At 28.8% G+C, this 57,536-nt stretch overlaps 3 protein-coding genes across 3 annotated transcripts in view; all 3 read left to right on the top strand.

Annotated features, from left to right (window-relative positions):
• Positions 1-466, top strand: part of LOC114119180 (uncharacterized) — a 4,870-nt gene extending 4,404 nt beyond the window's left edge. The window contains exon 2 of the mRNA XM_027980672.2: positions 1-466. This exon is cut by the window's left edge and continues 527 nt beyond it. The gene's annotated coding sequence lies outside the window, so the exon portion shown is untranslated.
• A 402-nt stretch (positions 467-868) lies between these two features.
• Positions 869-13,823, top strand: LOC126551589 (uncharacterized). The gene is made up of 5 exons (XM_050205443.1): positions 869-1,885; positions 2,399-2,477; positions 7,850-8,397; positions 10,312-10,722; positions 12,786-13,823. The coding sequence occupies exons 2-5, from the start codon at positions 2,417-2,419 to the stop codon at positions 12,969-12,971; spliced, it is 1,206 nt and encodes a 401-aa protein (XP_050061400.1). The 5' UTR covers positions 869-1,885; positions 2,399-2,416; the 3' UTR covers positions 12,972-13,823.
• A 16,417-nt stretch (positions 13,824-30,240) lies between these two features.
• On the top strand, positions 30,241-56,687 carry LOC114126037 (uncharacterized). The gene is made up of 7 exons (XM_027989905.2): positions 30,241-30,887; positions 32,015-32,164; positions 50,889-51,114; positions 52,808-52,959; positions 53,040-53,235; positions 54,062-54,173; positions 56,048-56,687. The coding sequence occupies exons 2-7, from the start codon at positions 32,122-32,124 to the stop codon at positions 56,195-56,197; spliced, it is 879 nt and encodes a 292-aa protein (XP_027845706.2). The 5' UTR covers positions 30,241-30,887; positions 32,015-32,121; the 3' UTR covers positions 56,198-56,687.
• The last annotated feature ends 849 nt before the right edge of the window (positions 56,688-57,536 follow it).

Below are 57,536 nucleotides of genomic sequence, written 5' to 3'. Positions count from 1 at the left end.
CTGTTTTCAATATTTTCCATAATTATAGGTAGGTTAGTAGTACATTTTTTCTTAACCCGAATAAAATTGTTTTAAGTTTAATGTTTCATTATTAGTGATGAACTCTTGTCCTCTTTGATTTCTATTAAATTTCATTAATCACTTTAGTCTATCGCGGTTTAACTAATAATATAATTTTTGTCTTTTGATAGTGTCCTATAATAATTCCTACAACTTCTAAAGCACCTACACCTCAAAATTTAACATATTATCGATATAGGTCTTGCACTAACTCCTTTGATTTCAACTGTCACTTATAAATAATTATTATTAGAATTAGAATTTCACATAACATGATATTTTACTTCTTTGCACTCTGTGAATACGCATTTATGTATCTATTAACGCACTTATTTCTGCAATAAAGTTCTTATTTTTCTGAATTTAGAACTTTCTCTATTTTATTTTTCTTCCTTTTAATTTTCTTTTGATTATCACTATAAAAATTATTATTTCTTGTATCGAATGTCCTATTTATTTGTTTGATCTTTTCCAAAATTGTTTTGTATTAATCTGTGATCGCTCTTCGTATAAAGCTTTTATTTATTTCTATTTAGAACTTTCTTCTTATACTCTTATGTTTGGTTTTTCTTCAATTATAATGTCCTATCAATTAATTTTTTCTTCCCGATGATCGCTATACACATAAAACTTATAGGTTTTTGTTTTTATTTAACTCTTTATCTATATACTTTTTCTTTGTAGTTTTCCTTTGATTAAAATGATCACTATAAAAATTATTATTTCTTGTATCGAATGTCCTATTAATTTATTTTTTGATCTCTCCCAGAATCGTCGCTCTTCGTATAAAACGTTTAAATTATTTCATTTGAAACTTTCTCTATATACTTTTTTCCTTTTGTTTTCCTTCTATTATAATTTTCATTCATTATTGAAATAAAAATGTCTTTTATTGATTATCCTTATTATTGATTTCTTTTTTCTATACTCTGTTTGCCGAGAGACCGGCTTTTGTGACGAATTAAAACTCATCGTTTATCCTTACTATAACTCTTGACGACTAGGGAGGGCTCCCCTACTTGTCGGCTGTTTTAGAAAGGAGATTTTCGACGGAGCGCCCGTCAGTCGGAGCTCAAAGTGGGCCGATTCTCGGTGAACAAAATATAACCAACGTTTTTTCATTTATCTATGACCGCTGTTTTTATATCTCTGTTTAATCTTCATTTAGTACTTTCCCTATTATGCTCTTCTCCTTTTTGGTTTTCATTCGATTATAATTGTCAATGATATAATTTATTTTTCCTTTTCAAGTATCTATTTTTTCTGAAAAACGTGACTATCCTCCATATTAAGTTTAATGATAATTCAGCACAAAAAAAATATAAATATAATATACTAAGTACATTATTATATCATTATTTTAAACACACAAAAATAAAAAAAAAATAAAAACCAAAAATAATAACTACAATTTATTTTACACATTTGGTGAGATCTATACTTAAACAGTTTAACACGGGGAACGGAAAATCAGCTAAATTGTATATACTTATCGGCTGCTGTTTACAGTTAATACGCCACTGCAATTATTGCACTACACAATATTTAAATAAAATTTACATGAAATCTTGGTGATGGTAATGGTGCGTGTAAAATAATCTTCATGTTAATAATATTGTGTGCGTTAAATGTGTGTTGGTGATCGGGTGTGTAGAATCGTTTGATGACGATGTACGTGTCACGCGATTTAGTCGTGCGTGAGTGCGTGCGACCAAACTATATTATACATACGGCGACGATAATTATAAAACATTTTCTTAATTATTAATTTCGTCCGTCGTACAAGGTATGCGGTGTCGGGACATCTATCATAAAGACATAACACGTATGTATATATATTGTTATTTAACCTAAGATTTGCATGGTTTTTTTTTTTTTATGTAGCAAAAATGTCAAATAAAATACTATTTGATCAATAGTGTAAAAAAAAATCTAAAAACTCTAAACACCTTTTCGATATTTTATGGATTTTGTTTATTAGACTATTGATTAGGTACACTTATACTTTATTTAGCTTTCTGTCAAATTATTGAAAAATAATTTTCATGATTATTTATGTGTTTTCCATACTAATATCGTAAAAAAAAACTTGATCTTTTTTTCTCTTCGTCACCAACGACAGTCTTCATAACAGTTACATTAGTATTTTAATTTTACTTGACACTACTTTTAGCATTTTTATTCGGTGCATATAATATATCCTAATTCACACGAGTGTGTTGTTTTCTTACAACTATATGTCCCTTAGTCTAAACTAGTATAATATTTAATTTAAAACAGCGACTACATGATTTATTTTATGTATTTATTATTGTTATTTCGTATGTCACACGGACAGTTGGCCATCGATCACGGAATGGACGTGCTGTTAGTTGGACGAAACCCGGACAAGCTGCAAGCCGTTGCCCGACTGATAAGTAAGTTTGGTCACTATATAGTTAATAATAATATTTTGTAGACCGGCGATCGCGATTATTATTATTGTTTTTGTTGTTGTTGTCGTTGTTGTTTTTGCCACTGTTATGGTTGTACCCTTATACGAAACGGGTTGTTTGTCTTTTTATTTCGTGTCAACTTGATTTATATTTTCGTAGACGAACTACAAATCTGCGCCACCGTGAGAATAGTATCGTATGTTATTCGCTTCTCGATAAATTTTCTTAAAAGACCGTCCATTTGTCTTCTGTTATTATTATTGTAGTGGTATAGATAAAATATGAAAACCCGACCTAATGTTAAAATAATTTACCAATCATCGTTATTATGCCTTTGTTTGCCGAATTCGATATTCCCAAGCTCGTGTTTATACAGAATCAAAGACAACACAAATGCGTATTGTGTATATACACTCAAATAGTAATAATAATAATAATAATAGTAATAATTATTAGAGCTTAAGTCTAGCGTTACAATATTAAACATCCCATCGATACATTACATAAATATGTATGTTATACATAAGTATATTTTTGCAATAAATAAATAAATATATAATTGATATTTTAATATCAAGTACACACAAGTATTGTAAAATCATTTTGTCATCAGTGGAACAACTTTATACAGTCATACAGTCTTTTCATCAAATTTAACAATATTTTTAGAAATAAAATCATATGATTGCAAATAATAGTTTTACGATTTCGAAATATGAAATGAAAATCAGTTTATTATTTTTGGTAAGTACATCTTTTACAAATTATGATATTTATAGACTGCAAGATCCAAGGACGTAAAATGTCCGCTACTGTAGCGGGCGTCTTGGGTTAAAATCATATTAAATCATATAAAAAATGTATATATTTTATTATACTATATAATCTAAATGAAATCGGAAAAAAATACTTCATTTAAGTTTTTACTTTTTACAATAGTTTATCGAGATCTATGAATACTTTTATTTTAATGTAATAAAAAATACTAAATCAATTATAGGTACTCAGATAAGAAAAATAAATAAAATATACATATACTTTGGAGATAAAATAAAACATCCTTTTGATACTTGTTTTAAAATATATAATAGTATGGTCTATAAAATAGGTACAGAAACAAAAATAAAAATATGTATAAGCTAATACGATAGAAATAAATTATGAACGTTTTCTAATAACACATGTCAGTACCTATTTACAATATACACTTTGGAAAGAGTAAAGTTTTGTGTAACTTCTTCGCGTAAAGTTGATGCAGTATAAACAGTTTTGACGAATTATATAAATATTAATTACAACTGAAAATCAAATAATTTAAGGAACAAGTTTCTATACATTAAAGACGCATCCGTTATCATTTTAGTACTATTTTTGTTTTGTGTAAACACGTATTACATTATTTATATTCAAAATCATGCTTTCAAACTTTTGCTACTTTCGGTTTGAAATGGTCGTAGCCCCAAGCCCGTAGAGTTGTATTAAAATAATATTATTTTTCTCTCGAATAATATTGATAAATTATACTAAATGTTAGCGTTGGGTATTTTGAGTTTATTATTTATTTACATAACATTATTTTATATACTTTCAAAAATATATATTCATTACTTTGTATTGCAGTGAATTCTATAAATAATATGTCAATATATTAAACTGTTTGAAAAAATGTATTAACGATTGCATTCGATGATTCTAGGAAGTGATATTTAATATTTCAATATTATGATTTTTTTAATAAAGCATTTCGTATTTAGGTATTTTTAATGATTTAAGTAATTCTAAAAAATAAAATTAATAAAGTTTGAAAACGCATAACACAATATAAATAATCGTAGTGTTTTAAAAATTTTTAATAACATAACAGCAAACAGATTTAATTCAAATATTTTTCCCTATCATTCTGTTCAAAGTACCTATAACTGTTATAAGAGATTACTCATAATAAGTATATTTATAAGTACCTAAATATATTATGTAACTTTATTATAGAAAAAATGTATTATTAAAAAATTTGTTGTATTCATCGTATAAACTAATTTGAAAGTCGTAATCAAACTCCATGAATACTTAATGTAACATAATGCTGTATTTGAGTTAAAATATAATTTTCGACTCTCGATGTTAAACTTTTTAATTAATAAATTAAAAACATTTGTTTAACTTTACTTTAAACATTTTTATTTTGTTCATTACTTTTCATTATCGATATAATTATGCTTTAAGTAGTTCAAAATATTTTTATTTCAAATACTTATGTATTATTTTAATAAATTAATTTAAATACATTTCAAAATCTTCAATAACCGAGTATAATATATTTTAATATTTTTCGTAAGTTTAATCGTTTTTCAAAAATATGGTAAAAAACGTTAAATGACATTTCTTAATATATTTTTTTTCTCTGAATTTCTTTTACTGAAAACGTTTTACAATGGTGTTAACTATTTGAGAATATTATTATTTTTTTTTATTCCCTTGAGAAATAATGAAAGTTATTATAAATGCGCTTCTATAGCATAATGATATCGTGTCAAAGGACAACATTATTTAAATACATTGACTATATTTAATTATAACATAAATAATAAACATGTTGATATATAAATATATACATAAAAAATATAATTTAGGAGCTATGTGAAAATGTAAAAAAAAACACTTTGATCTTAACATTGAAGAAAACTTTTACCAAAAAATACACGGATATTTGAAAAACGAGTTCTTTGATGTGAAATCATAGTTAAATTGCCAATCATGAATGCTTCTGCAAAACTCCTTTTGAGCTTTTTTGTTGCATCAAAAATGAATTAACTGAATAAAATTTGGAAAAATAAATATAGATGTAGGTAGGTAGCTTGTTTAAAAATCACCAATATTTTTCTCTCTATAAAATGCAAAAGAAATAATCAAAACCATAAAAATAAAACATTGCAGGAGAATCAATATTTGCAAAGATAAAAGGCAAAACTCGAAAAGTATTTAGCCTATAGTATTTGTATTTTACTCCTCCAAAATAACATAAACTTTAATTTGAGTTCCATTGTATACTTGTATATGTTAATTATTTCATGTAAAATATTCTACAAATAAAATAATAAGCATTTCTGTATTTTAAATATTCTTATAACTATATTTCAATATCAAGGAGTGTGTAAATTAAAAACATTTTTGCAATTTTTAAATCACATAATTATATGAATGACTTACAACCCACAAGTAATCTTAAACACAAGTAAAATTTAATAATAAAGAAATATTTATAAATTAATCACTATATATGGGAAAAGCCCAGGTGTCACATTAATATACATACTTTTTAAAACCAAATTATCATTTTAAAATGTTTAGGAGATGAATATAAACACAGATTGCGAATGCTTTAGTGAAAATAAATAATTTTAGCACAAAAATATATAACATAATTATGTTTGCTGAAATAAACATTATATACAACAATACATTTACTATATAAATGTATTATACTTGTTATACTTGTATAACAAGTAACTTTATTTTATAAACAAGTATAATATAGCTACTACTTATACCTACCAAATGCAATGAAATATTCTTCACGAGTATTACACAATAATTGATTTGTCACATTTAATGTTCCAAGTCTGTTTTTCAGTCATCTCGAGTGCAAATATAAATAACTTAAAACTTTCAAACATTGAAAATATAAAACTTATATTTTGAAGTTTCAACTACTAACTTTCCTGCGATATAAGAAATTCAATTGTTACATTATAAGTATTTTTTAAATCTTATAGCAGTTATAACATTGTTGGTTTGGAACTATAACTTTGGCTCTATAAAATCTAAAGATAAATATATATAGTAAAAATACTTTATACAACAATCAAATTCTTTCACTTACACTCTGGGACAAAGGTTATACTTTCCCGATCAACTTTCATCGCAAGCTATGTTTCATCAGAAACAGACATCACATAGCAGGATACCTATCACAAAAGAAACCGTTAACATTTTTTTTTATCTGTGGCATAACTTAAAGGTCACCTTTGTGTTCCTTATGTGCAGTGGTTCCCAATAGGTGGTCCGTGGTTGTACTACGCCAAACAACTAAAAAGTTGACACTCCTGCGTGACACATGACAAATACAACACACTCGAGAAAGAATTTTTATTTTATTTTAAAGTTTATAAACAAAATTGAAATATAATATTCTCTTGCAAAAAGCTGGTAACTTCCATAAGCGTAAACGAAAACTTGTATCTCTGATCCATTTGACTTTTAGCTAGTGGCTCATGGTTTAACACTGACAGAAAACAACTGATTAAGTGTATACATTTTCAAAGTTTTACACATTTTCATCTAACAAAATTTAATGTAAATCGTTCATAATAATAAAATTGTGTAACTAATAAGCATATAATATGACGTGTAACAATATAATATAACATTAATAGTGTATAATAAATTTAAGAACTGTAATTATTTGCAGTAATGGTTTATAACTGATTCTAAATACTATGTAGAATGTAGATGTACTTGATAAAAAAATGAAAAAATATGCAATATGTAGTAGGCGCAAATACTTAAAAATATATACAGTAGAAGCATTAACACTTGATGGACACAAAACTGTCAAAAAATGTCATTTTTTATTATAAATCATCTAGTTTTATTATTATTATTATTATTATTATTATTACCCTTGGCAGTCTCTCTACGTGATTTACTGGGTCAAAACAATCTGCTCTTCTACCATAGAAAATATCACTGTTATAGCAGTACTGTCATTATTTAGCCGTTTTTACATTAGTGCAAAAGCAACTATATTTGAAAGAGTTTCCCGGCATCAATTGTCAACACTATTGTAATAGCAGTCGTAATATATAGGCCTACCGTTCATCAACATGCTAAAAAATGTACCCCGCCTTAATAAACATTGATAACATGACAAGTAAATAATCTTCATGTCAACAATAAACCATGGTAGGTAGTATGTATTTAGTTATTATTATTATTTATTTATTATTTTTTTTTTTTTTGCTAACATCGTATAAACTATCATTAGGACAAAAAGAAATCGCAAATATCGAACATTAATTTTCCGTGATATAATATCAAATTAACTATTTTTCGACACATTTATTATTATCTCGTCCTTTACAGTAAAAAGGAGATATTTTTTTTTCTATTTATTTACTAACACTGCTATATATACAGTGTGAAAATTATAATGATACGCCTTAACCGTTCAAATGTGCAAAATTTGGTCTACGCAGAAATCATGACGCATATAATATGCATAATATGTAATGCGCTTACGCGCGGTTTCGGTCTGCAGTAAAACTTACGATAAATTTTTCGGCGTTCGTGCACAGGAAAAGAATCGGCCGGACGGCGGCGGGTGATGACGGCCGTGGCGGACTTTACGGAAGATCCGGTGGCGCGAGACGGGACGGACGACTTAACCCTCCCGGAACCGCAGGTAAGGATGGACCAGGACGACGACGTGGGCGACCGATGTTTCTGCAAGCCCGACGGACAGCGGCCAGCCCGTCTCCGGTGCCCCCTGTGGTATCGGCGGCTGAGGTCCGTCGTCGAGGACCGGTTGCAACCGGCCGGCGGCGTGGGCGTTCTCGTGAACTGCGCGGGCGCTTGTTACCCTCATCCCGAGTTCTTTGCCGGCATGACGGCCGACGGTGCCGTCGAGGCCGGAGACGGCGGCGGGCCGGTGCGGTTCACGGCCGACTATTGCGGTAACGCGGACGCGGCCGTCCGGTGCAACGTGGCCGGGGCGGTGCACGCGTGCCGCCTGGTCCTGCCCGGCATGTTGGCCCGCGGCCGGGGCCTGGTGATCAACGTGGGCAGCGCGTCCGCGTCCGTACCGCCGGCCGCTCCTCTGATGGCCTTGTACGCCGCCACAAAGGTAGGTACGACATATAAGGCGTTATTATTATTATTATTACGTACCTATCTATCGTTTCTCGACCTTTTCGGTGATCTTTGTTATCGCGGTTTTATCGATTTTTTTTTTTTTTTTACAAAAATAATTACAAATATTAGCGGTACATCACATATGGCGGGGGCAGGATAGTAAAAGGTACGTTAACGCTTGCGGAATCGTTTCAAAAATATGTATCGGAATTGGGCACGTTGACCAGTTGCCTCCAACGGCTGGTACTCGCGGGCCATTTGAGTTCCCACATCTCAATAATAATTTACAGGATAATATGAAATTTTTAAAACCAGTGTTTTCCGTTTGATCGATTTTTTTTTTTATGGCAATTAGAGATTTTTAAATAACTCAAAAAAACCTGTGTGCCCCCTTCGGTTCCGTTTAAGACGGTTTCGGTTACATAGCGGTATATTATATACTGCAAACATTGTCGGTAATTAATTAGACAATACGTTCATAGTGTCATGGCCGTTGTAGACATTAAACTTTGAATTACTAAACGAATTAAGTTCATAGTCATAGTCACTATTAAGAATTATATAATAAAAATTAATAGGTTCATAAAATACTGTACATAAAGTATGAAAATATTTTATTTATCTTCACTTTGAATATAAATTGTCCATGTCCTTAAATTGCACATTTCGTATTTGCTACTATTTAAGCACAACTGTTGTTTAGACATTTTGTTTTGTAATTTACTATAGTATATAGTTAAGTTTATAATTTATACTGTCCCATAGGCTACAAATCTTTCAAAGTTTTCAAAATTACTGACTGTAAAGTATTGTATTATTACAATATGCTCTTTAAAGCCATGAAATTAAATTGAAATTATGTTCCTATCCGCGTAATCGACTATTACAGTTAGAAGATATTGGATTAGGAAAACCGTTATAATTTGTCCACCTTTTAAGAAATACCATCGATATTATGTATTTAAGAGAAATAAAATGATATAACGTTATCAATAATAACATAACTTTTTTAAATAATATTAAGTAACTGATTTATGGTATTATCATATGGTACCTATCGGCTTTAATTTTACGGTCAATATCATTCCGAAATTATAATAATTCTCCAATAAATAAGTATACAGAATAATATTATATATGTTACAGTTAAAGTGTTGTATTCTATTATTTTATGAATTAGCTAGGTAGTTCATGAATTACTTACGAATGTTAGGTATAGTATGAAATAATAAATGAAAGTCGTAGGTACTTCAACTAAGTAATTATTTGAACTTTATTATTAATCGAATATCTAATTATTCTATACAAGTTTAGTTTTAATTCTGCTAAAGTATAGAATACATTTAAATTTTAAATTTATTATTATATTATATTTATTTTAAACTAAATTGATTATCTTTATTCGAACACACAATGCTATTATTGTGGCATTTAGAGTTGCACAATACTTCTTTTTTTCTATACAAAACACGTAACACATTCTATACATAATTTTAAATGTATTACTAAACGAAAATCTTATAGCAGCAAGATAAACGTACATACATAAACACTGTCTATTGGGAGCTGAGCGATAATTTATATTTTGATATGATATTATTAAACCAAACCGAGATGAATGATAAGCATCGCTCGGACGACCCAGCGAACGGTGATCATATTTTGTATACGATTTGCGACATTAAACGGATTGATGACAGAAAATGTACAAAATAAATATAGTTAAATTATAAATTATATACGCATTATCTACACGTTTTAGCTATTTTATAAACTTTCTGATTAAACACTCTAACTGTAACATATATAATATTATTAATTATGTATATACGACACAACATGCCTATGCATATAATACTACGGTCGATTTTGGCACGACTCGTAATATATATCATGATGTGTTTAGAAATTTTTGGAGAAGCTATCGTCCGATCTGGACGCCGAGTGCGCGTATTTGACCAGAGGACGTGACGACGGAAACGACGGGCACGGCGTCCGGGTGCAGTGCGTCAGGCCCGCGTACGTGGCCACGGCCATGTTGCGATCCGCCAACCCGGACGTCCGCGTGGTATCCGCGGATTGCGATAACGACCAGGACGAGGACAACGAGGAAGAGTTCGACGACGACGACAACTACGGCGACGGATGCTGGTGGACTTCCAGAAGGAAGCGGCTGGAAGCCCGAGTGCAGCGGTGGCTGGTCCCATCGGCCCGCCGTTGGGTGCGGTCGGCGCTCCGGCAAGGAGGACGATTATACGCCCGTGGACCGAATTCGGGACCCGCTAACTTTACCGGGTACTGGCCTCACACTCTACTGGTACGTACCTATACGATTACGATTTCAGCAATGTATAGTTAGGTATATCAATGTTTGACCTATATTAGTATATATACCTATGTATACGTTCAGCAAATAGGCGATAAGATTAAAAAAATATAAGCGACTGTAGGAATGACGTTTTTAAACTTTATTTTTCATTTTGGTTTTTTGAACTACGGATAATATCGTTATAAAATCGTGTGATTTGTTGGACCGCAAATAAAATATAAACTAATACTATAAAAACGAGTCAATTTACGACCACGATTTATGATATAAAAATAAAAATATTTTTATGAAGGATTATTGACAGTAATTTATTAATATTAAAGATAGTCTTATAGCGATTTGCGCACACGTACGCCCTTTATAGAATTGTATATATAAATAAAAATATTTCGGCGATTGACGCGCAACACGGCATACATAATACATGAGCTTTTAGTAATAACTAGACTATTTGATCAAATAGTCGATGTGGCGGTGATGAAAAATAAATCGAGAAAACACTTTCTACTATTTGAGCAATAAAAATAATATTTATTGCAGCACACGCCAAACTCTCGACGATGTACCAAACACGGCGACAAAACTCATCACACGAGTGTGGTACATTTATTTTTCCATATCATAAATTTATCCTAAACAATTAATTTAATTCCAGCTGATTATAATAATAACTAATAAAACGAGCACGCGTATGTGCGTGTGTATAATATGTGATCAGCTATTGACCGGACGTATGATAGTATTAATTTAATATTATCTTATTTTATTACGGCGGCAGCCTTTTTTTTTTTTGTGTAGTAATTGAATACTATAGTCTGATTACCTTCATTAACCATTATGCACGTATTTATAAAATGTGATCAATGTAATAGAAAAAAAAATGAGCGATCGTATAATCCACATCCGGCCCGCGAGCTTTTTTAATCTGGCCCGTCCTATATTTCTAATTTACATCATACAAATAATTTTTAAGTTTATCGTCTATACTGTATATTCTTTAATCTATATAGGTTATAGTCTATCTTATTGAATTATTGTTATCTGGTATTGAACATCACATCCTCAAATGTATAAATGTTAGCTGTTTGTACATTCGTATCGTGCTGTCGTTGAATTTATTATTTTCGTGTTTTTGTAGTGCTTAATAATGTCCGCAAAAAAACGTAAAATTGATGATGAAAATAGAAATTTTTACTCCTCGTGGGATAATGACTCTATTTATTCCTTTTTTTCTTTGTTTTCTATGCTCTGGCTCGCTAGATTTTAATTTTCTTAAAATTACCCCTCTAGTAACTTAAAGTTGCCCATCCCTGGTATAAGCGATCGACCACCTTTCCTGCCAGGCAAACGTAGTAGTTCTATGTTTTTGAAATTTATAAATTTTGAACATTGTTGATCTATTTTATTGTTTTTACAAATGTATTATTTCCTCGATCTTACGTCATTTTAACGTTTGTAATTATTTACCTAGTAATAATATTTATTGTAGTGAGCATTTCTATAAATTTATATCATAAACATATTCAAGTTTGTTTATTGATTTTTATGTCTTAACGATAATTGACTCAATCACATAACCATTATTATAATATATTATTATTGGTACATTATCGAATTTAATGCTTCATCGGATATTTTATCATCGCTAAACAATAACATTTATATACTATTTAATGGCATGTCCGGAGTATAGGCAATGAAAACGATTATGGCTGATGAACATCGATTGATTTACGTGTTGTACATAATAATTAATCTACCGATTTAACGATGACTGTACTTACGCTATTATAGTACGGTTGCAATTACGACGTCCGTCATTTAATAATAAAATTATTCATTAATAAATCAATATAATTATTAGGTAGTTATCTTTTACGGTTTTCGAATCATATATAAGTGTCTCGTTTGGTATTACGTCATGCTTTACCCCGCTATCCCCTAGTGTCGTTTAAAGTATTTTTTTACATAGCGCTAACACTTAATATACCGCGTACTTATATATAGATCTAAAGTATAGACGACGGCATTTTTGCTGTGCATATTTATAGGTGTGGTGTGCGGGGTTGGCCAGCGCCTTGACGCCTCGTCGGTGGTTCGTCGACCGAGTGCTGATCCCGGGAATGCTCGTGTACCGTACTAAGGGGCGAGCAGCCATCGCGGCGGAGGAGAGAAGGAAAACGTACAAGCTCGCCGCGGTAGGGGGGCGGCAGGACAAGTCGAGGACGACGAATTGACATAAATACATCATCGTCGTCGTCGTCGTCGTCGTCGTCGTACAACAGCGTCTGTGGGTCATGACATACCGACGTGGTGGTCAAACGCAACAGCTATAGACGCAGACGGTGGAGGATATAGATCTCTAAATTATTACGCACTACAGCAATCAAAATTCCTTATCGCACTTAACGGCGTAGTACAGTTGATGATTACCTTATTTTTTTCCTACTGTTCGGTTAGTTCAATTTCGGGGGGGGGGAGGAGGATGATGGTTTTTTTAAAAAAAATTTCAGTTTTCAGATGCAACTCTAGCCCCTTTAAAATAGTCATAACTACAATATCTACCATATTTAAAAAAAAAACATTATATAAATGTATAAATCGTACAATTTCACGCTAAAAAAAAACTTGAATTCACCTCCCTCCCATACCATCACCAAGAAATAAAATTGTCTAGTTATAATATACTTACATAAATTGTTATTGTTAAATTGTTACATTGTACACTAATATATTATAATTGTAATCACAAATTAAATATTATGCACTTATTATATCATTTTTTTTTATAATATTGTTATTCTATCACAAAGATTTATGAAGTAGGTTTTATATAAATTTAATCAATAATGTTATTCTATTGTACACATTCTTAGTACTTACACCGCACGTATAATATATTATGTACATACACATCTATTAAATGTTAAAATAAATTTATTGACTCTGATTATGTACAGTTTTTTAATTGTTTTAAATTGTATTCTTATCTTTTTACTCTTGTTATAATTATACATGAATATCACATTTATCAACACAATTATGTAATGTATTTATCTTCTTCAATTACAATTATTATCCGAAACCTATATCGTTGAGTTGTCATTTGTTCAAAATGTCCTTTTTCTATTTACAGGTATTAGCAATATTGTTTATGGTAGCAAAATAATATGAACTATAAGCTAGTATGTTGAACGACGTAAAAAAAGGTAAAAAAAAAAAGGTAAAAAAAAGAAACTCGCTACTAAAGCGCGATGACGACGATGGTATAATGACGAATGACGATAATATTTACCAGCAACGGATGTGTCTACGTGCGCGTATGGCGTATCCGTAAAATATAATAAATATTACAGTAGGTATATGTATAATAATTAATAATATTATCATTTTTACTCGAATCAAATTATTTTCGTTTTATAATAAAACATTGTCGATAAAGCAGCGTACGAGCAAAAGTGCACGTAGGTATACTTATCAATAAATATTTAATACTTATAGTAATATAATAATATTATTTACTATTATACTACAATAGTACTATAATTATACCATAACTATTAATTAGTGTTATGTAATAGTAATTTAGGTATAATAATTACAAATTTGATTATAATATATTATGTTTCCGGAAAATAATACAATCAATTATTTTGTAGTATGGTAAGATGAGACAATTAGACACTAACAATAATATTAACAAGATAATTTTAATTTTAAAATAAATATTAATGGATATGTGTTATGTGTACTTACAAACTTAGCAACATTAAAAACAAAAACTAATTGTTCGTAAAATGTATTACGGCAGTAATATTAATAGTACGGTTTAATAATATATTTGGTAGTATACTTATAATATATAAGGCGTAAAAGGAGAAATCTGTTTCAGCTGTATTTCTGCCAAGTCCAAAATAGATATAATATGTTGTACTAATATTTACATTTGTACCAACTAATCTGGTAATTGAATATAACTTCTGAAAAAATATTTTTATTCGTAAAGTCACTGTTAGGTATTTAAAAATATTTTTTCTATTTTTTTTTTTTTTTTTGATATTTAATTTCAAAACCAATAAAAATTTAATTTTAATATTTTGAATATTAAGAATATTATAAGATTTTCATAATATCATTATATTAAACGTATTAAAAAAAGAAAAGATTAAAATGTAAAAAAGACAATTTCAATTATGAAATCAGCGTAGATCAAAATCATACAAATTTCAACTATGTTTTCAGAAAGCTTTTTGGATGACTATAGGTTAATTACCTAATACAATTAGCCAAAGACACTTTTATAGACGAAAAAACCAAAATACATCATATTCGTTATTGACATAAACGTGCACGTGTGGAAACATAACACTATTATTTTACACTAAATTTATGCACACTTATCATGATAATTTATTAGTTATTAGTTATTATGCATACATTTACATAACACATACGTACTTAGACAATTGCCTATATTAAAATCCTTAAACAGTGTTGGTATCGAATTACTTTAAAAAATGATTTAATTGTATTTACATCAGTTGTTTCCTTGCAGGACGAATTATATCTAATTTACCAATAAGAAATGAATTCTTTAAATTATTATTTTTTAGTGTAATTTCGCCTTTAAAAATACACTTTGCGAAAAATATAAAAATCGATACCGGGTCCCTTTTTCTCGCATGATTAATTAAATAAAGTTTTAGTTAGTTTTCGTTTAGTTTTATAATTAAATATGTACATGAAAATCTTGATGGACCCCAAGAACTTTCTGAAAACTCTTTATACTAACATTGCCTTCTAAAATTATTAATTAGTGACCCCTGTTATACACAATTCATGGAATTAATTAGTGTCGTATAATAAAAAATAATAATTGTTGGTATATTAAAAACAACAGTTCTCTGTATAAGTAATTTTAATATTAGGAAATTATGAATAAATAACAATATTTCCTTTACATTTTTAAAGAAAAAAAACTGCTTATGGATTATGATTTAAATTGTACAACCTTCAACTTTTTTTCTATAGGTGTACACGAAAAAAAAAAACTTAAAACTCGTAAATTCAAATCCACGTTTATATTCGTTATTCATAAGTTAATTTTATTTTTAATTTTATAGTGTAGGCCATAGGGACTTATTGTTTATCATAATTTCTAAACAGAAACAGATAAACAATAATATTAGTAAATTACTTATTTGATATTTGTTTTCGGTTGTATTGATAAAAAATATAATTGTAAATGAGGAAAACAAACTTCGAACAAATATATTATTCAGGTAAACATAAAAATGGAATTTTTCGCATTATTATTAGGTACATGATACCTCATACATAATAAATGGAATTTTTGTAATTATATCCGTATTAGAAAGTAAATAAAATAAAAAAATAAAAGTAATTTTATGATTATGGATTATGATTGTTATGGACTGTAAATAACCATATATATATATTTGGATGACTTATACATTACATTTTATCAATGTAGTGTACAATTTATGTTTTATATTTATATAGTCGAAGAAAAAATAAATACATTTAAGACCTCTAGTAATGATGGATTGACCTCTAATATTATCTTATTATTTATAGCTTTACAATATCCGTTTGATATGATATAATATTTAATAATCATAATCATAATAATTGTGCTAACAAAAAGTGCTTAAATACAAATATAACAGTTTTTACTGTTTTGCGTATTATTTATTGCATGTATAATGTTTTAATTTTTGTCAGTCGGAAATATATAAATATATATATATGATAATAATGAATAACATAACAGAATAATAAAATATTAAGTATATCTGAGCACCAAATGATTTGTTGAAATTTAGATTTATTTAAGTTGTGCTTGAAATTTTGTAAATAAATTTGATTAATGACTACTAATATTTTTTCATAGTTAATTGTTAAATTCAAATTAAGTTTTCTGGTAGGTATGGATGATATGTTTTTATAGAAAATATAAATAGTTATGATACTTAAAGGTGAAGCATTGTTATATACAGAGAATAGATATATATAAAAAATTCTAGAAAAAAATTACGTTTACCAAATAGTTTTTTGAACAATAGGTATGTTTAATAAATTAATAATTTAATGCTTTTTACAATTTTATATTATGAAAAAAGGTAATTTTGTTCAATTTGTTATAGGTAATAATTCTTTACGTGGTAAAAAAAAATGATATTGTGTCTTGTGAGACGTAAGTATAAATATAATTAGAATTTTGAATAAAACATCTAAATTCTAAAGGATTGGAAAGTTTAGCAAACAAGGGCAAAACACCTTAATTATACTTATACATATATTTTTTTAATAATTCATTAACACTTTAATGATATTTTTAAATTAATCATTAAAATTTTCAAATTGTTTACACATTATCTGCACTCATGAACTTACGCCATTATTAAACAATATAAAAAATATCAAATAACTTATAATTTACATATTAAAAATTACAACAACATAAAATATAAAAACAAATTACATGAAAATAAAAATAAATGTAGGTATTCTATAACAATAATAAGTAAAAAGTAATAACTAATAACTAACAGGTATCCAAATAATTATACTCAAATATACAATACTAATTTTATAGTTTTCGATGTCCTATAAATTGTCATTTTTATAGAGGTTTAAGATGTTTTATAATAATAAGTACCTATTTATTTTACAATTGTATTGGGATATGCAATTAGCCTCATATTTTTAGCTCTATACATTTTTTTTAATATGACAATTTATAATTGAAAGCACGTTATATGCATTTTAATTGTAGTGTTTTCATAAATTCTACATTCAAAAACATTCACAAATCACTGTCACTAAAATGAATGTCGGAGAAACTATACATAGGTTTTTTAATTATAAAGTCAAAATGTATAACACAATTAAATAACAATAGGAAATTTATCTTAAAGAATAGGCAATAGATCCATCTCTTAAAAACAATAAGAAATCACAGACGATAACATAAACAATAAGACACGAGGGTGTGTACTTTTTAAATTTTGCATATTGATACGGCAATAATTTATTTGTTTGGGATACTGTTAGATTACTCATATTGCAATGGACGTACAATAAACAGCAGTTCTTAGTACTTACGTTACTATATTATGTTTCTGCAAACATTGTTGATATCACAGTTTTTAGATACTCAATTAGGTTGAGATGTCTGAGTTGAACAATAACTAATAAGCTAATATGGCAAGGCATTTTTGTTTTGTGGTTAATTTAAATTTTAAGTTCAGTAAATAAAAAAAAATTAATATCTAGTTAAGTTAAATATTAATTATATTTTAAATTTTATGTTATTTTTTTTTAAATTAAAGTAAGTTAATTATTAGTTATCAGTAAATAATAATTTGTAATTTGTTTTCATTTTACTAATTGTATTAAAACTCTATTAAGTAAGTAAAAATATAATACTGAAACAACTTAGGCATAATTTAATTATTTATGCGTTTCGACTTAAGAGACAAATTCAAATATTATATAGATATAATTGAATAGCTTTATTTAAAAAATAATCCAAAAAATTACATATTTTTTTCAATTTAAGTATAAGAAGTAAAACTAGTAGTGAAATAAATTAAATTAAAGTTAAAAATAACTCTAAAAGTGTACAAACAATGTTTCACTTTATAGTAAAAAGTGACTTGCTACATAAGTTTCGTCTTGGAAGTTATAATTTGGTAAAAGGGTGCGAAACTTTTAACAATAAAATTTAAGAACTAAGAAGCAATATAATGATATTATTATTCGCTCCTTCATCACGGGTCACAAATCACATCTTATATATAAACAAGCTGTTTGATATAATAATATATATAAATTATTAAATAGCTATATATTCGTTGTTTTTTGAAGTAGTCGGTTTCTGAATAATTTAAATTGCTTTTAAATATTTTATTATATCTCATACATATTTACATTGTTTTAACTTTCAATCATTAAAAATAGAATTTGTTGTAAACATTTAGATTTTATGGCATTTTGAATCATTCTTCTTTATTAGATTCCAAGTAAAACGATGAAAGTATATATTATTGATTTTACAATGATGTTTTTTATTTTTATGTTTACTGTCACTTTTTTAACGGTTTCAATGGTGGTTTTTATCAGTTAGGTAATTAATATCAAATGAAAACATATTGCCCGTACTTTTTTAGTAATCAGGAAAAACTAGAAAAACTAAATAAATAAATTATTTATTTATCTTACACCAAATTTTAATAAAATTGATTTTGTTCTTTGGTATATGATTAAAAAACAAATAATAACCGTTGATACTTGACACTTTCTAAGCGTATTGTGTAGTTTTCAAAATAGTTTAGATCATTTTGAGGTATTTAAATTTTTATATTTTATTTTTTTCTATAAAATATTATTAATATATTTATTCAAGATTGAAAAGCTTTGAATTTAATACAACTTTTCTCAAAAATTGTTTGTACTGGAATTAAAAAAAAAAAAAACTATGAAAATTTACATTAAATTATATTTGAAGTCAGAATATTATGAAAATTACTCGTACATTTTAAGCTATGAATTGTAACTACGAACTTATTTCACCATTCAACTGTAGTTATTATAGTGTTTTGTATCTTTTTCACTTGTAATTTGATTGTACGTACAAATATTATTTTTCAACTATTGTCTATTGCTGATATTTAGTAAAAAAAGAACTTCATAATGATAACTTTTGTACAAGACCAATGTCCTAACTTGAGGATATATTGTATGTAATATTTTGGCAGATATTTCTGTGGAATTCGCTGCAATGTATGGTGTTACTAATTAAATTGAAAATATTCTTTGAATTTTGAAATAAAAGCTGAAAAACCACCTCCGGCCTCCTCTCAATTTCTTTTTTCGTATTGAACATCTGTTCTTAACAATTTAACATATTATACTCATTACAATTATTACATTTTGATGAAAAAGTTCACTCAGAAAAAACTGTACAGCAGAATGAGTTTACCGGCTTAAAAAAAAATAGCAGTTGACGATTTTAATATTTCGATTTCAATTTCTGTATTTTTTGCTATCAGAAAATAATATAAAACTATATATAGTGCATATTCTATATTCTATTGGTATATAATATATATATTATATTATTATGTATATTAAAATCGTGGACAAAACTATTTGTGAGAGAGGATACTCGAGATGCACGATATAAATTCTCAAACAAGTATGGGTCATAATATTAGATATTTTGGTTTATATTATAATAAACACACAGAAATTCGCGGGGGAATATGAATGATTACCTTATACGTCAAAGAAAATCGTCTTCAATCGTCCCAACGGCTACGACCCTCGTTTTATATGTTATGTGTATATGTATAATAATATATATAAAACGAATAAAAAAGTATATTATACGTACCCTTATTTAGTAGGTCCTATATATATGTGTGTGTGTACACTGTACATAATATACATCAACACAACGTCGTTCTATATGTGTTTTGCTGATCAAGCGATGGCTGGCGAAGTTCCGGTCGTATTTTCTCTTTTTCTTTTTTTTTTTCGGCAAACAGACCCAGCTCTATACTCGCAGACAGGTGACGAGATTTATTTTTGGTTTCCAATACCCAAGGCTCGTATATTTTGACAGTGATACAGTACATCACAGTGTTTTAAACTTTGTGCAATATATACCTTTATGTGTAATAGTATATACATGTATATATATTTACACACGATGTCACCGAATCAAGGTTCACATTAACATATGGGTACCCCGTATATATATATTGGCTTTAGACTATATATATTTGGCTTTTAGACGTTCTAGTTTTGTGTGCGCAAGAATTTAAATATTAGTGCGTCGAAGATAATCGAAAACCGAAAAGCTATACATTATAATATATAGGTAGGTTATATTATATATTATGCTATGCATACATAACGCGTGTCCGGATAACTATCATATTAACGTGTAGGTAACTATAATACGTATATTATACAAATACATCACACGAACATAATACAGCGTATCTATATATAACACTCGTCGAGTGCAACGAGAAACTTTAAGTCCGCCGGAACCTGAACTTTCTTTTACATTATATTATACACCCCAAACTCGAATAATATATATTGCACAGGTATATAATAATACGTCTTCGTACAGCTACTTACCACATCATCACTATATACACGATATTTTTCACTCGTATTTTCAGTATTCTCATCTGCCTGTCACGATGCATAATATATATTATATTATGTGCGTTTTGTATAAAATGTATTATGCGGCTACGGGTTAGTCAGTCGGACAGCTGCAACAGCAGCTCGTAATACACGCACATCCGGGTGTTGTAGGAGGGGCCAACAAATCCTCCGGTGAATAAATCACATCATCATCACCATTATTTGCGACCAATCAAACATATATAATATATTATTGTCAGCGACGTACGCAGAAAAAAAAAATTTGGGAGTGTGTTTGAAAATCAGTAATTGAAAAGTAAAAATTATTTTTCTTCTAAATCTTTTGTTCCAACCGCGGCAATGCACAACAGGTATAATTTTATTTTATTTATAAATCCTCTTTAAGTATTGTTATTCTCATTCAAATTATATTAATTATTTTAATTTGTTATAGCATTACACTTTTATTGCGAAAACCGAATAATTCGGGGGGTGTTTGAACACTCATAACGCCCCCCTTGTGTACGTCCCTGACTATTGTTCATACATCGTCTACGAATTAATGTTATTCTAAATCATTATAATGAACTTCTGTGCAACCGTAACCCGTTTCAGAATTGTAAATATTTATTATACTTTGGGCACTGAATAATTTAATAAATTTCGTGTACAATATATAGTTAGGGTTTTTATTGGACTACGTTTCTATGATTATAGTTTATAGTAAATAAAGTTTCACTTACTTGGTTCTGTTTCTATTACAGTTCAAGACCGTTTAACTACACTGAAAAGTGCAAACGCGGCCAACTTGAGTTAATTAAATTAAATCGACGTACTGAACGTTATAAGGGGATTCGGTCCGGCCGAAAATTCTGCACAGATAATATATTTAGGTAACACTATAACAATTTAAAGTTAACGTGGAAAACTTATCTCGAGTTAGAAAAAAGTTTATTTATTTCTTTAAAATGATCGTCCGAGTTTAATTGACAAATTTTATTTTCTATTGACCAGTTAAGTTAATTAGTAAGGAATTAGTTAAATTAAATTAAGAGGACGCTATACCCGCATATTGTGTTATTTCTGTCTTATACACGCGTAACACAATTAAAAACTGTTTTGAGGGGGACAACTTTACTTTATTCCCTCGATATTTTTATCAAAATTACTAAAAATTAAAAGTATAAATCGCATTGAGAAGAATTTTACCTGTGTCGTAACTTTTTAATTTTTTTGATGGCATGAATACAATTAAAGTTATCGGTTTGAGAACTTTATAGGTTTTTTCATTTAATTATTAAAAATTATTGGTTACTACTATCAGAAAAATTAAAACGCTTCGATACAGGTAGAGTTCTTACCAATGCGATTTATAATAATTTTAGTAATTTTGTTATAAATATCGAGGTAGTAAAGTCGTCCCGAGCAATACAGTTTTTAACTATGTTACGAGTGCGCATAAGACATAAACAACACATGCGGGTATAGCGTTCTCTTAAATCTTTTAAAAAATTAACAATTTAACTGTAGTTATTGTCAATCTTTGAATTAAATTATTGTACACATATCAAATTAATATATTGATTTGGGCGTTTGGCATCATCTCGGTTGTCGTGTATAGTCTTAAAAGTTGTCGATAAAATCAGTTCAGCATTTTGGTGAGTAGATTTTCGCGTGTAGATGTCGCACGTGATATCAAAAACGGGAAATATACGTAATAACGTAGTATTACCCATTTATATTGCATTTATAACAAGAATATAAACATTTTATTTTCATCCACTTACATATACATTGTAATATTAATTAGTACATTGTTCTTCTCAATCGTATTTAGCAATTTATAGCTAATACGCAGTACATAAATACTCGGTATTAGATAATACCGTGTTTAGCTCTTATATAATATTATTGTAATATGTATTGCATCTTTTATAAACTAATATAGCTTCATAGAACTCGTCATTATATTATATACACGACAGGCCACGTTTCTAATCATAAAATAGTAAAAAAATAACCAACACAATTTATGAGTTTTAGAAATAATTTATATAGAAAAATATGTCAAGTTAAAAATGTTAACGAAATTGCGATACCGTACAATAATTAACGTCTACAGCGTTTTAATATAAAAACGTTCACTATATTTGTAAAAGAACGATTGCTTGGCACAAACATTGTCAACAAACAACAAAATATCGGGTTTAAAATGGACTTAATAGAGATAAATATTTTATTAGGTATACGGTATTAATTAAAAACACAAACGTCTTTACCGAAAAATATAAATTAATTAAAACAGGTAGGTAACGCAAAAAGGATATTTATTGCGAGGGTTATCGACAATTATTTGTTTAAAAAAATGCGTATACTGTTAGAGAAGTCTAAAATTTAATGATATATATATATATATAAAAAAAAACAATTGTATTGTATTAATATAAAAATCACAGATCGATTGCGTTCCTAAAAAAAAAAAAAACGCGCGGAATCATATTCCTAACATAGCAATGTCGCATTCAAATACAATACGAAATTGAGTAGAAAAAAGGTCAAAAATAATGTAATATCAAACATGGAATAACGAACATTTCTTCTCAAATGTATAATATTTGAATTTGCAAATTATTTATTTATCTATATAAATACGAATTTCAAGTTTATCCCGTATCTGCATATATATATGTTACATTAGCTATCATAAAATTAAAATATAACACTTTGAATTTTCGATAATACTGTTATTATTATTTATTATTATTATTATTATTATTATTATTATTATTATGCATGGTTATTTATAAACCATAATCAAAGTATAATCGCGGCAGACGAATAACTCGCTATTAATTATAATATTATGATGTATGGATTTTTTGTCCGGTCGCGGTGTGGCGGGCAAAGAGTATAGACGCCAAACCTAATAAAATTAATATAATTATATTTTTAAACATGATGTATTCGCCGAGTCGGATGTCGAGTACCTACGCTATAATGCTGGCGCCACTTATGGTTCGGTTAGAGCGTTTTTATTTATTTTTTAAACGATCATAATTACAGTCGATTTCCTATGATTCAGAGTTTATTTAAGTTTAATGTTTATAAAACGCAGACACTAAATTTAACTGCATTAAATTGGAGGTAATCATATAGTCATCGATGTATATGTATATTTTTATGATATTTCCTTGGATATATTTTGTATTAATTAACAATTATAGACAAACCATTTAGCGGTTCAAAACGCCTCGCGTTTTTAATTTAGATTCTAAACGAAGTGAAAAACGTATTTGTTTCACAATGGTGTTTTCTTATTATATTATTTCTATAACTATGGACATTTTTTTTTTTTTTTTTGGGAGCAGAAGGATCCGTCAAATATTTCAAATATAACTTATTTGTCAAACGGAAGTCGAGTCACGTAGGTACTATACTATTATAATAATGTTAGAAACAAACTACAGAGAAGTGTTAAAGAATTTAAATAAAATTTGAATAATAGCGAATTTGACTTTTGGGTTCTTTTTTTTGTTTTAACAGAGTGTTAGCAGAATTGTTTTTTTTAATGCAATGTTCATCAAAATTGAAACGACTTGCTAATAAATAATTATTATTCTTATAGATCAAACTATACGTGTTTGTATAAATCACTATATATGAAAAACGATTTTAAACGAAGAAGTCGGATGGAATAGCATCTTTTTCCAAATCTAAGCCATTTGGTCAAAAATATATCATCAAAAGATTTTTTTTTAATAATTCGTCAATAATATTTTTTTACCAAAGTAGATACTTTTCATCAACGATAAAAATATTTGTGCTTAATTTCAAACAAGGTTTTTATTTATTGAACTAACATTTTTAGTAATTAAAAATGTTTGTAAAAATCATAAATTTAAATAATTTTCACATACATGATGTATTCATTTTAAATTAATTAGGTATAATCGTTTTCTATAATCATATAATTCCATACTATGCCACTTATATAAAAAAAATTTAAGTTAAATTTTTATCATATTATAATACTATACTAAACAGCAGTTGGATTATAATTATAACACGATCACGACGACCATAACGTGCCACTATGCATACTAAGGAATACATTATTTATGGTGTACTTACTATTTTAGAAGATAACATAATACAAAATATTTAATATGAACTCTAAACGTAGAATTTTTAAACAACTTAAAAATAAGTATTTTAATTTGCTATATTTTTAATAAATAATTATATAATAATAATATAATTTATTGTCATCCTATCATATTATTACAAATTATATAGTTTATTTACAATAATACAATAATATAAATTTCTATTAAAATTAATTTCAAGACTAAAAGATGTAATTAAATAAAGAGATGGTTTGTTTCCAGAAGCCTATGACTTGTAAAGAAAACAAGAGTTCGTATTTTGAAGTATTAAATATCTTAGTTTTCATCATGGTGTAACTTAAATATACAACTATACATATTTTTTAACCGTGAATTTGATCAATAAACCATTTTAAGAATAGACGTTATTTTGACTTAATATATTAGTTTAACACTTAATGTGATAGTTTATGTTATACCAATTAATAATAAATTATAACTATAAATTTAATATAATTATAATATTGCAAATCTTCGTAGTTTTGACGAATTTTGTTAGAATTTCATCGTCATAATATCTATTAATTTAGACACATAATTTATGTGTATATGTTACATATATGAAGTAATGTAATACATTATACAAGTGTATTATGAGTTATGACACTGAAGTTGAACTATATTAATATTATATAAGTATTAGCTCGAATTAGAACGGAATCTTCTTAAAAACTATAGGTACTAAAGGTTTACATTAAACATATAAATTCTTAAGTAGTAAATGGGAAGGCAGCCATAACTTTAATTACGATAAAACCATGTTCTTAAAAGTATATATTTGAGATATTTATTTCGCGTTTTTTTTGGTAAATTTTCCAGTATAGACAGCTTGCTTGGGGTTAAACTAAAAATATTTCAAAATAAATCAAAATTTTGTTTTATGAATCAATATTTATGTAAAAAAAAAACACTAGAAGGTTAACAAAAAAATAATTATACGTTTTGGGGCATTCAGACTATTAAAATATACACAAAGAAAAATCGTGTACATTAAAATTGAAATTCGGGTGTTTAAAGTTTAAAGTTTTTTTAATCATTAGTTACCTAACAATATTTTGCAGGGTTAGGTATTTCAGTAGCAGTCCATTCAGGTTAAAAAGCTTTAAATACTTTAACTACAATCGATTTTTATGTATCAAAATATGAAATCAAAAATGTATAGGTATTATTATTCCTGAAAGTCAATAATTAAAAACATTATTACGATAAGAATTTTTTTATTTTTAAACATGTTACCTACTTTATTTTGACTAGAAATTAATGAAAGAAAAATATTTATTAACCCGTTAATACATTTTGAAATAATGAAATATTGCGTGTTTAAACTGTTTAAAGAATCACCCTACATGCATAAATTATCAATAAAACAATTATTATAATAATAATATCATTATATTTTATTGTGTAAATAATAATAATAATATGTCGGTGAATATGAAACGGCAATAATATATTATTATTTATTGTGTCATATCGAGTGCAAATACGTCTTACATACGAATAAGTTATAAAAGTTATATAACGCATCGTATCTGCAACGCGCACGTACAGTCGCTTTATATGCGTTCGATTATTATTATTTGTGGTTGAGTGTTTGTTTTGTGTACGTGTATTTTGTATTATTATTATTATTTTGATCATTGGGGTTTTAACATTAACGATTCACCGCCTATTTTTGATTGTAAACCGTTTTTTTCAATCAAATATAGAGGACGACTTCGAATATTTTATGAGCACATATTATTAAAACAAAAAAAAAAAAAAAATGAATGATTCGTGGTTTTGTTTGTATTATTGTTATTTCATTTTATTTGTTTTAATTAATAAAATGCTCATCGCATATTTTGTTGAAATAATAATTTCAATAACAATATGAAAAGGTGTTAAATATTATACATTAAACAAATTTATATATAAAATTTAAATTCCTCATTGTTTATAAGTTCTCCAATAAGAGATTTATTGACTCTGAAAACCCAGTATTTTATTTATTCTCATATACCGTTTTTACTTCATGTGTCACATTTTTGAACAGATTTTGTAATAAAAAAATATATTAAATTTAAAATAAAAATGTATATTTTTTAAATCAAAATTAACATATCAGGTCATTGTAGCGTATAATTGCAGGTCATGTTCATTGTTTAAAATATTTTTATGAATATTTAGTTTTCACTCATATCTAATTGTTATTGAAGTATAATATAATAGATTTTGATTTTTTCGAAAGCGAATCTCGCCGTTTTAAAGTAGTGTTGAGCACTGCCAATGACGTGGTATATTTAGACGGAAGTGTATATTATATTTTATGATATATACCTGCTCTGAAAACGACGCGCACAAAATAATTGTTATGATAATTAATATTATTCTATAGTATTCTATCTACCACAATCATAAAATATTTTTTTTTTATGTGTTTCGTGTTCATGTAAATGCTCCCTTGAAAACTTTTTTTTAGAATCTTTACCCTCTGGCATACCCAACCACTAAAAATAAGTTACTACCCTGATTCTATAGTTTATTTCTGCCATTGTATAAATGTATAATATAAATATATAATACATGAAAACGCGTCAGATACATCAAATTTCAAAATCACCATCAACCCCTTATACTAAACCCTTGAATTTGCACCCTACTCGCAACTGCTTAGTTTCTTGTAATTTGTAAGTAGGTGTACACAAAATTTAATGGGTGCCGCAGATCATGTTTGATTAAGCCGACAGTGTTCATTATCCTTTGCTTTCAACATGGCCACATATGGGTCGATACGAGCATAACATATATGAGCTAGGTTCAGTGGCGTAGCCAGAGGGAGGGATTAACGGGCTATAACCCTTCCCGAAATGTCTCTGTTTTCCGTAAGCATACAATCGTGCTTATGTCAGAGAGAATTGAATATGTTATAAAGTATAGTTACCGTTAATTAATGATATTAAGTGATTTTCTTCTGAACGTACAGTGGTTACAACAATTAAAACAATTAATTAATAAATAATATAGGTAATATTATAACCTTATTAGAAAAGGCCTTTTTATGTTCCAATTTTTTAACGACACTTAAACTTTTTTTCGATTTTCTTTCACAGAGTTGTTTAAAATACTTTCTTAGATGTCACGCCTGATAATTTTTTGTCTGAGGGAAGGAGAGGGGTTATATTTAAAGGTTTCGTGTTTTTATTGTGTCATTTAAATAATTTAATGGTTTTTTTATCACGAGCAAAATCGGATTATTCAGCTAGTACTATATTATAAAGTGATTTATTATTATTGTACATATTATTATTATCGGTTGATAAGCGTTGATGTTTATTGAAATCTTATTAAAAAAAGGCCAATTGCCAATGATGCCACTATCGCATCAATCAAAAATTGCGTTCAGTAGAACTAATTTTTTGTTAGCTTTAATATTAGATAATGAGTGAAATAATTGATCTATTAATTATTATCAAAATTAAAATTAACTGTTAAGAACATAATCTGTGTTGGTACATTATTTTTTCGCCATATTTTAATTTTTAATCAAACAATGATGAGCTAGTAAAAAATATTACGACATAAAAAAGCTCATAGTTCGTTTAATAATTGAAATGTCGTAAAAATAACCCAACATATTTAAAGATATCGCATTGGATTTGAATCATATCATATAGTTGAAAGCGATAATTTGCTGACACTTCATATTTGCAGCAGTCTATCAGGTCATTGTTTGGTACCTACGCAGTATAGAAATTTATAGACGTGTTGTTTTCATCTTATATACCTATTTCAACGGTACGTTCGATGTTATGAGGATTCCGAAATCGGCGAAAACATATTATTCGAATTTGTCACGGGGAAATCTAGCGTCTGACCAATGACCACCAAGCTCAACTTTTTATTTATTATCGACTTTCAAGGTTGAACAAGGCAAAAAAACGAGTATAAGCGTAGCTAGAAGAGATAATTTGGGTATTAAAACACTCCCCCTCCGTTATTTATGCAAATATATATGGTATACACATTATACATAATATTACATAGTATATATATCATAAATAATTCAGATTTCTACAAAATACGTCGCCATACAGTTCTATTTATTCATGTTTGAAAACATATATATATTATTATATGAAGATTGATGACTACGTATAATAAGCCCTTCACATATTTTATATTTAAAAATAAAATTAAAACACCCCCTAAAAACCTATTAACCTGCCCGTTCAAGATGATCTCAACAGTCTGTATACTAGTATAGTGCGACAAATTCGAATTCGTTTTCAGGATACGATTTGCATCGAAAACAGAACACGTATATGAACTGTTGACTATATTACACAAGCGCCAAAGATATAAAAATACATAGCATTTGTGCCAAAATTAATATTATTTATATGATATTTTAAAATATTCGAAATCGTCAATAATATAATATAATGTATATTTTATAATAGTAAAAATCAATAGTTAATAAGGTGCCTATTTATTCGTAAATGTTTTTTTTTTAATGTTATAGCAATGCGTTACGACCAGTTTTAGTCAAGTACCCGAAAATGTGCGTTTGGGCCGTGTATATATAGAGTACCGTAGAGTTACTTTATGGTTTGGGCCGTTTGGCGTGTTTGGACTCGATAGTTCCGACTCGACAATTATCGAATTAGGTACTATCTGCAGGGGAACGAAGCGCACGGGGGGGGGGGGTCTGAGATTTCGAAGCGTCGGTCGTCGATATGACGACGACGTCTTCCGCCGGAACCGTTCCGGAGTGTCGCACGCCGACGGGAGATGAGGGGGGAGAAACCGTCGGAGACGAGCAAATTAATCGTCGCCGCTTCCGGATGGTCGTTCCCTGCACGCGCGTGCATACGCGCCGACGACGAGAGGGGCAGCTGCAACTCTGCTGTTGTTGCACTCGGCGGCGCGGAATATTGCAACGGTCGCGCGCGCCGCGTGTACGCACGCACGCACACAACACGTCTTGGCCCAGTTGCAACCGCCGCCGTCGTCGTCGTCGGCAATATCATATACGCGATAATATTAAATTTGTTATTTCACAGCGACGTTACAATACGTTTTTACGATTTAGGTGGTGGTAACGGCGGCGGCGGCGGCGGCGGCCAGTCACTACTACAACTGCTGCAACAACAACAATATTACAAACACGTAGTCGCGTTCCCATTCCACGTAGCGCGGCGCTACTATCACGGCTCGTCATCGTCATTCAATCGTACGTACTCACGCGCGCGGTACGCACATGCACACACGCGTGCCGACAGAAGATCGCGATTGTCGTCGTATTATCGGTCCGGTTCGGTAACCACCACCGCGGTACACGGACGCGGCTTGCAGCTGCAACTACAGCAGTGGTCGTAACGACAACAACCACAACAGTAATATTTCTTTCGTTATCACGCCGTCCGTCGCACGCGCGCCCCGCTTATCTCTCGCGCGCTCGCCGACCGTGCGGATATATAGAGTCCCGCGTTCGCCGCCGGCGAGTGAGTTATTTTCGATCGTCGAAGCGCCATCGGTCGTTTCCGCGTCCGCCTAAAACCGTATAATTATAATATTATCGTTAGATTTTGATCGTTTTGATTTCGCTCATCTCCGTTTGTCGTACTCGGTAGAAGCTGCAGCAGCGTCACTAGCCGTCTTTGCCGTTCGACTTTGCGGTCCTCTTCCTCGGGCGCCGGAACACGCGCACTTCTAACCGCGGACGGCCCGTCGGGTACGTCGAACCCGGAAATACCGCCGGCTGCACGACCGAGCTGCAATACTATTATACGACACGATAAATCGTCATTATAGGTTGGTATATTATTATTTTTTTTTTTATTAAAACCTTAATCTATATTGCACTGAGATTATTTAGTCACTGTTTGCCGCGCGTTGGTCGCGGAGGGTGCAGTTGCACCGCAGACCATAAGGGATAACGGAGGGAAACGTATTACTAACCCATTTTCGGTTGTGAGACATCCCGAATATCCACAAGGGTGGTCGTAACATTTCGAGAAGACGAAAAAAAAATCGTATCTAACGGTGAGCAGGTGTAGAAAAACATGTTATGAACTTATGTACAAAATACTCTTTCGATACTTTACTGGGGTAGATTTGTATAGTCACGAGGGTATCATACCACCCCCATGAGCTTTTTTATTTCATATCATATACCCATCACATAATTTTCGTTTTAAATACAAGGCCAGTAGGTAATACTATAATATGTTTATACTAACTTAATTTATAGAAATAATACAAAAAAACCGAATTCCTATTCCTGCTGTTGGGTTATTAATTAATTATAACCGAGATAATATTATTATTTCATAATATAGACGCTACTTTCAATACAAAATAAAGATAACATGTATAGGTACGTCGTAATGCATAATGTTTTATTTTAATGTTTTATGTTTGTAAATAATATTACGCATCATAAGAACGCGCACAATACCTTTATAGATTACAATAAACAGCACTGTGCGGTCTCCGACCGTGACAACTGAAATAGATATTATTGAATATATATCCTAACGTGTTTTCGCGGTCGTCGTTATTCTATAGTTCAAATATGTACCTAGTTTTGTATTCAAGTGTACTTTAGTGTTAAGTACGTTGTACTCATCACACATGCCGGACATACGCGCTGTATAGTTGTGTTGAGAGGTGCTTGAAATACTTATGCAAACAATATTTTTTTGGGTAATATTTGTGTACAAAAATGTCACCGCCCTCAGAATAACCAAATTACGCCACTGCAGTTGAATGGATCAGCTTTAAAAATGAAATCGAGAAGAGACCTATAATGAGTAATGACTCGCCTTCGGAAAATTATATACTAGTTATACTTTTTTGCAATATAATCTATTCGCGTTATGAATTGAAATTGAATGGCATGTACGGAAAATTACACTCGAACTTTTTCGCTTTTTCAGCTGCACACTAACCCGCTATTCGGCAATAACCGGCACTTACATTGCACCAGGGCTTCGCAGTCTTCGGTTGGTGATCGGCACTCAGGGTTGAATATACTACCACTGACATGGTACTGATGGTATCAGTCCCGGAACTATTCGTCGTAATCGGTGAGTTATTGTAATCGTTTGATATATTATAAGACATAAATCGTTACACAATTAATAAGCATCTACAGCAGTTATTGCAGTAGCAATGAACAGCATATTATAGTTAATAGTTTAAGCGTTTTTTATTCTTGTTTTTTTCGTGACCGTTACCACTTAATTTATACTTATGTAATATTATGATATTATACACAAATCATATTATATTGTACCTATATTATTATCAGTCAGCGTCAACGGACTGCTGCGTGTATCGCTGACGTGTAAAATTATAGGTATATATTTGCAATATTATACACGGTCACACACGATAATATTGTTAATACTACTATTATAATATACTTAGGTACATGTTGTCGTAGGACGTAGGTATTATATACGTAAGAGTACTTAACAATTCATATAAAAAAAAAAATGTTTACTTTCAATATCTGTGAAGTCCATAAAAATGGAATTACCTACATATTATTAATATATTTTTTTTTGCGTTCTAATTAAATTTTGCACTAGTTAAACACTATAGTAGTAGTTTGGTATCCAACTACTTATACAGGTATATTATCAATACTAACATTTTACGTTTAATTTATATTACAATAATATCACTGTTTATAAATTATAATATGCGCGCTCGATGGGCTATTACATCATATAGAGTAGCCTAGTAACAGTGGCGCTAATAGGAAGGTTAAGATCTTTACAAGCATGCAGCCCGCTCAATCAGTACACGAATGACAAACATAATAGTATTATACTATACGATGCCCGCATGTATTGTATCTGCCTTTAAAAAGTATATACTACACGGCAAATTTTTTATTCGGCGTAATCCATTTTTTGTTGTTACTTTATTAGCTTTATAATATTAACACGTACTGTAAATTTACCTTTTATCAAATTTTATAGATATGAATATTATCTATGTATCTCTTCGGATTTTCTAAGTTTTAAATTAGGTAACTCTTAAAATATTGTCGTCGTCAAGAAGATAGCGGCGGCAACGACATATTTCAATCGATAGCTGTGGCAACAGCAACGTCACTTTCTGTGATTATTTTCGGCGCAATATTTTTTTCTCGCGAATAATTATAGATTCGTCATTGTTCTCGATATCGTTTACCACGTTGCGCAATCATTTTTTTATAAATAATATTAAATTATTATTATTATTACCTATGACGACTATTATCGCGTGATATATTAAAACAACATAACATAATCGTTGCAATAAAAATAATATCATTTGGTTATTATTATTATTTGTTAAGAGAAGATGCCAAACTTACATGTACCGTTGACTCTGTCTTACAAACTTACAACATAATGAATTTGTGTAGTACTAATTTGTGTATGTTAAGCATTAAATCATATAATGAATTGAGTTATTAATTATTGCAGTATAGCTAAGAACATTATATTTGTATTTTCTCATGATGTGGTTTTTACAATATTTTAATTTTTAAACTCATCATGAATTTTCATTTTTATAACTAGCTTAAAATTAATAAAAGTGTCTAAAAAATAAAGACAATATCTTTAGGTTAGGTTAGGTCATATCTTTAGGTTTGTTATTATAGGTCAATTCTCTCTAACATAACTAAATCTTTGCTTACTACACAAAGTTACAAAATTGGAATTGCTGAACATTAATTTTCCATATTGTAGGTACGATTGTAAGACGTGCAACACGTGTTGTAGTGAAGGTATTATAGTATAATTATTGGTACATGCACAATAAGTTGATTTTATATACAACTAATTTCGTTCATATAATATTTTAGTAATATTAACATAAATTACACACTGTTAATAATTGTGTTTTAAAAAAATATATATATTATTAAGCGCAATTTATAATAAAAACACTGGAATTAGGTACTCAAATATCAGAATATCAGTCAACCGACTATTATTATACTAGGTACAACTTGGTAATTCGAAATAGATACTTTGTGAAGTATGAATTTATACTGCATCACTGTTATGATTTTTTATAGGAGCACTAAACATTTTGTTAAATAATGCATTAAAAAATAATTTTTAATTCCATTTCTATTATAAACAATTTAATTAAAGTTTGTCTATATCGTTAGTATCGATTCAACTAAAAAAACTGTTATCCTCGATTAAGTGAATGTTTGAACACTATAATTAAACAAATAAAAAATGTGTTAAATTAAAAAAAAAATGCTTGTTTAAACATGAACGATAAGCATTAAATGAAATTAATACCGACACCTTTAATATAGTATGCAAAAAGTATTATATGCTACACTTATATTTTCTCGAATTTCGATCATTCATGTATACTTAATATTTACACTTTTGTTTGCGAAATTGTTGAATGATTCGTAATAATAATCAAAGTAAAATATTATTTACGGAGATTTGCAATTATAATTATAATCGAATAGTGGGTAAATATAATTTTGTAAACCTTCTACATCGTTCTCATCCGCGTTTTTATTGCCCCTAAATAGCGCGTATTGTTTTCAGTTTTCACCATCAGTATTATACTTTTATATATTTATACAATTGATGTCATCGACGCAAACGCATTATTCACATTACTTTTTGACTTTTAGTTTCATTTACCTAATGCTTTGCGTAATTCAAATAAAAAATAAAATAATAATAACGACTATATACGTGTAAATATACTGAAAAATCTAAGTGCTTGGGAATCAACTCCGCATTTTTTAAACAAAAATTATATTATATATTGTACAAAATGCTTATAACGATATTACCATATTACCTACTATTTTTTATATTATTGTATTTGTAATGTAGCGTTTTTGTTTTTACGATAGCATAAATAAATTTTGAACAATATTGAGGTGTAAATATTCGTTTTGTGCCTGTATAGTAGTGACACAATTAGGTACATTAAATTAACTTATATTAAACAAATTATAAAATTAAATATTTCACAGTTTAATTTAAGTTATTTTCTATTTAAAATTAGTAATTTCGTTACAAAAATGTTAACGACTGGTGTTACTGACATTAGTTCACAGTGAACATTATTTTTTTGTTTTCAATTATTAATAAATAATTATTTACGAAACCATGCAAATAATAGTGATACTGAAAACAAACAAGTGACATTGTGCATGTTAGGAACATTTACGTTTCCGGTATCAGTTTACGTATAGAAAATGTATTTATTTTAGACATGCCTAAAATAAAAATAATTAACGATATAATTAGTGTCAGCGGGTCAATAAAATCGGAATCGATAATAAAATGTCTGATGGTAAACATTATAGCTGCTAAACAACAATATAGCATTATAAATTCAAATGTGCGAATTATAATAACAGTATAATAATTATAGTGTTTGTATATACCAAAAATGTAATTAATTTTATAATTACAATAAAACAACGTATATGTAGGTAGGTACGGTGAAAGACAATGATCAATATTTGTTAAATGTATAAGCTAAAAATAATACGACATTACGACGTCAAATAATAATAAAATAATATACCGAGTTAGAAACAGAAACAAAACGGTGACAATCAGTGATTATAATATAACATTAATCATTGCGACGAAAGTCACAACAGGAATATTATTATAATATAATATAGTATAATTGTATTAGGTATACCGAGTACCTACCTATTCTCTATATATTTAGTTATGTGTTGTACGGATAACACCTAGTTTCTTTTTCATAACTTATAACAGTTACCTATAACTTAATAGTTCCTTATTTGAAACCTATACATATATTATGATTTATGATATATAAATATAGGTACATATAATTTCTATTATGGGTGTGCAATTTTATATTCATTCACTGTGCTTTTGCGCTCAACCAAATTCTATCCGACCCCTTCGGATTTTCGCAAACAAGTTGTTTTCGCCGCTTTTGCAATAACCTTAGGTCTATTATGCCGCGTTGTTGATAAATCGTAATCCATAACCGTGGACCTAATCGAATCATGACGTATTGGATAAAATATTTTTAACAATGTTGTTTTTGTTTTTTTTTTTTGTTTTTGTTTTTACAATTATTATAGTATTGTTATATGGAACAGTCTGATGCAAGTTAATGTTTACAAATAAATAAAGTAAGCTTAATTTTGAGATTTTTGTTTCACATTTTTATTCGTGAGTTTTTTAGATTTCTAGAAAATTTAAAGTAAAGAATGCGTCATTTTTTAAAAAATATTTAGGTACCAAGGGCTTTTATTCGTGTAGTAAAAAAGGCAACAGCTCCTGTAAAACTGTGAAAGTGCCATCACTAGAAACGATAATAATTAAAAATCTAATAAAGTTGATAGTTTTAATTTTTTTCCTCAAAACGTAGGTTAATAAACTATCTGGACTGAAGTGACAGTGTGACACTGATGAATTTATATTTGGTACATCGTATAAAGTATATTTGGTTTAAAATTTAACAAAAAAACATTATTATTGTCAATAATACAGTAGGTACCTACTTACTTAATATATTTTATACGAGACCCAAAGATATTTATATTTTTTTCCTGTCATGCAAGTACAACATGTCATAATTATACAATTAATCGAGTATTCAAAAATGAATTATCGAGATTAAAAACCTGAAAAGGAAAATAATTATTTATTTTCAAGCATCTTTGATTTTCCTGTTTACCTACTTTTAAACATTCAAAACAAATAATTTTTTTAAATCGTTTTGGAAAAAAACAATTGTTTAAATACAAAATTAATAATTTTTAATGGATGATAAATAGTTTTTGTAAAATTAAAATTAAAATATTACTCGACATTTGATTTATTTTCAAAAATCAATAAAAATATAGGTAATAATTGAGCAAATATATATTGACATTTTTACTTTTCATACTTATAATTCATGCAAGGCTGATAACACTTTTTATAAAGTACCAAGTGACTTTTTAAGTAGTTAATCAACGTATTTTAATGTATCCTAATTTATCATTAACCATTATACGTAGTATGTAGTGTACTAGTGTCTACGATAAATTTACATTTAAAAACAGCATTGCAGGTTTAATTTATTCATCACATATTGTTTGGTTAAAATTATTTATTATTCATATTGTTATCAGAACTATTATTACTTTGCAAATAATATTTCAGACATAATTAGTGCTTTTCAACTGTATAATATCTGTTTATATGTGACCACAGTAATTAGTTAACTTATAAACAAAGTTGTACATTCAAGTCTAAATGATAGGTATATACTATATATATAACTTAAATCACGGCTACTAATTGTTAGGTATACTATAGTTATAGAGTATAGTTTGAGTATTATAAAACGCACATACAGAGTGTCAATAAATAGTAACTGATAATCTCTAATTAAAGTTTAAATTTAAACGTATATGATCTTTGCAAAACACCCTGTATAATAATTGATTTACAACCACTCCCATGTTATAAATTTATAATATAATTATAATGATATAATATGCGCGCCAAAACTTGTCGCCGCTGACGTCAGCACTGTTGATTTTCATTTGTTGTTTCTGTTTTTTTATTTTCGGGTTTTTATTTCCTATTTCTCTTCGTCACACTGACCAATGACCGATGGTTGATGATGTAGTACCCATCATTTATTTCATAAGTCAATGCGTACATCCTAATTTTAGTATTTATACCGTAACGAAGTGGTCAACGTTTTACATCTACCTATTAACTTACATTAGCTCTTCTCGTTTGATAATTCGATGTTTTTTTTTAAAAATATATTATTGATATAATATAAATAATATTATCAATCTGCAAGGGTTTATCACATCGGAAAAACAAACTTACTGTATCATCGCCATCGCGTACAGAAGTGAGCCGACGAGGAATCAATAGGAACGTTGATCACGGCGATTCTTATTGTGCCGATCTTTCTACGTCAAAAGTAGCGATTTATTTTAGCATCTTGATGGCAAATTATTCTATAGGCTGCTGATAACTATTTTGAAAACATCAACAACTTAACTGTTCCTTGTTTTTAAATTTCTCTTTATTTTCTTGTTAATATTGTTAACAACAACATTGTTTACAATCATTACAAAATAATAAATATTCATCGGCTAAATATTATTGATCTATTAAAGTAAAACATTTAAAAGCCGAAATATTTGACGTACCTAAATAAATTTATTAATAAATTCAATTAAGTATCTGTTTTTAGAATTAATATCCGATAAGTCAACTGGTATGATAGACGAAAAGTATGTACGCATATTTTTTGTAAAAAAACGTACCTACCACGCGCGCTAGCTGAGTGCGATAATGGTGTGTGCATAATAATATGTGAATGTAAAATGCGGAAGCTTCACGTTTTATAATACGCCGATCATTTCTATACAACACTGCTACACTATACACGGCTCATACGCACGTTTTCTACGCATTGCCTATATATTGAATTTCTTAAGACGTCGTACCCGCATTTTGTGTTTTTTTTTACCTCCTTACCAGTTTTATACATTTAAATAATAATATAATATATATTAATTATTGTATTTGTTATAATCAATGACCACACATTAGTAAATTACTTACACATAACATACCGAAATTTAAAATGTATACGTTCAGCAGTTACAATTTTGTGTTGTTAACTTAAATATCATAGTGAATTAACTTTTTAATAAACTGTTATCTTATCACACTTAAAGGTAACAATGTTATTGGTGTTCCTTCGTTGGTTCTTATGATATTTTAATTTTTAATGTTAACAATTAATATTTAAAAATGTTTAAAATTAATATATTATAAAAAGGTGGTGAGGGGGGAAAATCTCTCACCCTCGCCCCCCGCCCTCTCTACACAGAAATCACTATGAGCAAAAGCATCGAGTACGTTGGTACAATACAAGAGTAGGTATAAGGTGTAGTAGGTATAAACGATAAAGATATAGGTCTATTATAGACGTAACGCAATGTTATTCACGCGTGTACACTATAAAACACATTATAGATTATAAAATAATATAACACATAGGTAAATCGGAGGTTCCTACGACTGTATAACGTGTTATATCGTATTTACTATATTTACATCCGTTTACTGGTCGTGAAGGACGTCGTTCTTCGGATACCGAGCCCAATGTCGACGGGAAATCACCACCACCGCCACTGCCGCCGAATCGACCGGCCGGCGACCTCGTCCAGGACAGTCTACATAATATCTATATTTACAGCCGCCACCGGCGATAGGTTTTTTTTCTATCGAAAATGCTCGGGCTTGTTATAATATGTAAGTACTTCTATAGTGTGAGTGCATCGTCTGTCGACGCATATTCTGCGACAGTGGCAAATCGCCAAATCCATATACCTACTGTTGCTGGGATCGTGATGGCTTTGATTGGAGGGGAGGGGTTAGTCCTCCTCTAGTTTTTTTCTTTAATGACATTACGTAATTATATTAACTACAGACTATACAGTAAGTCTGTGAGTTATTTTAGTACCGTTCGGACCTATGTACGAATTTCGTAAAGAACTCTTGTTGTTGCGATGGTATATTAATATACTATTATGTACAGAGACGAGTGGAATAGAGACACGGACGGACGCAAACAATCAACGCATTACAAGGGCATTTTTTTAGCATTTCCATTACGAAAACAACAAAAAAATACTACGTATTACATCGTCGTCCTATGACGACAATCCGCTCGTCGATGCTTGATCATTGTTAACGTACACACTCGTCAAATATTATAGTAACTTAATAATAATAACAATAGTATGATAAGTAGGCGTTTGAATTTTTTTTTTAAATTTAATCACGATTGCCAGCTCATTATTGTATTATAGTATCGGTTATTATTATAATATCTAATAGCGTTTATTGCGCTTGTGTTGTTAATTGTTATATTTGGGAAATCGTCTATCGTACTTAATTCGCACGTCATATCGAAACATTTGAAACTGAACTATAACTATATGTAGTTCATTAATTAACGTCAGCGGCGGCATACTTTGTTCTACCGGCGGTGAAACAGGAAGTGGCGGAATTTTAACGTAGGCAGTGTGCATATTATGAATAGAATAGCGCAACAGTAGATGCGGTCTGCAACTCGTGGCGAACGAGAAGATGCAACTGTGTCGTTGTGTAACATAATCGATTAGATATATAAATAAACTATAATAATCAACATTGTCTTATATTATTATACATTAGTACTATAGAATTAGAGTAAAAATAATATTAAGAGGATACCTATGTTATAATGTTATATATATGCGTTATACATAACGAGATTATTACTAGGTACCTACTTATAGTCTTCAACTTCAAATTCGGTTTATGACGAAACATAATTTAACAAAACAACTATTATGAAATGACCTAGACGATTGCAAAAATGATATTTTTAAATCTTGCAGACTATATCAAATATTAGTATGTTGTACCTACACTTCAGTATTTTGTTTAAATAAAAATTGTTTTAAATCTAATTTAAAAGATTTATAATATGTTTAATGAATGCAACTTAATATATTTAATTATATAATAATCCTATTCACAATGTAAGATGGATTGAGATCAGAGATTGTAAATGCTGGTTTAGCGCTCCATAATCTGTTCCTACGTAATATACTTATTAGTTATTATATTTATCAATGATTTAAAAAAAATAATAATAATCAAAGATTATTCGCATGTGTGATGTATGAACGTGTATTATACTATTTAACTATTATAATGTACGTAGTATACGCGTTTAGTACCATAGTATTCGCGTATTCGTTATACTACATTATCTTATCAAGACTGCAGCACCTATTATTTGTTTCATAAAACCTTATAAATTTCCGCTACATGCCACTATAAAAAAAAAAAAATAAATTCTTTTCTTATATTTAAGTCAAAGCACAATTCTTTAATTTTCATGATATACTGTTTTTATTATAAAATCACTTTTTAGTTTTTATAGCTCCCGGAAATTTAGTTTTAACCGAAGTATAATATCATACTAAAAGTAATTTGTTTGCGTCCTATTAAAGTAAAACAGAGTGAACATAATAATTTATTAGAGCTTTGAGTATAATGAGGTTTTTTTTTCAACCGCGTAAAATTGAAAAAAATAATTAACTTTGAAATAATATTAGTGGTGTGCACGGTGATATTTTAAATATTGGGTAAGCACTAAGCGCTAAAATAAAATATCAAGTTTAAACTTAAAAAAAAGTATTTTATCGATGAAAATTACAACAAGTTTAAAATGTGTTATATGTATAATAATTAAAAAGTGTATCTATTGATATTGAAAATAATCCGATACGCAACAGCAAAATATTAGAATTACGTTCTTAAAAATATTGATAAGTACTTGGTACAACGCTTTCAACTACCGCATAAAAACCTGAATATGCCCTTCTACCGCATCCGGTTGTTCTTGTAAGAACAATACGGGCCGGGCAATCTAAAATACGAGCACATCTGTAAAAATTTACTAAATTTTTTTCGAAGAAATCTGATAAATTGAATACCTACTTATTACTCAAATAACATTTTACTTAAAGTTGTAATTTTAATATATAAGACGCATTTTCATTTAACACAATGGATGTTAAACTTTTTATTTATTTATTTTTGGCCAGGCATGCGCCTTACCTTGCTTGCCCTGACCGCACTCCACTGAATAAGATTATATTATTAAAAATAAATCGTGTTTCTGAATAATATGTATTATTCTAATGATAAAATATATTATGACTTTAACCAATTTAATACCTTACTAGTTATTACAATCTACAAAAATAACAATTTTAAATTCCGCAACAGTCTTTCACAATATATAGTTATCGTCGTTATCGTAATTTATTAACAATATTATAAATTTATAATTTATTTATCTTATACGGCGTTGGTGCATTCCTACTACTGCACTGAGACAACAATCGACAGTTGACACCATTTGTTATACTATCATGTTAAGTTTATACATTTATCAAAAATGTATTTTTCAATAGGCCAACCTAACCTATCTACATAGTTTTTTTTTTTTTACCTACGATATTCTTTGTATTTTAGGCGATCGTGCATTTTCAAGTCGCCCATGGCAATAATAATAATTATTATTATTTTAAATAATTCCATTCAATAATGATAATAATAATAAATCCCCCGTTTTAACATTGTTATTATAATAATTACTGTATATCTGTATAATTATGAATGGTATCAATTAATAGTTATGCCGTTATCGTCTATACGACGAAGACGAAACGCACAGTGCACAACTGCGCCATGACATACGTCATACACAACACAAAAATGATAATTATTAATTACCATACTACAAATAATAACATCATACAATAATAATATATTATATATATGTACATACCACCTTCGCTCCTGACAGTTGTCTGTGGCTTTGGTGTCGTCCGGTTATTGGTTAGGTCGAAATCACTAAAATTTTTAATGAAAATATTTTACTGCACATTATGCGTATTAATGCCATTGCGTTATTGGATAGTTTTAAGATTGTTTATTCTGACTTTTGTTTAATATGATAAAATCGTATTTTTAAAAAAGCTGTAAAGGTACAGCTTAGATTTTACGGTTTTCGACAACCTTTTGGAAGATTTAAAAAAGTACTAAAGAATAAGTGTCATCTGCAGACCGCTTTCCTTGACTCACTTTGAAACAATAAACATGATTACTTCTAAACTATTATAAATTAAAATAACTGAACGTCACAAGTCGTAAATTGCACAGTTTATACATTAATAAAATTTCAGGTCGTAAACATCAGCGCCAACGACACGATGAAATACTTTCAATATCTCCAAACGATCGTAGACGTCGTGGCCCGTACCCATACATTTTTACGAATCGGAAAAAGTCTAAGATCAAGTTTTGTCAGAAATTTAGACCAATACTAAATAATATAACTTATAATCATAAAATACTATAACGTACATATTGATTCGATCGCAACATGTTGTACGTGTTGTTAACGATTTGTTCAACTATACAAATCTATGATATAGTCTATTGGTACGACGTGCGCGTCGAAATTATTAATCGTAAATCATTCGAGATCACGAATGATCTCACAGTAATGACCAACGACCATTGCCGCTGGGTGTAGAATATAAAGTATGATGAGTCATCCGGAGTGTAATAATACGCATTATACATTGTAGTAGAGACGGATTTTGAAGCGATACAAAACTAAAAATGCACTTAAAATAAAGCATTATAATACTGCTCTACAATTATTTAAAAAAACATCAAAAATTAGTTATAAAAATATTTTTCATTAGTTTATTAAATTATTAAAAAAAAGATTTTATATTTTCAAGCCTGCTATTTTTCTTTAAATAATTCGTTAAATTAAATAAAACATAACGAGATAAAACTGAATGAACCATATTCTTATTGAAACACATGCATTATTAAAATAAATATTATTAACCTTTCAAATACGGTATTTATTTAGAACACAATTTGAAAAAAAAATAACAGAAAAAAACCTTAAAGTATTAAAAAAGGTACAAAAAAATCAAAACAAAATTTTCTGGATTTGATTTTATGTAATATAAATCGAATTTATATCTGACATAACTTTGTTTTAGAGGAATAAAAAAATAAAGCAAATGACTTCAAAATCCATACTCTATGTCTCTGTATATTAGTACCATACGACGACACGGCGTTTTTTTGTTTTTTAAGTTTATAACTAATACGAAACATACATTGCAGTAAACTTTACCATTACGTATTACCTATATTATTATAATAAAAAAGTTACCACTTACAATTTACTATATGGTCTAAGACAAAAATAATAGAAATAAGTATTAACGATAAGAAATTCCAGTGTGACGTGTGAATTTTTTCGTTGTAAAAAATTTTAATATTTTCATTTGTTACCATACTATTAAGCGATAATACCTCAATGCAATAATATTTTTTACTTTATATATACATATCATATCGTAATTCCCCATCGACGATCGCAACGACGATGCTGTGATTTGAATATACGACGTCGGGGGCGAGCTCGTGGTCGGCACGTGATTGACTTGTTTGTCGCGGCGATACGGCTTCTGTTCCGTGGTTCTAATAATAATATTTTAAAAGTCGTCTGCTGCGCCATTCTTTTTTGATTAGATTTTTTAGGTGTTCTCTCTGTCGCTCGACTTCTAGCTTGTCTCCCTCGATATCATTATAATAATACTGTGTACGATCGCCATTGTCAAGGCCGCGAACGAACAAAAATGTGCAGCTCACAATAATCTGTATAAAACATAATAAAAACAATAGTTTTCGTTGTTGAGGTCGCATAACGCATTATCATCGTTGACATAATACATAATAATAAGCGATATTTTTATTATTTTTACTATTACAAGAAGTACAGTACAGTACAGCATAATGTTACACACGGTTCAAGGGTTCATCGTCCTCGCCGCAGCCGTGAAAGCTCAGTCGCACGCAGACACGCTTACTTATTACACACGTGCACAGGTGTTCCTATACAAATGTCACACGGTTTTCTATAGACAGTCGTCATAAATGTATGTGTCTGTACAGACTACAGGGTGGGTCGTGTGTCGAAAAACATCAATTTATACGATTTTGCTCAAATACTTTACAAATCCGTATTTTTGAACATTCGGCTCTCGGGTTTAGGAAAATATGTGATTTTGACTTTGCAAATAATACGTAACATGACAAATATTTCAAGTGTAAATTGGCTTGAGGATGAGAGAAGAATCATCTCAGAGTATAAATATTGTTAATGTTTATTTATTGACGATTACATAGTGCTGCAGATAACTCGAGCTGCGAAATTCTCAAATTGCTCTCCATATGCTAAATCTTTCATAGGCACTCGTTCCGATTATATTAAAACACTTATTGGTTTTTAGGTATTTAGAATTTGCAAATCTCTTAATTGTCCGATCAATAAATATGATTGTAGTAACTGATTTCTGCCAATGTGTATAGGTAATATATATAGGCAGGTAGTATAAAGGTAGGTATAGGATTTTATATTATATTTTCCAATAGAATGTGCAGAGAATCAGCTTAATAGTTATCAATTATAATTAATAATTATTCATATCGATACAACAATAAATCAGAAATGACTTTTCAGTGATTTTCACTTATAGATTTAAATTTTAGTTGATTCTCGAATTAAGACGCCATATTATATTCTTTGCTAATCGTGATCTTGGAGAATTTAAAATCAGAATTATAAATTACCTATTCAACTAAAGTTGAAGAGTAATTTATTATGGAATATTATTATAAAATTATGTACAATTATGGAATACAATTTTATAAAAAACTACTCAGTCAAATACTCTGACGATTAAAGGCTAAAGTTTAAATGTATTGCTTGCAAATACACCTATAATCTATATCAACCTATTATCATATCATACCATACTATTCAAAATTTCCAACCAACAATCTTTTCTTTATAAGAAAAAATTAAAGCATAACAAGACTTGTATTTATATAAAAGACGACTTTTTACGCATTTAAAAACACGTTACACTGCAACACGCATTGTAACCCGGAAAAAATTGTATTCTTTTATTTTAAACCTGAAAACCAGGAAAATGTAAAACCTTTTTTTTACCTATCTAAAATCTAAAAAAAAATTTAACCAGGTTTTGGATCCGAAACCAGATATATTGAAACTGGTTTTGATTTACCTTAGTTTAATCAGCCACATACCCAGAGCGTTAAAAATATAAAAAACATAATATATACAATGTGGGTACTTAATAATTATTTTATTTTCATAAGACTTAAAAAACAAAACAAAGAATACATTGTATGTAAATAAATAAACAAAGTGGAAAATCCATTAATGGTACATTTAATATATTATACATAATAATCGTTAATGTGTTAAAATTAATTAGTATATCATATTATATATGCATAAATGTATACATTTTTTTGATTAAGATAATATCTACTGTAACAGATTACTGGTTACTGGACCTTAAATGAGATAACTCGTGTGGGGTCCAGGGTTATCTACAATCCATGAAAAATTTAATTATCTTAAATTATTTTTAATAACAATAATAAATAAAATAAATATCAATAATAAAAATACATCTATAAAAATGTTTGACATTGAGTAATTTAATATAGTACATGTACACTGTACGTAGTATATGAAAATAGAAGAAAATACAATATTATATAAAAAATTATGTTGCAACGTTATAATCATATAATACAGCTAATGTGTGATGTTACGTATTTTTTAATATTAAAAATTGTATATTGATTAAATTGATGGGCATTATAATATTAAATAGGTAACTATAAACTAGTTCCCAACGAAATTTAAAACCTATTGGCAGTCGATTTTAACATGCAATGCTTATGTGTATAATAAATATTCAATGTTTGCTTCATATCTGGTATTCACTTCACGATTTAAATGGTATAACAAGTTGCGTTTTTCATAAATGAGTGATAAGCGTTTTAATAGTTATACATTTTTTTAGTCGAGACATTCAACTTTTCAAACAGTTTTTTGATCGGATATTTAGCAACTAGGCATCTTTTTTATTTGCGATATTGATAATTATACTTTGGCAAGGTTGATGTTATATGATATGAATATAATATAAAATATAATCAGTTGACGCATACATGAATATTATACCTATGAATATTATATAAACTATTTAGTATGTAACAACTAACTAATTAGGAAATTAGACATTTTTAAATAATATGTAAAGTTGTATAGACAGTGATTGCATATATGTATTATAAATATACGACTAATATGATAAAAGGATTTTGTACATTTATGTTATATTACACCTGCAGGTTATATGGATAAAACTCGTATCTATAATATTATTAAATTACTTGATTATTTTATGAACTTTTTTACTATAATATACTCATCAACTGGTTTAAATAACAACCAATTTTTGTATTTTTAATAATAATTAGGTATATTAATACTTAAGACTTTACTGATAATAGTAATGACGAATAACTATAATGAGTAAAAATTATTTGCTGATTCATAGTATAATCATTTTAGTGGGTAGTAATAAGTAAGTACTTTGAATAAGAACCATTAACATTTCATACATTCGCGATTTATAATATTCATGGAAAATTATCGCGATCACGTGATGCGTGTTCAATTTGATAATTTATACTATAAGTATTTTATTATTAATTTTATATTTAAGTTTTAAAATGTATTTAATAATTATTATATTTAAATGCTATTCGTAGTTTTAATGCTATTTTGTTTTTAAAAGGCTGTTTTAGTTATTTCATTTAAAAATTTTACTATTATATTAAAATATATGTCTAATATGCTTTATATTATTTTTTGAATACCTGCAAATATACATAATGATATTTCCTTAAAACATTGCAAAAACATTATAATTGTATGGTTACTTTTTTAATGATTTAGTTTAGTAAAACAAGACTTAGCTGATAAAGTGGATTTTAATTTTCAAATTAATTATCAAGTTTATTTCGTTGTAATCAAGGTGAATGCTAAGTTATAATACAACAATTAAGATACATAAATACCTACTATATATTTAGGTATTCATTGATATTTTAGTAAAAAAAAAACAAATATCCACCTTGATTAGACGATAGTTAACTTGTAATTTAATGTAAATTGATTCAATATAATAAAAATCCATACATGCATTTTATAATGATATATTATTCGAACGACTAACATTGTCCAATAAAAACTAATGTTTGAATGTATCTATTTTAATTATATAGTTAGTTTAAAGTAAAAACTTTGTATTTCAAAACCTGATATATGGAAGATTAAATTGTATCTAATCATAATTACATAATATAATAATATAATATATTTATGGTATTATTTATTATTAATTTATAGATTAACATATTATATTAAAGGTTTACAATCATCGGCAATAAATTTATATAGATATTATTTACGTTGCATTCGTATTCACTTGAATTGAGAAAAATTGTTGTAACCCTGCCTAAAATATTATACTTACATAATTATAAGGTTTTATAGATATAATAAGTTTCAATAAAAATTTAGATTAGGTAATTGTTATTCAATTCATTAATGACCGTGTAATTTGATAAACTAATAATAGTATATTATAAATCAAACGAAACGGCTTAAACTTTTATTTTACTTCTAAGCAAAAATTCGATTTTGACCTATATATGTTTTCAAAGCCTTATGTTGTCCTTCGCGGTTATCGTTCTTACTGCCATTAATTATTAGGTACCTACTTTTAGTGTTTATAATCAATGGTACTACACTCGCATTATCGAGTTATTAAGCGGTTATGATGTATTGATGTATAGTCAATTTTATTTCGCGATACTTTACGTTTGTATGAAAAATAATTAAATATGTGACGTTTATCACCGAATATGCACATCGAATCCGAATAAATTATATATTTAATTGTCGCAAATACCTATAAATCTGACGATAAAATGAGAATAACAGTAAACCTTTAATTGATGCGCGTTAATTGTTTTACAAAACAAATAAATACGTATTGATAAATTATTTTGTATTATTATCAAGTATCTACAACCTAATACTACCAATAATAATGTACCATTTAATTACAGTGTTATATGCATTATAATAATATTTTTACTCAGTATTTTAATTGTTATTATTTTTTATTAAAATAATACACATTCAACTAATAATAACACAGTGGCATAGTATAATATAATATATTTTAAAACTTTAAATACTTGATGGTATAATTAAAATAGACTGTTATTAGTAAGGAAAGTTTTTAAATAAGAATAAAGTTTTTAAGCATTCGATATACAGATTTGTAAAAATTTAAATTTTGAAAAATAATATTTTATAATTTATTATATGTTTACGAATATATTTTTTGCACATCGTCTGAAAAAATACAGTTGGACATTATCGTTATATATTTTAACGTGAATATTTTGAAATTTAAAATTCTATGAAGATTTTTTAAACAACCAAGTAGAACTCCGAAGTATTGTAAGGTTTTTCAGTTTTTGAAACAATTGAATATATATTTGACCACAATGATTACTATCGAACCAATAGGACCTTATACTATACTCCTTTATTTATACAACGACCCACTATATTATGTTGTTCTGTTGTATATATATTTTATTTTAGTTTAAATTGCTACCGTCGGCATTCAATTTATAGTAAACTCTATTCGAAACGGACATGGCTTACAAAACGGAAATTTGCTGAAAACGGACTTTATTTTCAGTCCCATGAGATTTCATGCCATCAGAATTCTAATCCATTGTTTAAAATAAACGTTTACAATTCGACATTTTGTTAAAATTACATTACCATATACTATGTTAATACAAGTATGTTATCAAATAGAATTGACCTTTTTTTTTTATAGATTGTTAGTGGTGATTATTTAAGTTTGAGGATTACTACTCGTATTATATTAATATAATTTATTATAATAGTTCATTTTTTAATGGCATTAGTTTATAGACTTAATTTATGTTTTTAAGTATATGATTTGACGTACAATTTGGGGTTAATTTACAGCGTAACTATAATTCTATACTTATAATAACGAGTTAGTCGATTAACAGTTATGTATATTAATACATTTATACCACAAATCGTACTATTATTAGTGTGTTCACTGTTATGTAAACTTGTGTAATTATTTCACAAAAAATTCGACTTTTTTCTGAAATACGAAATAGATTAAATAATTTGTATTTTGTACACGAGTTGAATTGTACTGTTTTTCTTATAGTAGGTAGGTACGTAAAACATAATTATAGTGAAATGTTTGTGCTTATAATAAATCACAAATGGACATAAGGTAATTTTCTCGGGTTTAAAACGAGCCTGGAATACTAAATAGATCATTGAAATAAAATTATTGTACAAGTATGTTATTTATTGACTAAGTATGTGTGTAAAAAATATAATAGACATTACTGAGAGCAATCGGTTAATCGTTATTGCAATTTTAATGACAACCAACCTATTTCTTAGTAATATAATATGTTATACGATACAATGATTATTTGCTTAATTAGCGACTATGAAGTTGGCAAAATGTTTGGCAAAATTATGCAGAACTATATACTTTGAATGGTTTGATTTTAATTTTGTAAACGTATTTTAATTTGAAGGTTTTTCACTGCATTGTGTAAACACATTATGTGAATTATTTTCAGAAATACAATCGTGTTTTTTTATAACGTTGCAAATGAATTTATGAGTTTTATATTTCCAATTTCACTCTGCAGTAAAAAGCATATAGAAATTTAAAATGTGTTTGAAATTAAAATAGAAACATTGAAGTGTACGCAATTTTGTCAGACTTTTTTGCTTTTATCGAATTGAGTTAGCGAAGTATTGTTATAAAAATTGTGTTTTAAATTAAATATCTATGTCATTGCAATGACTATTCTGAACACGTGTGCGACAAATACCACTCATTATATTATATTATAGTCATTATTCCTCGAAACTGCTCAGGTGGTCGGCACTTGATTACGACTTATACACTAATATTTATTTTACAATTAAGACTTGAAAAATTGACCACATTCGCAAAACTCGATACATTGATTTACTATAGTATATTATTTTAATATACAATTATAGAGTGACGGTGCCCAAGTGGTCTTTACTCAATTCGATAGCAATATTATCGAACTCCGCTCGTTTTGATAGTTAAAGTAACAGCTTTTCCGTTTCTTCCCGCAGGCGTAGCAGCGTTGGTGACTTTGACACAATCCGCCGCAGTCGTCGGAAACAATAAACAACAGTTATTGATAAACTCGGAACAGCTGTCCGAAGCCGAATACGGACGCTGCGATGACGGTCCCGTGATCAACTGCCGTACTCTGCCTCTGTTTAACTACACTGAACTGTCACCGCCGCCTGTTGGAACCGACGCCGCCGGTGATATACAACAAGATGTCAATTGCCCGTTAGTATAATAACCGACAATAAATTACTAATAAATTATTATTATTATTAGGTAAAATTAGCTCAGTAGTGTGTAGTGGAACGTCGATTGCTCGCACCTATTGGGCCCGATGGGGGAAAGGGGGTGTGTGGATTATTTATGATTAAAAAAGGTAGCTATATAAGTGGATACCGCTCTGTTATACATTAAGTGTCGAGTGGGTCACTATAATTATGGGTGTTAAGTATGTGCTAAATTTTAATTCAATGATATTATATCGTTATTGTATAACAATATGCATATTATTATTATTATTATTATGGTTAATGTTACTTACCTATTAAGGAATATACATAGGCAATTTAATGTACACATTTTATCTAAAACGATGACTGGCGTTTTAGATTATTACATAGAACTTAATAAAAATTGTGTAAGGGTCTACTCTCTACGCCTACCGTATCCGCTTTTGCCACACTAAGTCGACTAAGATATTACAAGATTAGCCGAAATTTGGACGAAATGTCAAATCCATTGTCCTTATATATTGGGATGTACACGTCGAACCACATTACGACTTACTACGGTAAAATGCGCATAATTAATACCAAAGTAAAAAACTTTTAAAATTGATTCGACTTAAAAATTATAAGACGGACCTCTATATTCTGATCATACCATCATTTAAATTATATAAAAATACAGAAGTTTTGAAAATAATTACAAAAATAAGGGCATCCGATAAAATTTAAAACATAAAATATATTATAATATATATGCTCTATATATTTACTATTTAATTTTTTTCTTTATGGTTTATCTGTAGAATTTATTCTAAGGTGTGCATTGTAATATCATATGTATTTTTGTCACAAAATAGAAATAAAAAGGAATCTACTATAACACCACGACGGGTGTCGGCACATAATAACAATAAATAACATTATAATATGTTCTAGCTGGGTGATTTCCCACATTAAAATCTTGTTTCTATATAATTTCGTTATCACGCAACAACCAATAACAAAAGTGTCACGTTCCTATGATCTTATAATAATTACTTTGAAACATTTTTTTAAGGGAATTTGATTTTACAAACTGTGTTTTTTTTTTTACAAAAACTCATCTGTCTTGTCCTTTTTACCAAAAAACTAGTTATGAGATAAAAGTAAACAAATTGATTTATCTCCTTTTAAATTTGATTTTAAAATGAAAAAGTTGAAGAAATTTAAAAGAGTGGTGAGATTGATTTCCTGCTTTTAGTGAAAATTATTATTGAACCGTCGTACACTTTGCGTAATTATATAAAGAAAAGAAAATATTATTTTTTATTCCAGCGCGTTAAACAAAAACTATTTTACCTAGAGTACCTAAATTAAATCGGTGAAGCGATATATATTTTTAACGTGAAAAGGTCGTTTGGTTATGAACGGTACGATTCATACTGAGAATCGTATAGAATTATAAAAATTCGAAATTCAAAAGCTTTTGAATGCATTTTTTACTTTGAATCTACAATACAGACAGTAGAAGGCGTGTACAGTTCTTTACCTCCTCCCCCTGTGATTCCTGGAATTTTACCACTAATAATAATAATTACTTATGTACTAGTAGTAGTTGTAACTAAGAATAGCAGTTCATATTTTATTATTACTTATATTAGTAAGTTAATCAACTTATTAACATTTTGGTACGATTTTTCGACCAAATTCAGGTACAAAAACTTGGAACGACATTTTCGTTGCGTGGACGTGTTCACCCGACGATGCTTGACGCCCGAACAACGAGGAGCCTTTTATTCACTGTACACCGTTCCGACGTTGGACATGCAAGAGTTGTGCACCGAGGGCGGGCCCTACAGGAAAGGTCAGTATCTATTCTGTCTATATCACATTATTATTTTTTTGTGTAACGTTTCATCACCACGTAAACTTCATCATCCTCAGAATACTTGAAACACGCAGCTTGCCTGCGTACAGTGCACAGCGAGTACGTGCAGTGCGGACGTCGACACCAGTCCGAGTTGGCCGCCCTAATGCTGGACCAGGTGCAACAAATAGGAGGCGACGGAACTCTGCCTTCGACCGCGTCGCCGTTCGCTGGAGCCGAACAGATAACCCAGAACCTGGCCCGCCTGTGTGGGTGAGTGTAATAATAATATGTCATATTTATCCGCAACGAATGGGGCCTGCAGCGACATTCGCTACCGTCGTGTATAATTTAGTAGGATTAAACGTATATAATATAGAGAACCGTGCATAGGAAAATATTTGTAAATAAACAATTGATAAAAGCTATATAATTAAAAGTATTCATGATAAATTTAAATTTAATTAATTTATAATTAAACATTCAAATTTCATAAAATATAATATGCCCAGAACATTATAATTTATACGACATAACTATATATACGATCAGTTTTCACAATGTCACAGCAGATATCTGACAGTTGACTTTGTTTAAAACGATCACTCTCATAAAACCGTATAATCATAATTTGTATTCTAAAGTCAATATACCCAATAAATAATGATTTTACCATATACAATGCCCCAATAATATAAATAAAATGTATATATATTATATTCAACGCATATTTTTAGTTATTTCGGTATAATCATTAATATATTGTAATTAGTAATTACTTATTTACTACCATATAAGTGAATCCTTAAATAAATAAATACATAAATATAAATTTGTATGAGTATTTTAACGAAAATTTTTTTTCTAACACACGCATCAGGTTGTCAAAAAAAAAATTATGTTGGCTGCATAAAATATCTATGAATATAAATTCAATACATATTATACATTGTTTTTATTATTTTTTTATTTGAGCCACATGTTCAACATACAACATACTGCTTGACATACATCATTGTTTAACGATGAAGTTATTCATACTTACTAGGTACCTAGTAGGTTACCATTTTTAATATTAATTTGTTCTATTTACCAACAGATCATTCAGAGGACACTTGCAGTGCGTGCACGGTATTGTTCGGGCTACTTGTGGACAACAGACCGAAGAGTTCGCCAATCAGTTTCTTAGTCAAATGGCGTCTTCACTTTTGGTGAGTATTTATTACTTTATATTAATAATTACTTATCAAATAAAATAATATGTACAAACAGTAAATTTAAAATATCTGTCTGTACGTATAAATATTAAGTCGAAATGCCAAATGGTACTTTCAATAAAATAAAGGTTTTTTTTAATTCACTTTTGGAACTGTAAACATTCTTTAACTTTCTACTTTGGGGTGTTAATATTAAATAGTTTCCAGTACTTTTTAAAATAGTTTTATAATAACGGAAATGCTAAGTATGACAATGTTAGTTATTATGTTATAATTTAAAAAAAACTTACGTATACTACGAACGTTATTATACGCAACGCCATTTTAAAAATATGTAGACTCATTTTAAGATATTATCTGTTTGTAACCTATTTACATTGTCTCACTAGGTAAGGCGATACTAACTCAAAAGTTAATAACATTAATATAATATAATATGTTATAAATCTGTTATATTATTATAGTAATTATAAAATTAAACACTAGGTAATCAGTTAATAAATATAATGTTTTCGGAAAAAACTAAATAAATTCATCATAATGTTAATAGTAAAACAAATTACTTCAGTAGATTTAGCAAAAAACTCGGTATCGTTAAATATACTTAGTGATATATAGGCTAACAGACCAGTGTCTTCGCTCAGAATAGTTTTTAGTTTACAATGATAAAGATTTTATCAGTAAATACTAAATTCAAATTTAGTTTATCCATCACAGGTATGGTAGGTACTTATACCCACCTTTTAAATGTGATTTTTACATGTTTTTCATTTTCGTAAATTTGCGTAAATATAGGAATAAAACTATTCGTTAAGATAGAGTTAGATCGGAGCAATATATACAAAATAGTATAACATTATCGTAACACATCATTATATTATTTAAGTGTAAAACAATATTTATTATTAGTAGTATATTATCAACTTATGTTACTTGTATATTTGTAAATGATATATTTTTAATTTAATTTTTATGAATATATCGCTTCATATAATATAATTCCTTGAAAATTGATCACACTGCAAATATAACGCGATTTTATTATAGTATTTTATTTAGCGTTGTTATTGAAAACCATGCTATAGAAGTAGACAATTATTTATTTATACATGTATAATACAATGCTGAACTTGTGGTGTACACACAGAACGCGTTCTTTGATATACGGATTGCATTTAATGTAGTATATGTATATACCTATATATTGTTTGAAGCTTTTGAAATACAACAGTACAGAATATAATTTCATAATACCCTATTTAGTAGGCACTTAATAACGTTGTTCTCTCTGTTAATTACAGTTGTCGATTGCATGTATTATTTAATACTATATTCATTATTTTGTGTAGGTAATACAGCTTTGATTACACCTGCTGCATATAAATCGACTGGGAATAGAATTATAACAGTAGTAGGTAAACACTTTTAGTATAACAAGGAATATTAATGCCGTAATGGGTATTGTGTATGGAACATCATCTGTACTCTGAGCATTGTATACAAATTTGAAATATAATATTAATTAAATTCTACTATATAGGTAATTTTCAAAGGCTCGTAGCAGTTACTATACCGCTTATAATATAATATCATTGTGTTTCAAACGTATTTATTCGTTGAAATTATAGACAATTTCGCACAAACGTCTGTTGCAGTCCACAGCACACAAGCGCCTGTATACCCTTTAGTCTTAGGACGTATACACCCTTCTATAGTTATAGAACTATAATGTTTTCGATGTGTTGAAGGAGGATATATTGTCGTTTGAATATTCATGAGAATATCTCGGAGCTAACGCGCGCCTTTGAAATCACATTTACTGGTGTTGAATAACAATAATAACATAATATAATTGTACACCTTTTCAGAACATCTGTGACAAATACGCAAACGGCGTGAACGGAGGGGTGTCCCGGTCACCGTCCTCCAGCGCCGCCCGGACGACCGGAACCACGACCACGGGGTTGGTCGTTTTACAGACAACGGTCGTTATGGCATTTTCGTTCCGACGGTGGTGATGAATTCTGGCAGCCATCGCACATCCGCTATATAGGGGAGGACGATGTTTGTTTTACAAACAAAAACGATGAACGCCATCGGTTTCGCCATTATATGTTTTATTGACCGCACAGCTCCTCGCCACGGTTTTTCATACACCTACCACGATTATTCTTGCCTACTTTATAGATGATAATTATACGTAGATAATTATTGTTATTATTACGATTATTACTATTAAGCTATTTTCACTATATTATTATTATGTTTATTGTGTATTAATTTATCGTCGTTACTATTATAATGCTTTAATGTTATACTGTGTATAACATGAACTGTATAATATCGTGATGTGTATTATTTCGGGAGTGTTGATTATTATTTAATATTATTATTAGGCATATTATTATAATTTTGTTTTGTTTGTTTGTATACGCGCGATACTGTATCGCGGCAGTCTCATTAAAACAATCTAGTGAATAAAATAAAAATTTTATTTTGCTTGATCAATATTGTTGTAATGTATTATTATTATATTATGTCAATCCACGACTAACTTCGCACACACGGGGTTACCATTTATGTTTTCCAGGATTTGCATATTATGAAAACTTCAATATATTACAAGTGGCTACTGGAGCGTAACATGTTTTAAGGAGTAATATTCAGGCAACTCATATGGCATGTACATTTGAGCCGTGTGAATGCGTCAGTAGTAATTTATTGAAGTTGGAACACGAGAGCGTGCAATCCGTTATGGCTAATGTAAGTAAGTTTTGAGAGCATAAGTATATGATGTCGATATGCCGGGGAGAAATTCAAGTATAATATTCTTTATGACGTGCGCATATATAGGTTAGGTTATTAAAAAACTAGTATAGAAAGGATGATAATACTTTCTAAGTTTCATTGTGATTTCAAAAAAATGATTACCATTATATTACGTTTTAAGACTCAGTCATTTAAAAACTCGTAAGTCCAAAATAAATAGAAATTTAATGTGAACGTATCACGGGTTTTTTAAGATAATATGGTAATTTTTAAGGTTCTTTAAAATTGAAAATTGAATCCTAAATAGCCTATAGTTATGTCGTTAAAGAATATTAATGTATACATGAAAAATTAAAATGTATTATGCATTCACCCCACTGTGCAAAGTTTATTACAAACCATCATCGCGATGTTTAAACACTTTAAACTACAATCTCCGTGTAAAATTACAAAGCGAAGTCAATAGAAGACATTTGTACTTCGTACATTGTTTTATATATAAAAAAAAAAGCAAATTAATGTCGATATGGAATGTATTGATACCTACACCATTTCACCATTATGATTTTTAACACATCACAAATAAAA

Source organism: Aphis gossypii, chromosome X (assembly GCF_020184175.1).
Source record: "Aphis gossypii isolate Hap1 chromosome X, ASM2018417v2, whole genome shotgun sequence".
NCBI lineage: Eukaryota > Metazoa > Arthropoda > Insecta > Hemiptera > Aphididae > Aphis > Aphis gossypii.
The sequence above is the reverse complement of the archived record's forward strand: the minus strand, read 5'-3'. Positions and strand labels throughout refer to the sequence as shown.

What these genes read in the sequence shown, in the direction of transcription:
- LOC126551589 (XM_050205443.1), top strand. Translation starts at nt 2,417, where the DNA reads ATGGACGTGCTGTTAGTTGGACGAAACCCGGACAAGCTGCAAGCCGTT. An exon ending in AGCCGTTGCCCGACTGATAA is followed by an intron (nt 2,478 to 7,849) that starts GTAAGTTTGGTC and finishes GTTCGTGCACAG; the next exon opens with GAAAAGAATCGGCCGGACGG. An exon ending in CCTTGTACGCCGCCACAAAG is followed by an intron (nt 8,398 to 10,311) that starts GTAGGTACGACA and finishes TGATGTGTTTAG; the next exon opens with AAATTTTTGGAGAAGCTATC.
- LOC114126037 (XM_027989905.2), top strand. Translation starts at nt 32,122, where the DNA reads ATGGTACTGATGGTATCAGTCCCGGAACTATTCGTCGTAATCG. An exon ending in GGGCGGGCCCTACAGGAAAG is followed by an intron (nt 52,960 to 53,039) that starts GTCAGTATCTAT and finishes CATCATCCTCAG; the next exon opens with AATACTTGAAACACGCAGCT. An exon ending in AACCTGGCCCGCCTGTGTGG is followed by an intron (nt 53,236 to 54,061) that starts GTGAGTGTAATA and finishes ATTTACCAACAG; the next exon opens with ATCATTCAGAGGACACTTGC.